The sequence below is a fragment of the Triticum aestivum genome, chromosome 4D (assembly GCF_018294505.1).
Source record: "Triticum aestivum cultivar Chinese Spring chromosome 4D, IWGSC CS RefSeq v2.1, whole genome shotgun sequence".
NCBI classification, from domain to species: domain Eukaryota; kingdom Viridiplantae; phylum Streptophyta; class Magnoliopsida; order Poales; family Poaceae; genus Triticum; species Triticum aestivum.
In genome coordinates this window covers 428,379,228-428,449,531 of record NC_057805.1, presented here as the reverse complement: position 1 = coordinate 428,449,531, position 70,304 = coordinate 428,379,228, and the positions used below count along the sequence as shown (strand labels likewise).

The window sequence follows — 70,304 nt, the reverse complement described above, 5'->3', positions numbered from 1 at the left end:
GAACGGGTCGACGGCGAGGATGCGGGCCGGGCATCGTCGAGAACAAATACTATATGCCCGCAAAAAGTAAGATTTTTTAAATGATTGGATTGTGATAACTAAAATTATAAGAAACTGAAAAAAAAACATCGATCATCGTCTAACAATTTGACATTAATCTAATTCATCTAGCTAAAACTAATTCTAAAATTTCTAACATTTCTATATATATAACTAACATTTCTAATATTTCTATAACCAAAAAACAGAAAAATTGCTAACATTTCTATAACTAAAATTATAAGAAACTAAAAACTACCATTTCTATAACATTTCTAACATTTCTATAACAATTTGAAATTAATCGAATTCATCTAGATAAAACTAAAATTTCTAAAATTTCTAACATTTCTATATACTATTTGACATTAATCTAATTAATTAATTAATTCATCTAAAACATTTGTATAAAAAACAGAAAAAACAGAATCGTGTGTGTGTTTCTGTGTGCCTGTGTGTGTGTGCGCGCGCGCGTGCGCGTGTGCATCCTACGGCGCCGGCGGCGTGGTGGCTTCGATTGGAGGGAGGAGAGGGGCCGGGGAGAGGGGCTCACAGCGCGGGCGACGGCGAGGCGACGGGACGGCGAGGCAGAGGGGACGGCGACGGACGGCGACGGGGACGGCGACTGGTGAAGGAAATATGCCCTATAGGCAATAATAAAGTTATTATTTATTTCCTTATTTCATGATAAATGTTTATTATTCATGCTAGAATTGTATTAACCGGAAACATAATACTTGTGTGAATACATAGACAAACAAAGTGTCACTAGTATGCCTCTACTTGACTAGCTCGTTGATCAAAGATGGTTATGTTTCCTAGCCATAGACATGAGTTGTCATTTGATTAACGGGATCACATTATTAGGAGAATGATGTGATTGACTTGACCCATTCCGTTAGCTTAGCACTTGATCGTTTAGTATGTTGCTATTGCTTTCTTCATGACTTATACATGTTCCTATGACTATGAGATTATGCAACTCCCGAATACCGGAGGAACACTTTGTGTGCTAACAAACGTCACAACGTAACTGGGTGATTATAAAGGTGCTCTACAGGTGTCTCCGAAGGTACTTGTTGGGTTGGCGTATTTCGAGATTAGGATTTGTCACTCCGATTGTCGAAGAGGTATCTCTGGGCCCTCTCGGTAATGCACATCACTTAAGCCTTGCAAGCATTGCAACTAAAGAGTTTGTTGCAAGATGATGTATTACGGAACGAGTAAAGAGACTTGCCGGTAACAAGATTGAACTAGGTATTGAGATACCGACGATCGAATCTCGGGCAAGTAACATACCGATGACAAAGGGAACAACGTATGTTGTTATGCGGTCTGACCGATAAAGATCTTCGTAGAATATGTGGGAGCCAATATGAGCATCCAGGTTCCGCTATTGGTTATTGACCGGAGACGTGTCTCGGTCATGTCTACATAGTTCTCGAACCCGTAGGGTCCGCACGCTTAACGTTACGATGACAGTTATATTATGAGTTTATATGTTTTGATGTACCGAAGGTTGTTCGGAGTCCCGGATATGATCACGGACATGACGAGGAGTCTCAAAATGGTCGAGACATAAAGATTGATATATTGGACGACTATATTCGGACACCGGAAATGTTCCGGGTGATTTCGGAGAAAACCGGAGTGCCGGAGGGTTACCGGAACCCCCCCCCCCCGGAGAAGTAATGGGCCTTATGGGCCTTAGTGGAGAGAGAGAGGGGCAGCGAGGAGGGGCCGCGCGCCCCTCCCCCTCTGGTCTGAATTGGACTAGGAGAGGGGGGCGGCGCCCCCCTTTCCTTCTCCCTCTCCCCCTTCCTTTCCCCCTCCTAGTAGGAGTAGGAAAGAGGGGAGTCCTACTCCTACTAGGAGGAGGACTCCTCCTCCTGGCGCGCCAACAAGGGCCGGCCGGCCTCCCCCTTGCTCCTTTATATACGGGGGCATGGGGCACCCCATAGACACAACAATTGATCTATTGATCTCTTAGCCGTGTGCGGTGCCCCCTCCACCATATTACACCTCGATAATATCGTAGCGGTGCTTAGGCGAAGCCCTGCGTCGGTAGAACATCATCATCGTCACCACGCCGTCGTGCTGACGAAACTCTCCCTCAACACTCGGCTGGATCGGAGTTCGAGGGACGTCATCGAGCTGAACGTGTGCTGAACTCGGAGGTGTCGTATGTTCGGTACTTGATCGGTCGGATCGTGAAGACGTACGACTACATCAACCGCGTTGTGTTAACGCTTCCGCTTTCGCTCTACGAGGGTACGTGGACAACACTCTCCCCTCTCGTTGCTATGCATCACCATGATCTTGCGTGTTCGTAGGATTTTTTTTGAAATTACTACCTTCCCCAACAGTGGCATCCGAGCCTGGTTTTATGCGTTGATGTTATGCACGAGTAGAACACAAGTGAGTTGTGGGCGATATAAGTCATACTGCTTACCAGCATGTCATACTTTGGTTCGGCGGTATTGTGAGATGAAGCGGCCCGGACCGACATTACGCGTACGCTTACGTGAGACTGGTTTCACCGTTGCGAGCACTCGTTGCTTAAAGGTGACCGGCGGGTGTCTGTCTCTCTCACTTTAGTTGAACCGAGTGTGGCTACGCCCGGTCCTTGCAAAGGTTAAAACAGCACCAACTTGACAAACTATCGTTGTGGTTTTGATGCGTAGGTAAGAACGGTTCTTGCTAAGCCCGTAGCAGCCACGTAAAACTTGCAACAACAAAGTAGAGGACGTCTAACTTGTTTTTGCAGGGCATGTTGTGATGTGATATGGTCAAGACATGATACTGAATTTTATTGTATGAGATGATCATGTTTTGTAACCGAGTTATCGGCAACTGGCAGGAGCCATATGGTTGTCGCTTTATTGTATGCAATGCAATCGCCATGTAATTGTTTTACTTTATCACTAAGCGGTAGCGATAGTCGTAGAAGCAATAGTTGGCGAGACGACAACGATGCTACGATGGAGATCAAGGTGTCACGCCGGTGACGATGGTGATCATGACGGTGCTTCGGAGATGGAGATCACAAGCACAAGATGATGATGGCCATATCATATCACTTATATTGATTGCATGTGATGTTTATCTTTTGTGCATCTTATCTTGCTTTGATTGACGGTAGCATTATAAGATGATCCTTCACTAAATTATCAAAGTATAAGTGTTCTCCCTGAGTATGCACCGTTGCGAAAGTTCTTCGTGCTGAGACACCACGTGATGATCGGGTGTGATAGGCTCTACGTTCAAATACAACGGGTGCAAAACAGTTGCACACGCGGAATACTCAAGTTAAACTTGACGAGCCTAGCATATAACAGATATGGCCTGGAACACGGAGACCGAAAGGTCGAGCGTGAATCATATAGTAGATATGATCAACATAGTGATGTTCACCGTTGAAACTACTCCATCTCACGTGATGATCGGACATGGTTTAGTTGATATGGATCACGTGATCACTTAGAGGATTAGAGGGATGTCTATCTAAGTGGGAGTTCTTAAGTAATATGATTAATTGAACTTGAATTTATCATGAACTTAGTACCTGATAGTATTTTGCTTGTCTATGTTAATTGTAGATAGATGGCCCGTGCTGTTGTTCCGTTGAATTTTAATGCGTTCCTTGAGAAAGCAAAGTTGAAAGATGATGGTAGCAATTACACGGACTGGGTCCGTAACTTGAGGATTATCCTCATTGCTGCACAGAAGAATTACGTCCTGGAAGCACCGCTGGGTGCCAGGCCTGCTGCAGGAGCAACACCAGATGTTATGAACGTCTGGCAGAGCAAAGCTGATGACTACTCGATAGTTCAGTGTGCCATGCTTTACGGCTTAGAACCGGGTCTTCAACGACGTTTTGAACGTCATGGAGCATATGAGATGTTCCAGGAGTTGAAGTTAATATTTCAAGCAAATGCCCGGATTGAGAGATATGAAGTCTCCAATAAGTTCTACAGCTGCAAGATGGAAGAGAATAGTTCTGTCAGTGAGCATATACTCAAAATGTCTGGGTATAACAATCACTTGATTCAACTGGGAGTTAATCTTCCGGATGATAGCGTCATTGACAGAATTCTTCAATCACTGCCACCAAGCTACAAGAGCTTCGTGATGAACTATAATATGCAAGGGATGGATAAGACGATTCCCGAGCTCTTCGCAATGCTAAAGGCTGCGGAGGTAGAAATCAAAAAGGAGCATCAAGTGTTGATGGTCAATAAGACCACTAGTTTCAAGAAAAAGGGTAAAGGGAAGAAGAAGGGGAACTTCAAGAAGAACAGCAAACAAGTTGCTGCTCAGGAGAAGAAACCCAAGTCTGGACCTAAGCCTGAGACTGAGTGCTTCTACTGCAAGCAGACTGGTCACTGGAAGCGGAACTGCCCCAAGTATTTGGCGGATAAGAAGGATGGCAAGGTGAACAAAGGTATATGTGATATACATGTTATTGATGTGTACCTTACTAATGCTCGCAGTAGCACCTGGGTATTTGATACTGGTTCTGTTGCTAATATTTGCAACTCGAAACAGGGGCTACGGATTAAGCGAAGATTGGCTAAGGACGAGGTGACGATGCGCGTGGGAAATGGTTCCAAAGTCGATGTGATCGCGGTCGGCACGCTACCTCTACATCTACCTTCGGGATTAGTTTTAGACCTAAATAATTGTTATTTGGTGCCAGCGTTAAGCATGAACATTATATCTGGATCTTGTTTGATGCGAGACGGTTATTCATTTAAATCAGAGAATAATGGTTGTTCTATTTATATGAGTAATATCTTTTATGGTCATGCACCCTTGAAGAGTGGTCTATTTTTGTTGAATCTCGATAGTAGTGATACACATATTCATAATATTGAAGCCAAAAGATGCAGAGTTGATAATGATAGTGCAACTTATTTGTGGCACTGCCGTTTAGGTCATATCGGTGTAAAGCGCATGAAGAAACTCCATACTGATGGACTTTTGGAACCACTTGATTATGAATCACTTGGTACTTGCGAACCGTGCCTCATGGGCAAGATGACTAAAACACCGTTCTCCGGAACTATGGAGAGAGCAACAGATTTGTTGGAAATCATACATACAGATGTATGTGGTCCGATGAATATTGAGGCTCGTGGCGGATATCGTTATTTTCTCACCTTCACAGATGATTTGAGCAGATATGGGTATATCTACTTAATGAAACATAAGTCTGAAACATTTGAAAAGTTCAAAGAATTTCAGAGTGAAGTTGAAAATCATCGTAACAAGAAAATAAAGTTTCTACGATCTGATCGTGGAGGAGAATATTTGAGTTACGAGTTTGGTCTACATTTGAAACAATGCGGAATAGTTTCGCAACTCACGCCACCCGGAACACCACAACGTAATGGTGTGTCCGAACGTCGTAATCGTACTTTACTAGATATGGTGCGATCTATGATGTCTCTTACTGATTTACCGCTATCGTTTTGGGGTTATGCTTTAGAGACGGCTGCATTCACGTTAAATAGGGCACCATCAAAATCCGTTGAGACGACGCCTTATGAACTGTGGTTTGGCAAGAAACCAAAGTTGTCGTTTCTTAAAGTTTGGGGCTGCGATGCTTATGTGAAAAACTTCAACCTGATAAGCTCGAACCCAAATCGGAGAAATGTGTCTTCATAGGATACCCAAAGGAGACTGTTGGGTACACCTTCTATCACAGATCCGAAGGCAAACATTTGTTGCTAAAATGGAATCTTTCTAGAGAAGGAGTTTCTCTCGAAAGAAGTGAGTGGGAGGAAAGTAGAACTTGATGAGGTAACTGTACCTGCTCCCTTATTGGAAAGTAGTTCATCACAGAAACCAGTTTCTGCGACACCTACACCAATTAGTGAGGAAGTTAATGATGATGATCATGAAACTTCAGATCAAGTTATTACTGAACCTCGTAGGTCAACCAGAGTAAGATCCGCACCAGAGTGGTACGGTAATCCTGTTCTGGAGGTTATGTTACTAGACCATGACGAACCTACGAACTATGAAGAAGCGATGGTGAGCCCAGATTCCGCAAAATGGCTTGAGGCCATGAAATCCGAGATGGGATCCATGTATGAGAACAAAGTATGGACTTTGGTTGACTTGCCCGATGATCGGCAAGCCATTGAAAATAAATGGATCTTCAAGAAGAAGACTGACGCTGACGGTAATGTTACTGTCTATAAAGCTCGACTTGTTGCGAAAGGTTTTCGACAAGTTCAAGGGATTGACTACGATGAGACCTTCTCACCCGTAGCGATGCTTAAGTCTGTCCGAATCATGTTAGCAATTGCCGCATTTTATGATTATGAAATTTGGCAAATGGATGTCAAAACTGCATTCCTGAATGGATTTCTGGAAGAAGAGTTGTATATGATGCAACCGGAAGGTTTTGTCGATCCAAAGGGAGCTAACAAAGTGTGCAAGCTCCAGCGATCCATTTATGGACTGGTGCAAGCCTCTCGGAGTTGGAATAAACGCTTTGATAGTGTGATCAAAGCATTTGGTTTTATACAGACTTTTGGAGAAGCCTGTATTTACAAGAAAGTGAGTGGGAGCTCTGTAGCATTTCTGATATTATATGTGGATGACATATTGCTGATTGGAAATGATATAGAATTTCTGGATAGCATAAAGGGATACTTGAATAAGAGTTTTTCAATGAAAGACCTCGGTGAAGCTGCGTATATATTGGGCATCAAGATCTATAGAGATAGATCAAGACGCTTAATTGGACTTTCACAAAGCACATACCTTGACAAAGTTTTGAAAAAGTTCAAAATGGATCAAGCAAAGAAAGGGTTCTTGCCTGTGTTACAAGGTGTGAAATTGAGTAAGACTCAATGCCCGACCACTGCAGAAGATAGAGAGAAGATGAAAGATGTTCCCTATGCTTCAGCCATAGGCTCTATCATGTATGCAATGCTGTGTACCAGACCTGATGTGTGCCTTGCTATAAGTTTAGCAGGGAGGTACCAAAGTAATCCAGGAGTGGATCACTGGACAGCGGTCAAGAACATCCTGAAATACCTGAAAAGGACTAAGGATATGTTTCTCGTTTATGGAGGTGACAAAGAGCTCATCGTAAATGGTTACGTCGATGCAAGCTTTGACACTGATCCGGACGATTCTAAATCGCAAACCGGATACGTGTTTACATTGAACGGTGGAGCTGTCAGTTGGTGCAGTTCTAAACAAAGCGTCGTGGCGGGATCTACGTGTGAAGCGGAGTACATAGCTGCTTCGGAAGCAGCAAATGAAGGAGTCTGGATGAAGGAGTTCATATCCGATCTAGGTGTCATACCTAGTGCATCGGGTCCAATGAAAATCTTTTGTGACAATACTGGTGCAATTGCCTTAGCAAAGGAATCCAGATTTCACAAGAGAACCAAGCACATCAAAAGACGCTTCAATTCCATCCGGGATTTAGTCCAGGTGGGAGACATAGAAATTTGCAAGATACATACGGATCTGAATGTTGCAGACCCGTTGACTAAGCCTCTTCCACGAGCAAAACATGATCAGCACCAAGGCTCCATGGGTGTAAGAATCATTACTGTGTAATCTAGATTATTGACTCTAGTGCAAGTGGGAGACTGAAGGAAATATGCCCTAGAGGCAATAATAAAGTTATTATTTATTTCCTTATATCATGATAAATGTTTATTATTCATGCTAGAATTGTATTAACCGGAAACATAATACTTGTGTGAATACATAGACAAACAGAGTGTCACTAGTATGCCTCTACTTGACTAGCTCGTTGATCAAAGATGGTTATGTTTCCTAGCCATAGACATGAGTTGTCATTTGATTAACGGGATCACATCATTAGGAGAATGATGTGATTGACTTGACCCATTCCGTTAGCTTAGCACTTGATCGTTTAGTATGTTGCTATTGCTTTCTTCATGACTTATACATGTTCCTATGACTATGAGATTATGCAACTCCCGTTTACCGGAGGAACACTTTGTGTGCTACCAAACGTCACAACGTAACTGGGTGATTATAAAGGTGCTCTACAGGTGTCTCCGAAGGTACTTGTTGGGTTGGCGTATTTCGAGATTAGGATTTGTCACTCCGATTGTCGGAGAGGTATCTCTGGGCCCACTCGGTAATGCACATCACTATAAGCCTTGCAAGCATTGCAACTAATGAGTTAGTTGCGGGATGATGTATTACGGAACGAGTAAAGAGACTTGCCGGTAACGAGATTGAACTAGGTATTGAGATACCGACGATCGAATCTCGGGCAAGTAACATACCGATGACAAAGGGAACAACGTATGTTGTTATGCGGTCTGACCGATAAAGATCTTCGTAGAATATGTGGGAGCCAATATGAGCATCCAGGTTCCGCTATTGGTTATTGACCGGAGACGTGTCTCGGTCATGTCTACATAGTTCTCGAACCCGTAGGGTCCGCACGCTTAACGTTACGATGACAGTTATATTATGAGTTTATATGTTTTGATGTACCGAAGGTAGTTCGGAGTCCCGGATGTGATCACGGACATGACGAGGAGTCTCGAAATGGTCGAGACATTAAGATTGATATATTGGACGACTATATTCGGACACCGGAAATGTTCCGGGTGATTTCGGAGAAAACCGGAGTGCCGGAGGGTTACCGGAACCCCCCCCCCCCGGGAGAAGTAATGGGCCTTATGGGCCTTAGTGGAGAGAGAGAGGGGCAGCCAGGAGGGGCCGCGCGCCCCCTCCCCCTCTGGTCTGAATTGGACTAGGAGAGGGGGGGGCCCTTTCCTTCTCCCTTTCCCCCTCCTAGTAGGAGTAGGAAAGAGGGGAGTCCTACTCCTACTAGGAGGAGGACTCCTCCTCCTGGCGCGCCAACAAGGGCCGGCCTCCCTCCCCCTTGCTCCTTTATATACGGGGGCAGGGGGCACCCCATAGGCACAACAATTGATCTATTGATCTCTTAGCCGTGTGCGGTGCCCCCTCCACCATATTACACCTCGATAATATCGTAGCGGTGCTTAGGCGAAGCCCTGCGTCGGTAGAACATCATCATCGTCACCACGCCGTCGTGCTAACGAAACTCTCCCTCAACACTCGGCTGGATCGGAGTTCGAGGGACGTCATCGAGCTGAACGTGTGCTGAACTCGGAGGTGCCGTACGTTCGGTACTTGATCGGTCGAATCGTGAAGACGTACGACTACATCAACCGCGTTGTGTTAACGCTTCCGCTTTCGGTCTACGAGGGTACGTGGACAACACTCTCCCCTCTCGTTGCTATGCATCACCATGATCTTGCGTGTTCGTAGGAAATTTTTTGAAATTACTACGTTCCCCAACAACTGGGGCGGCTGCGACGGCGACGGGGACGGCGACGGGGGCGGCGACGAGGGGCGGCGACGACGGGGAAGAGGAGAAGAAGCAGAGGGAGAACGAACTGCCGATTTTTTTTGAAGTGTTTTCTTATATAGAACCCACCTTTAGTACCGGTTGGAGCCACCAACCGGTACTAAAGGTCTGTTTTGGCCAGGCGAAGTGGCGGGAAGCGCACACCTTTAGTACCTGGTAGTGGCACCAACCGGTACTAAAGACCCCCCCTTTAGTACCGGTTGGAGCCACGACCCGGTACTAAAGGGGTGCGGTGGCGTAGGTGCGGTGCGGGCAAGTTTAGTCCCACCTCGCTAGCCGAAGGGCGCCCGCACCTGCTTATAAGCCCCGCTGCGGCAACTGTCTCAAGCTCCTCTCTATTGCAGGCCTTGTGGGCCTACCTGTTCTATGCTGCCCTGTGGGCCTATTGGGCCTTTGCGGGCCTGCATCCTGGCCCAACAACAAGTCGGGTTTCTAGTCGTATGCAGGCCGCTGTGGCGCAGTAGGCGGGCTTTTTTATTTTCTTATTTTTTTTTGCTTTATTTATTTTTGCTTTATTTATTTTTGTTTTATTTATTTTTGAGTTGTTTTTTGCTGTATTTAGAGTTTCTTTGTGAATATTTTTGCTTTAGGTACAAAAAATTACAAACTTTCTATTAGTGCCGGTAGTTTACAAATTTGAATAGTTTACATTTTGAATTATTTGAAATTTGTGTGAATCACTAGTTTGTGAATAACTTAACTTTGAAAATAGATTTTCAGTGATTCTTTTTTTAATGTTTAATATTGGTGTGTTTTATCATTATATTCAATTTGGTAATGCTTAGGTTATTTAAAAAATGAAATGCCTTTGTAACGGATGAGTTTTCGTCCGAAACCCTGATACTTCGAAAGAGATTGTCCATTTTATACACGAAGTGCATCCAGTTTTTGAGGTAACCCTCTCTACTTTTTTGCACATGCTATGTGGGTGAAATTATGATACCATGCCAACTTTCAACCTTTTCTGAGTTCATTTGAAATGCTTTTCAATTTCAGGGTCATTTAGCTGAAAAATCAGTAAATGCATGAAAGAATTTGTTTGCACATAAAATTTCTTCGCGTTTCAAATTTCAAAACACATAACTACCCTAACTATTACAGAGATTTCCTCCTGGGTGTGAAACACAGAAGAAAGTGATGATAGTGAAGCCGATCACATCCCAGATCTTTGGGTGTGAAACTTTTTCTTCGCGTATGTCCCTTTGCGCCGTAGCCATGGAAAATCTTCATCATTTAACTGGATGCTCGGGTCAATATTCACTGTGAATGGAGCAATTTCATCAAACTTTTCATAATCTTCTGACATGTCTGTCTTGTCATCCACTCCCACGATGTTTCTCTTCCCAGAAAGAACTATGTGGCGCTTTGGATCATCGTATGATGCATTCGCTTCCTTATCTTTTCTTTTTCTCGGCTTGGTAGACATATCCTTCACGTAGAAAACTTGTGCCACATCATTAGCTAGGACGAATGGTTCGTCTGCATACGCAAGATTGTTGAGATCCACTGTTGTCATTCCATACTGCGGGTCTTCCGTTACCCCATATCGTGTCATATTGACCCATTTGCACCGAAACAAAGGGACCTTCAAACCACGTCCATAGTCAAGTTCCCATATCTCCTCTATGTAACCATAATATGTTTCCTTTCCCGTCTTGGTTGTTGCATCAAAGCGGACACTACTGTTTTGGTTGGTGCTCTTCTTATCTTGGGCGATCGTGTAAAATGTATTACGATTTATCTCGTACCCTTTGAAAGTCATTATATTCGAAGATGGTAACTGGGACAGCGAGTACAGGTCATCTTCAATAGAGGCGTCATGCATGGTACGTGTCTGCAACCAGCCGGCGAAACTCCTGGTCTGTTCACGTGTAATCCAGTCATCAGACCGCTCCGGGTGTTTGGAGCGTAGAAAATTCTTGTGTTCGTCCATATACGGAGCCACCAAGGCGGAATTCTGTATAACCGTGTAGTGTGCTTCGGTGAGAGAATGTCCGTTCATACATATTTTTTGATTCCCTCCTAGCGTGCCTTTTCCATCCAGTCTGCCCTTATGCCGTGATTCAGGAACACCAATCGGCTTAAGGTCAGGAATAAAGTCAATACAAAACTCAATGACCTCCTCATTTTCATGGCCCTTAGAGATGCTTCCTTCTGGCCTAGCACGGTTATGAACATATTTCTTTAAGACTCCCATGAACCTCTCAAAGGGGAACATATTGTGTAGAAATACAGGACCCAAAACGTTAATCTCTTCGCATAGGTGAACCAGGACGTGCGTCATGATGTTGAAGAAGGATGGTGGGAACACCAACTCAAAACTGACAAGACATTGCACCAAATCATTCTCTAACCTTGGTATGATTTCTGGATCGATTACCTTCTGAGAGATTGCATTGAGGAATGCACATAGCTTCACAATGGTTAATCGAACGTTATCCGGTAGAAGCCCCCTCAATGCAACCGGAAGCAGTTGCGTCATAATCACGTGGCAGTCATGAGACTTTAGGTTCTGGAACTTTTTCTCTGCCATGTTTATTATTCCCTTTATATTCGACGAGAAGCCAGACGGTACCTTAATACTGAGTAGGCATTCAAAGAAGATTTCCTTCTCTTCTTTGGTAAGAGCGTAGCTGGCATGACCCTGATGTATGCCGTCTTTTCCATGCATACGTTGTTGGTCCTCCCGTGCCTCAGGTGTATCTTTTGTCTTCCCATACACACCCAAGAAGCCAAGCAGGGTCACGCAAAGATTCTTCGTCACGTGCATCACGTCGATTGCAGAGCGGACCTCTAGATCTTTCCAATAGGGCAGGTCCCAAAATATAGATTTCTTCTTCCACATGGGTGCGCGTCCGTCAGCGGCATTCGGAACAGGTTGTCTGCCAGGACCCTTTCCAAAGACTACCTTCAAATCCTTGACCATATCATGTACATCAGCACCAGTACGGTGGCGAGGCTTCGTCCAGTGATCCGCCTCACCTTTGAAATGCTTGCCTTTCTTTCTTATGGGATGCCTGCTCAGAAGAAATCGACGATGTCCCAGGTACACATTCTTCCTACAGTTGTCCAAATATATACTGTCGGTATCATCCAAACAGTGCGTGCATACGCGGTATCCCTTGTTTGTCTGTCCTGAAAGGTTACTGAGAGCAGGCCAATCATTGATGGTCACGAACAGCAAGGCCTTTAGGTCAAATTCTTCCCCCATGTGCTCATCCCACGCACGTACACCTGTTCCATTCCACAACTGTAAGAGTTCTTCAACTAATGGCCTTAGGTACACATCAATGTCGTTGTCGGGTTGCTTAGGGCCTTGGATGAGCACTGGCATCATAATGAACTTCCGCTTCATGCACAATCAAGGAGGAAGGTTATACAAACATAGAGTCACAGGCCAGGTGCTATGGTTGCTGCTCTGCTCCCCAAAAGGATTAATGCCATCTGCGCTTAGACCAAACCATACGTTCCTTGCGTCATCTGCAAACTCCTTCCCGTACTTTCTCTCAATTTTTCTCCACTGCGACCCGTCAGCGGGTACTCTCAACTTTCCGTCTTTCTTACGGTCTTCTCTGTGCCATCGCATCGCCTTGGCATGCTCTTTGTTTTGGAACAAACGTTTCAACCGTGGTATTATAGGAGCATACCACATCACCTTGGCAGGAATCTTCTTCCTGGGGCGCTCGCCCTCGACATCACCAGGGTCATCGCGCCTGATCTTATAGCGCAATGCACCGCATACCGGGCAAGCGTTCAAATCCTCGTACTCACCGCGGTAGAGGATGCAGTCATTAGGGCATGCATGTATCTTCTGCACCTCTAACCCTAGAGGGCAGACAGCCTTCTTTGCTTCGTACGTACTCTCGGGCAATTCGTTGTCCTTTGGAAGCATATTCTTTATCATTACCAGCAACTTTCCAAATCCCTTGTCAGATACACCATTCTCTGCCTTCCATTGCAGCAATTCCAGTGTGGTGCCCAACTTTTTCTTGTCAGCTTCGCAATTCGGGTACAACAATTTCTTGTGATCCTCTAACATGCGCTGCAACTTCTTCTTCTCCAAATCACTTGCGCAGTTTCTCTTTGCATCGGCAATGGCCCGACCTAGATCATCAGCGGGCTCATCTGATGCCTCTTCTTCAGCTTCTTCCCGCATTGCCAGCTCAGCTTCTTCCCCCATTGTTGTATCATCGTATTCAGGGAACCCATGGCCAGGATAGCTGTCGTCGTCCTCTTCTTCTTCATTGTCTTCCATCATAACCCCTCTTTCTCCGTGCTTGGTCCAAACATTATAGTGGGGCATGAAACCGGACTTAAACAGGTGGACGTGAATGGTTCTTGACGTAGAGTAATTGTGATCATTCTTACAGACTAAACATGGACAAGGCATAAAACCATCCGCCCGCTTGTTTGCCTCAGCCGCAAGCAGAAAAGTTTGCACGCCATTAATGAACTCGGGAGAGCATCGGTCATCGTACATCCATTGTCGGCTCATCTTCATTACACAACACCGAATAGACCAAATTAATACAAGTTCATACATAAAGTTCATACAAGACTTAAATGCAACAAACAAATAACTCTCTAACTAAAGAATTTAAATGCAACAACAAATGCGATCAAGATCGCAACTAAGGTAACAATTGATCCAACAGCATAATGATACCAAGCCTCACTATCAATGGCATATTTTCTAATCTTTCTAATCTTCAAGCGCATTTTCTCCATCTTGATCTTGTGATCATCGACGACATCGGCAACATGCAACTCCAATTCCATCTTCTCCCCCTCAATTCTTTTCAATTTTTCTTTCAAATACTCGTTTTCTCTTTCAACTAAATTTAACCTCTCGACAATAGGGTCGGTTGGAATTTCCGGTTCACAAACCTCCTAGACAAAAATATCTATGTCAACTTGATGGGCATAATTTGTCATAAACACGAAATGCAACAACTAGTTTTAAAATAGAATATACCACATCCGAATCATAACAAGGACGAGGGCCGACGGGGACGGATATCAAAACCATGGCACTATGTATAACAAACAACGTACGGGTAAGATAATTATACGAGTAACTATATATCCAAATCACACAAACATCAATTTGGTAATGTAAAACATTCATGAACAAGAGGCTCACCACAAGGTGGTGCCGGCGACGGAACGGTGCGGGCGATCGACTGTGGTTACGACGGAGATTTAGAAGGCACTAAGTAAACCACACCTACATATACAAACTAAGTGTTAGTTTTGACCACAAATTGCATATAAATCAAATACTAGCACATATATTTTCTACCAAATTACTAAACTCATAAATTAATCACTATACAAAGCATTGCAAGAGCTAATCTAGCAATGAGAGATGAAAGGACAAAGTTACTAACCTTTGTGATCATTTGAATGGATGGGGGCCTTCAAATCTTGACAAATTTTAGGCAAAATGTGTGATGAGCTCGAGAGGAAGAGGGGAAGAACAGAGAGGAGAGAGTAAAGGGGAAGAACAGAGCGAGCTCGGGTGGACGAAGGGTTTATGTAGGACGACCTTTAGCACCGGTTCGTGCCATGAACCGGTACTAAAGGTGCTGGAGGGGCCCCGGACTGACAACATCCTGCCACCACTCACTTTAGTACCGGTCCGTGGCACGAACCGGTGCTAAAGGTCGGCCACAAACCGGTACTAATGAAAGCGGCTGGCTAGCCGTTGGAACCGGCACTAATGCACATACTAGTGTCGGCTCAAAAGCAAACCGGCACTAATGTGCCTGACATTTGACCCTTTTTCTACTAGTGAGCCACCATCTTCATGAGGACGTGCCCGCGTTGTTATGGGGCTTCTTCTGCAATTGCTCCTGGCTTGTTGCCCTAGCCTGTTCACCTCAGGTCCAAACAGCACCGTCATCGAGTCGCCGCCATTCGCAAACAACCTAACCGGTTTCTTTCACATAACCAAATGATCAATTAGCAAAAGAGTAAATAACTTTAGGGATCTTTAAAAAAAATGCATCAGTAAAACTTACAAAACCATAATTGCATATCCTCTCCCAATATTATCCTTATGTTAAACATAATTCTTGACACACCGTACAACTCTGAAAACTTATTTTAAAGATAAATTGTTATTCTGGCTGTCAATGCCACTTTTGCTTAATTAGCATAACAATATAGAGTATAGTAACATTCTAAGCACCATACAAAATGAAAATCAAGCAAATGAATGTTGTCTATTTTTTCGGAAGTATAGATAGGACTATACTAAACTCCATATTTATTTGGCATATGACACCATAGTAATCATTATTTGCTGTCAATCCAAGAACCCACGTCAGCTTCCCATCTTTCCCATCCGCACCATCATCTCTACCAGGAATCTCAAGGCCTCAACCCACTGAATGAGTTCCCAAACTGCATCCACAAACAAGCAAAGCAGCAATCACTCTACCATGTAAACAAATGCAGCAAACATCATACATCGAGCGAGTAGTGTGAAGATCAGATCACAACGAGGAGAGCCTGTTCGAGGTAGAGGTACCTTTCTCAATGTACAGAACCGAGTACTCGTCGGCGTCGACACATCCAAAACGGCACCACCTTGCGTTGCAAAAGAGGCATAAATATTTTAATCTCCCTTCCTCCCCCCCCCCCCCCTCGTGCCGCCCGCTCGGGCGACAAGGGGGACGAACCCTAGCCGCGCCGCCGGCCTCACCCTCCTCCCTTCCTCGCCGCCGCCTGAGGCTGCCGCCAGGCAAGCCCGGGGCGCCAAGGATGGTGGCGGCGGGGCCTTGGCTGCCCTGCCTCTGGGTGGGGAGTCCCGGATCTGGAGCGGCATCTCCTTTGGCGAGGCACGACAGGCTCCAGCGAGCAGCTGTGCAGGCGGTGGATCTGGCGTCCTGGCCGCGCGGGCGGCGGGATCCCGGCAGTCGTTGGCGGCGGGCGGCGGCTTCTGCGGTGGCCGGTGCGCGAGATCTGGCACCTCCCCTCTTCCCATGTTCGGCATGCGGGCCAGCCTGGTGGGCCGCGCTTCCCTTGGTCGCCAGTTCTGTACAGGAGGCGCTGCTGGTGGCGGGGATCTAGTTCGGGCGAAATCCCTGGCCGGCCATGGCCGGCCGCACCGACAGTGTCGCCTGAGGGCACCGTTCCCCTCCTTGGAGCCGTCGGTATTGACTGATCTCCTCACTTCCCCTTTCCCTGGGTCTCCCGGGCAAAAGCCCTAACTTTGTTGGGCGTCGGCGGGGCTCACGGCGCCGTTCCCTTCTTGAAGGCGCCGCTTTGGGAACCTTGGGGTTGGGTGGCGCTTGTGGGTGGTGGGCGACGACGGTGGTGCGGCCCTATCCTAGCATGGATCTACGTCCGTTGCTTGGAGATGGACTCGCATAGGTGGAGGTCGTCGTTTGGCGTCTTGGTGGCGTCGATGGCGGAGGACCTGCCAAGGTTGACACCTCAATCTGCTCTAAAGATGGACCAGTGGAAGATGGCGACGATGACACATGTGAGTGCGTCGGACCGGTTTGTGCACCGGACCCGGTATGTGGCTCGGTCGGGGCCTGCGGCTTTAGATGTAGGTGAGAGGTTTGGGTATGTGTCCCAGCTTACACCCCTTCATCATATGGATAGGAGTAGCGGCAGATGTTGCCAAGATGGCGGATTCAAGCATATTGTTGTTCTACTTTGTAAGGTCCTCGAGAATAATCAATAAAATGGCCGCGTGCATCTCCCAGATGCAGAGACCGGGGGTCATCCTCCTTTTCTAAAAATAAATAAATAAATAAATATTTTAATGGTTTAATATAAATCTTGTCAAATATATAGCCTTAGGATCTAATTGTGTTCATGCCAGACACACATCATATATTTCCTTACACGAATACTATCTTTCCTCCGGTTCTCTGAGTCAACCACAAGGAGAGACCAACGAAGAAGATATATGTGTGCCTTCGCAAAACATATTGTTGTTATTTATGCATTTCTCGAGTGGTTTGTACATTGCAAGGCACCCTAGTTAATCCCATTCCACTGCCCACAAAAAACTAAATCACATTCCGCTGCCCATTAATTAACCCATTCTTTGTAGTAGCAACCCATAACTATGCAGGTATATTCTCATTTATTTTACATGGAATGTTAAAGAGAAAACCACGGCCATGTACTTTTCACTCAAACAAATTTGTGCTTCTATTCAGACCTCAGGATGATGAATCAAACTTGTGAGTGGCCAAGCCTATTTGTGTTTTTCAAATGCCAAAAAATACATAATCTTGTTAGAAGACTTGCAAATTTGCAATCATCGGCAACCTTCTACTGGTCTTTAGTGCAAGCATAGATTTTGTTTATTTCAGCTATACTTCAGTATGAGCTTTGCGTCTGTCCCCCCCCCCCCCCCCCCCCCCCTCGCCCGCGTCTGGCGACACGGGGAAACCCTCGCCGCCGCCAGGGGCTCTCCCGTCTCAGCCACAACCGCATCGCCGCTGCCGGACCTAGCGACCACTCCATCCATCAGAATCTGACGACAAAGATGAGGGTTGAACATCACCAACATATTACGAAGTTGATGGAACATCATGTGTCGGGATGTCAAGTCACTGGAATTTAATCGGTTGCATACCCCATCCCTTGGCCAAGAGTGTGATGCCGATTAAGCTGAAAAACAAAACACATCTTGTGATGAAGCATTTGAAGGAAGCAATTGTAGATATGGAAGGCATTAACAGGTCAGTCTTGCTGTTGCAAATAAATGTGGTGAAGATAGAAGAATATGCTAGGAAGGCAAGGTATCTTCAGACTAATTATCTTACTTCAATGCTTCAGTGTCAACGTCTGCAAAGCAAAAGAACTATTTATAAGACAGGTTAACTCATTTTCTCCAATATGGATATCAGACAACTCAGGTTGAGTCAAAGTTCTTAAACCCCGTCTGACTGTTGGACAGAACATACATCAGGAAGGTTCAGATAACAAATCGAGTTTCCACCTTTAGATAGAACTGGCCATGGGAAGTGGAACTTTACAGCTCAGACAGTATCTTGCATTGGCATTAGGAAACGTGTTATGACACCAGATGTCCAACATGCACATAGTCCTATTAGCGATTTTACGTAACAAATACAGTGAACTCGTAGCAGCCTGTACATATTTACTATGAGTAAAACTACTCATCTGACATACAAAACAAAATCATGTACAAATTTGTTTACAGCAAAGTACTTCGACAGTGCAGCAAACTGAGCAAAGTATCCCACTTATGCCTTGGATGGATCGTTTTGCGAATGATCTAAGAGAGAGGCGGTGGCGGCTTACTATGGGCTCACATTTGCATGCAGCGTTGCTCCGGCTACATGGAGATGAATTGCTTCGACCGCAGAAGCCCCTTGATTAGTACGCATATGACGACCATGACGCCGTGCTTAGGAGAGACATAAAATCATTTTCCTCTCTTCCTTTGCATCTGTCAATCGTGCAATCTATTTTCATGGAGTAAAAAACACTCCAGGATCTGAACGTCGATCTGGATCCAAGGTGATTAGAACGAGAAAAAAATAACATTGCTCTGTGAGGGGACGTAGTGCATACATATCAGATGTACTCGGTGAGGGTCGTGGTGTCATGTTCAGCAGCTGATCCATCTTTGCATGACCCTGTTGGCTTCCATGCCGAGGGCCAACTTGAACCCGGGTATGGTGTGGCCGCTCCTCTTGATGCCCCACACCCTCATCGCTACCGGCCTCGCTCGAACGGCTGACTTGGCCCGCACGACGAGTTAGCCACTGCGTCATCTATGGGTGAGCAAAGAGGGACAAGAGGTTAATATGCAGATCTTGGTGGCGTCGGCTTGGAGAAATCGGGGTGGGAGAAACCATACCGGGCGAGAGGAATCCAGCGGTGTCGATGACCTGTGCGACCAGACCCGACGATGACGAAGATGCGAGGAGTATTCGCGATGGCGCAACGGCGTCGTCGTCGTACCACGAAGATCCCCCGATGGCGGCGGCGTGGGCTTCTCCGTCGTCCCAGGAAGATCCCGCGATGGCGGACGCGCTTCAGGATCACCATAGGAACCGAGGAGAGGTCGGCGGCGTGATTTGATCTTTAGACATTGATGGTGATTGATTCTTTCATAAAGACATTACTAAATAACTTGTGTCAACATGGAAAGTCTTGATTCATTCAGATTTTTTCGTTGTGTGAGAGGGTGAAGCGAAACAAAACCGGTGGGGTGGGGAAGGAGACGAAAAAAAACCAGCAAAAATAAACCGCGAAGACTATTCACCAAGTCGTCCATTAGGAGTAGAGATAAACACAGCACAGCACACCATTTCAGCCGAAATGAGTAAGTATAAACTACAGCTAAAATAGCACAACACACAGGAGAGGAGCAATGCCGAACAATCAAACTGATCATCGATCTGCGTCCCTTTCCTCGTGAAAAAGGCAGCTTGTTGCTTCGATAACAGCACCTTTTATTCCGGATGGACCAAATGGATTGTACCTGTGTCCATGAGTTATGGACACAGAAGAATAAGATCAATCTTCTGGATCTGGAGTATGTGTGCTAAGCCTGCAAATATCCATTCTTCTCAAGGTAGGATAGAACTTGCTGGGCCATTGCTTTCGGTGAAGGGCATTCCCCACCTTCCATCTTAATTACTATCTGTACAACATCATAAAATGAACCATCTCAGTTTTTTTAAGGGAAGTATCGTTTCAGTTTAATTAAACAAATGAACAAATTTTCCATTTTACATGGTGGAGGCAGCAGTAGGGGTTAAGGCCTTAGGGTACTGCTGAATGATGGCTGATGAGCTATCTAGGCATCTACTAGAATATTGGACTTGTTGTCTAAAGTAAATGAACAATTCAAATTTGACATATATGAGCAGGGCTTTCGGTTCGAGAAAAACGGAAACAATAAGTAGGGCTTTCGGTTCGAGAAAAACGGAAGCAATAAGTAGGCCCCCATGGGTACACTTCTATTAATCCAGATGAAAACAAACTAGGGAGAGCTGGCATATCACAGGTCGGGATCTGGATGACATCCCATATTGTATTAGCGCATAGCTAAGTACCAATGGTTGCTCATATCATCTAGCACCTCTGTTCCGAATTATAAAGATGTTTTGGATATTTCAATATGGACTACATACGGACTGAAATGGCTGAACAAACACACTAAAACGCGTCTATATATACATCCAATTCCGCAAAAGTTAAGAAAATCTTATAATAATTTGGAACGGATGGAGTACTATGTAGTCAATATTGGACACATTAACATATGAAAACACTAATAGACTCACTACCGGTTGTGCAATGTTAACTTTTTACATTTTTCCATTATTCACAGAATAAGGATTAATAGAGTTAATAGTGGCAGATAAGCATTATATCCAATCACAGCGACCAAGCTCGAGAATTTCGCCATACTGGTCAAGCATCCACAACAATGCATCACCCATTACTGAAGATACAATGAAAAGGTGATTCATCCTGGACGGCTCCCCTTTTATTTTGGTTTGTGAACTCTGTTCTGTTAAGCTTATAGTGGACCCGGCTCCCAGTTGGGTTGGGAGGCATATAGAAAAAAAAACTTTGTCTGGCTAGCTGCGTAAAATACATTGTTTACAGGGGAATGGCCTATGGCCCGACAATTACTACTGTCCATTGCGCATGAGATCTTCGGAAACAATTAATCACCTATCCACCTCCCACTACACTGCAACTATTCGTCCTTCATCTGGAATGCGGTGTCTACCTGACTCAAAAGTTTAATATGTGCACCCATTCTCATGGACACAGGTAACTTGCTGGAATGGTGGCTACAAGATGTGTCTGCTCATCGAAGAACCAAGCAGGCTTATCTTAAAGCAGAAAGTAAAGAACAGCTACAACATCATCACTGAGAACAAGAGTTTTCTTATATGCTGGGCCGAGGCAATACTGAACACGCGCTAATGACTGTTAAGAGTAGTTGAAGTTTATTTTCCTTTCAGCTTGAAATTTCTTTTTTTAATGACATAACGACAATTCTCCTGCCATTCATTCAAAGAAAGTAGGAAGGTGAGGTATGATCAAAAGCTGACCTCACTATTCACTGGTGATTCGTATGGATCATCAACTCCGGTGAACCCTGTTTGTCAAAAGGCAATGTTTAAAGTAAAAAAAATCGTGTACTTTCAGCAGGTAAGCTCTTTGAGTTGATGCTGAGTGCACTAAAATGTTTAAAAGAGGTTCAAAGACAATCCATACCTTTAATCTTTCCTGTGCGTGCAAGCTTGTATAACCCTTTAGGATCACGAGCTTCACATAATTCTAGTGGCAAATCCATAAATACCTGTAAGGTTTGTGTGCTGTTAGATGGTTAACATTAACGAGGCTTCAAGGAATAATAAGATAAGCATACTTCAATAAATCTAGAATCTGGAAGTAGAGCTCGGCATGCATCACGGTCTCTCCTGTATGGAGATATCAAACTAGCAATGCATATGGTACCAGCATCTGCAAAAAGCTTTGCCACTTCACCTGTACAAGAATATACGACTGTCATTATAAAACCGTCTCTAATGAATGCTCTTATTGGTCAGAACTTACCAACTCTTCGTATATTTTCTGTACGGTCTTCTGCCTTGAAGCTTAGATCTCGATTGAGGCCATGTCTGAGGTTGTCACCATCAAGGACATACGTGTGGTGGCCTCTGTAGTGTAATTCCCGACTCAGTGCACAGGCAACGGTACTTTTCCCTGACATATGGAAACATGGTAGTTCCTCGTGATGTCTTTCTTATGTGTTAGATAATTTTGAAGCTACAAGAGAACCAAGGTAATCCTAGGCGTGGTTCATAGTACTCCAAGATCAACTGAAATAAAATTTAGATAGAATGGCTCAGGAGCTACTCCCCCCATTCACAAGATGTTTTGGATATTTCAATATGGACTACATACGGACTAAAATGAGTGAATAAACACACTAAAACGTGTCTATATACATCCGATTCAGAAGAAAGTTAAAAAATCTTATATGTGTGAACAGAGGGAGTATTTCAGAACCACAGGCTAGGAAAACTATTGCCACATAGACCAATCTCATACTCAGCATATAATATGGTGTTAATCATTATCCAACAACCATCATCTTCCAAAATGCTAGAAGACAGAGAAAATGGACTTCGAAATGAACTACTAGAAGCAAGATGAGAGTGACGATCAGGTACTGATGCCAATACAGTAAGATCATGTACTGGTGCCAATACAGACAAAATGACCGTTATGACACCGAGTATGAAGGCCTGTAAATGCCCTTTGTGTCAACATAGCAACGCTATGTTCTGCATATTCATGATCATCAAGAAGCTAACTGCTTATACAGCAAACACCAAACTGATATGAGCATAACACCCAGAGGAGCTTATCAGCCTATGAAAGAAGTGCTAAAATTGTGTGAGTGCTCAAATCTCAAACTTCATTTGGTTAGACATACCAGTGTAAATGTCTCGTCATCTATAGGCAAACATCTCTAAACCATCATCAATATATTGATGAAGATTGAACGCTAAGATTAGACCAATTCCTCTGTTCTAACACAACCAACACATCAACAAGAGTCTACGTGATCATAACAGAAAGAAACCATTTTGACAACAGACAGCAACAGTGCCATAGATACTTCACCAAGAATGTAAAAGGTGATACCAGGTGAAAATCAATATATACCGCTGAAAATATACCTGAACCGCTGAGTCCTGTGATCCATATGACACATCCTTTTTGCCCCAGCAATTTCTGTCGCTCAGTTTGTCCAATTGGGCAGTCATGCCATAGAATATTAGTTGATTTCCCAATGTTTGACATGACAGGCTTCTCTCGCACTGATAATGGGTATCAGGAAATGGTTAGCATGAATCTATTCCTGCTTTTGACCACCGGTACCCATTTGAAAAGAAGTACCAAAAGAATATAGAAAAGGATAAGCAACATCGAAATAGCAAAGCTGTGTAAGCCATGTAATTTAGTATAACTTTTCCTTCACATTATGAGATACCAACTCAATATCTTTTTTGGAAGAATATAATTCTCCATGCTCCAAATGTAACAGTAAAACCAAATAGCTTTTATGTCTTTCCACTTAGACTTCGCCATGCAGATGCAGGTGACAACATGACCATCAGCCAGACAGGTTTTAATGTTTTCATGTTACCTTTACCCTAAATTCCTTACATGGCACACAATATGTGAACTCAACATTTCAGGTGAGGCCATAACTACACCCATGCACGTTCGCCATAAATTGCAAGTCTATTATACCTCTACAATACAGTCAATTGTACCTTCACTAGTTCATACACCAAGCAGATAACTTTAGATTCATCAGACCGAGACTATGCGCCACGAGCAATTACGCAGAGTTAATTCTTCCCCTCCACCGAAACCAACAAATCAAACAGTGATTTTACAGTGAATTGTGCCACTGGCTCAGATGCTTAATTCTAGTTCCATACAAATTTACTTCCACCACTAGTCTATCAGCAGTGAACGTCCTCGAGTCCTGGGAGTACGTTTTATCAGCATCACCTCCTAATCGTGACACATACTACTTGTGTGATAATAAAGCAGCGAAGTGGATAGGACGGGAGATTCCAGTCCCACTTATCCTATCCTACGCGACCCCTTTCGGAGATTCCATAGATTCTGGCGTCACTGACACGCCGACCCCACAGCCAACCGAATCACCGAGCCACGAACCTGGGCTGCCGGAGGCGCTCCCTGCCTGGAGGTGCTGCTCCATCCCGGTCCCCGCGCACCCGCCGTCGCCGGCCAGTGCGGCCACCGGAGCGCGCACGCGCACGCGCACCGCGCGCCTCCTCCAATTCGCCGCTGCCGCTGCCGCCGGAGATGGGGAGTGCGAGGAGCGCAGGAGCGGAGGCGGGATCGAGAGCGAGGACATGGTCAGGAGCGGGGCATTGCGCGGGGCGGGTAGGGGGCGAGCGAGCGTGCCTTGGATCTTGAGGGGAGGGGAGGGGAGGGTGCTGGGTGTGCTTACGTCGGCGGCGGAGTGGGGGCGGGGCGGGGCAGGCCCGGGGAGCTGACGGGAGTGGAGGGGGACGAAGCTCCCAGCACAGCCTGGCCGCGTGCGTGACGTGCTCGACTCGTACACAGCCACTGCTTCGTCCAGAACTAATAAAATCTAAAATTCTACACGTACGGCCTGTTACAGAACCGCTACGGACCCTTCCTTAACTTCTCTTCGACCCCCTCACCCGGACTTTCCAACTCAGAGATAAGCCCGTAAACGTCCGTGGAGTACGATTTATCATTATCTTCCCTCAACAAATAAGAAAGTATCGAAAATTGTTTTCCTAACACGTACCACAAACGCGGATGCTATATACACGCACACACTCAACCCTATGAACGCACGCTCACCCGACCCCTTTGAACACCTTCGAAATACTGAATCGAACGTTGTGTCAAGATCTTAGGGTTGTATGCCGTATCCAAATGTTTTGGTAAAACTCTAGTGCAGTAAAATGCCAAGATTTACATATATATATTACCTCCCTTCGGAAATAAATGATGTTGTTAGTTTAATTTTGCACTAAATCGGTGTCACTTGACATTGTATCCGTCCATGGACCGGTCTGTATAGAGGTCCAGACAGTATATGGGAGCCGGTCACCCAAAGTTAGCCGCAAATGTCGATCACATTCGATGGAAATTTAAACAAACTCAACAACTTTCATTCAAACTTAGATAATTTTTACATAAATCGGATGGTTTTCATCTACACCTGAGCGCATTCATTATATTCTTGATATATTTCAACTAAACCCTATTCTGACCTCGCCTAACAAATCGGCAGCGCCCATTTCCCATGACATGTCTTCCCCATATCCAACAGCAAGCTCGTTGGCCCGCCATGAGGCCCTGGAACTGACGCTTTAGCGGGAAGGGAAGAATAGCCTTCGCCTCTACAAAGTAGGCAAGCTCACCGGCCAGCGATGAGCCCACCAAGTCTAATTTCAGCTTGAGGGGAAGAATAGTGGCCTCTGCCTCCGCGAAGCAGGCAAGCTCACCTGCTTTGAGGCCCGGCAAGATGGTGGCGGTGGTCTTCCTGGGACCCATGCGTTGTCGGTCTCCCATGTTCTTTTCCTCACTATCGGCGGCAGCGACGTGCCGATCTCATTATCGTGGCGGCGCGGCGCGGCCGACGCAAAGTGGGCGACGTCATCAGCGCCGTCGTCAAATTCCTCCGTTGCCGCGTCGATCTCCGTGAACATAGCTTCTTTCTCCGTCTGCAGGACACGTAGCCGCCGTCGCTTGTGGCGGATGTCACAGGCGGCACAATAGGACAGGAGCAGCGCCTTCTGCTCGTCCACATCCACCATGATGACCATGCCAACGATTTGCTCCTACGCGAGCTGATGCTCGTCAAGGAGCCGGAGGTTGCACCTCTGGTCGGCCTACGCCTGCCGGAAGGCCCGGAACGCCTCCTCTCGCTCTTCCATCACCATATCGATGAAGTGAGCATGCGCCTCTCCCATGGTGATGCCGTCGTCCATTTGCTCTTCCGTGTCGCTACCCTCTGGAGAGCTCACCAATAAGCCAGCCTGTATCCAGCTAGTTCAGTGGGCTTGCCAAGCGGCTGCAATGCCGGAGAGCTCCTACTTCTATCCGTTGGGAGGCCGTCCCATAGGACTTTGGAGCTTGAGGCCATGGCGGGTGTGGTGCACAGAGGAGATCGGAATCGGGAGAGGAGTGATGCGGTTGTTGTCGGAAACAGTTAAATAGCGGGCGGATACCAAGCACCAAGCGACGGGGTGTTTAATGTCGGACGGCAGGTGGACGGACGTGTTACGCTCGCATGCAGGTGTCGGGGTAGATTCCTCGGCAAACACTAGCTTCATGGAGGGAGGCGGACGAACGAATGTCGTTTCGATGAGGAGAGAAGGCGAGTACAGCGGGCGGTGTGTCGCTTCAATGTCGGCTCTAGTGAGAGATTGCGTCTGCTCTGAGCCGGCGAATGCGGCGTTGACGCCTTGGAGCGGCGCTGATCGCTTCGGGTGGCAAAAGGGCGTCGGCGAGGAAAAGAGTTTTGGGGTAGGGTGTCGAACGCAGGTGTGGCAGCGGTCCCGACACCCACACCCCTCCTCCCTCTCGGTTTGCGGGGAAAATGGTATCCGAACCACTGCGCGAACGAATGAGGTACCGTATTGGATGGCAAAACACGTCCGGACCGGGTCCACGGATGCTGGCGCTTTAAAGATCCGGTTAGAGGTGCCCTTATTTCCGAACGGAGTAGGATAGTGACATCCATGTTTCCAACGTGTCTGGTGATCACAGGGCGTAGGTGACGGGGATAGTGGCATCCACGAATCTCACCTGATTTCTTATAGAGTTAGGTGTATACGAAAGTACTTGTAAAGATGCACAGCAGCATTTTTTTTTTTATAAAGATACGTAATTGTATACAAAAATTCTTATCAAGATGCACAATTGCATATAAAATTCCTTAACAAGATACACGGGTGTATATAAAATATAAGCATCAGGATACAAAGTGGTTCTCGCGAGATAATTATAAGAATCTCATGTGAGAGTGGTGCCCTGGTGGATGGATCATCCAAGTCACATGCTGTGGTATCAGAGTCACGTTGCACACTTCTGCATTTTCCTGGCTCGATCTACGTGATGATAATCTTTTCAAACGGCTGTATGGTACGGTAGATATCAAAGTTTTAGGTCGCGCCAAACACAAATCATAGTCTCTTGACATGATCCACCGATAAACAAAATACGATGATTTCTACGCGCAATACAGAAATCAAATATCTCCACGGCGAGAAATGACTGAACGAAATGAAGGCTTGAATGCTACCCAGTCACACATTTGCTTTCACAATGAACAATGAAGTACTCCCTCCGTCACGAATTAAGTGACTCGACTTTGCACTAACTTTAGTACAATGTTAGTACAAAGTTGAGTCACTTATTTTGGGACGGAGAGAGTATTACCGAGTCAACTAAATCCTTATCGCCAATATTAATGTCTTCAAAAAGAAGGGAAATTACCAAGAACATTCAAAAGAGACTCCGCAAGAAGAATGATATATAGAAAAGAAAAGAATTGACATCCGAACAAGCAGTAAATCTCAACTAGCGGTAAAATCAATCAACACCGCATGAAAAATCAAGTGTAGCTTCTTCTTCAAGTAACATACTACCGTGAAAGCTACTCGGAACTCACAGTAGAAAGAAACAAGCTGCATACATCTATCAATGGGGAAGTACTTCGATCATCAAAAAGTAAACGCCTGGACAAAAATCCAGGTGAAGGCCTATCGGATCCTGCCCACAGAGCACCTAAACCTCCAGAGATTTAACAGAACATGTCTGCGGAACAAATTATTGGCCATAGCTTCACAAAAAATAACCAAAGAATCCGATGTTCAATCGCTATCATCCACGTATGATCTCATCAGGGCTTGAGCGCGAGTGACAGCCCAAACTTGGGTGCTCTGTCCAAGGCCTTGGTGTCGAACTCACCAGATATCGTCAAGAGTGACTTTGGTTTAACCTCGTGCTGGAGGAGAGCAGCAAGCTTTCCAGTGTTGTTGAGCCTTGCCTTCACAGCTGTCTGAGGGTCGACGGTGTACAGGCCACCAACTGTCAGTGTGTTCTCGTTCGTTGAGAGCTTCCGGGTAAATTCAGCCACGGCCGAAGCCTTCTGCTTCTCATCAAGGTGATACACACCTGACACTTTGATGGTGTCACCTTTGTCGGCCCTGTACACGTAGGTGTAATCTATCAATCAATGCTAGTTCAAATCTCAACTCATGACAAATCACAGCAAAGCATGGACTTACAGAATAGCTGAAGCATGGAAGTCAGGCTTGGTTACACTGAAACCACCAGTGTACTTGGTAAACTTTCCTGAAGAAGTGTCAAACCCAGCCTCCCCACCGAAGGCAAGTCCTTTAGGGCCTACTACCAAAGAAAAATCGACCACAGGAGAGGGCTTCATGCCAACAGCGGCAGCAAAAGTTGCATGGTCGTGGAAGTATTGCACCTCCACCTGTTAAGAAAGAACTCAGCTCATAGGCAGCTCATAGGCTGTTTCCACTCCAACAACCAGCAACTGACACCAAAATGAAATTACCTTTCCAGCATTGTAATCAGGAAATTTGATAGACGTCACAAGCTTTGTGGATGGCAGGACATCCAAGACAGTCAAGGTAGTAGAGATCTGCAAATAGCCAAATACAATATAAATGTGCTACAATACAGGCTTAAAAGAGGGAAAACATAAATCTGAGTATTCAATATCACTTACATTTGATTCTGTGTCCACTTTAACATCAACAAGATTATTCTTATACTTGTAAGCTGATGCTACATCAAGAGAATAAAGCCCTCCCTTCTTCACAGCTGTGGAAGTGACGGCCTGAACAATATACAAGTTCATTAAAGGCAAATAAATTCAGATAACAGAAACAGTGAGCCAGTATTGCAAGTTACATAATTATGCGGGTTAGTAAAAATCAGGCAAAGGGTAACAAAAAAGGATATATGCACTTAGTTCAACTTGCACTTTAGCACGCATCAGTCAAAGATATAATACATGATTTCATATCAATGGTAGAGAAGTGCACGGGGAAATGTAAACCATACAAGAACAAAATAAAATAGTACATGATTTCATATCAATGGTAGAGAAGTGCACGGGGAAATGTAAAACCATACAAGAACAAAATAAGCGCATTTCCAAATGCAAATTAATTAAACACTCCCTCCGTTCCTAAATATAAGTCTTTTTACAGATTTCAATATGGACTACATACGGAGCAAAATGAGTGAATCTACACTCTTAATTATGTCTATATACATCCGTATGTAGTCCATATTGAAATCTCAAAAAAGACTCATATTTAGGAACGGAGGAAGTACAATTCTTTCTGTAGCTTAAACAAACTACAGGGTGGTTATATCATAAAAGCATCTAATTTATATTCTGAAACTGAAGATAAAGATTATTTAAATTTTCACTTGATAATTTTGGTTGTGCAGTGGATAATTGCTTATCAGGAGAACAGACTATTGCTGACAGGTTGAAGGTAGATTTACACTGAAGATACTGACTCACCAATCTGCATGTTACTCTTAATTCTAGAAAAAAAAGGGAAGAAAACGGTAAGCCCACCATATTATAAGATTTTCAGTTAAACAGATGGTCCGTGCTGAAAGATCTAGGTAAACGCAAAAATATTGCTATAACAAGACTGACCTTACTGGAATATTGAGACGCTAAAATACTGAAGTTCCATAATGCACATGTCATTGGGGAAAGTGACATGGCAAACAGTGTTTGTCTTATCAAAATACTTCATTTCCTCAAAACCGATGCATTTGAAAGAACAAGCTAATGAATCAAAATTAATCAATTCCTAGCACAAACAAACACATAAATTACACGGCTACAACAGTTATTTTGTTAAATCAGTATATCCAACTAAAACATATCTTTACATACTCTTATAAAGATCCAAGTTCTCAGAGATTATCTCTTAAGTTGCTGAGGAATTCAATTCAGTTATCGTATATTATATGTAGTAGACAGATGTATCACAATCTTTTGATTAGTTAATTCAGTTGATGTATATTTTGAGATATGATGACACAAGCGTTTAAAAAACTTATGCCACCAAGAACAATATATGCAAAGTGTCAACGCTCTTAACAATTGCAAACAAGAACAATATTTGTGTTGGTCAAACAATTCCACTGTCAACAGTTTGGAAAGTGCAATAACCACATATTAAAAGCTTCTGAAATCAAAAATTTGCAACAATTTGTGTTCGGTCTTCAGTCCTGGAAACTAAGCGCATGCCTTGATTAATTCCAAAACCCAGTGTCTGCCAGCAGGGCAAGGACCAACTCTACAAGACACTTGCATAACCATTCGTAAAAAGGGCCAGCAATTGTTGCCACAAAGGAGCCAGCAACAGAGTAGGCCACCGGCAGCGTCTTAACCACGATGCTCAGCCAGAAGGCATTGCTCAGCTCGAATGATGGCCTTTTCCCCCCAATCAACCCCAGCCAACATGTGACCACATTGCTGTACAAGGATACAACGAGATTCCCATCCCCCATCAGGCTACCAACCAATCAGCTAGTAGCACATAATAAGAGTACGAAGCACGGCCTCCACCCGCATTCGTTCAAAACACTAACATCAATATGCAACAACCACGGAGATTCCGAGCAAACATGAGTGCTAGAAAGCCCAAGAGCCCAATCTACTCATGGTCCTCGAGGAACCATCGGAGGGTGGTAACTAGATCGTACGGCCCGACGGCAAACATGCGACAAACACCGGCATCATCAAATCGAGCCGCGGAAGCGGGGGGATCCTTACCACTCCGGAGGAGCTGACGGTGGAGACGGAGAGCTTCTGGTCGTAGGTGTAGTCCCTGGTGAGCAGATCTGCAGATCACGGAGACGCCCGACGGGAAAGACCGAAGAACAGATTAGAGAGAGGAGATGCGGGTGCAGAGGAGGGCGGAAGGAGAGAAGGGGATGCAGGTAGGTACCCTTGGCCTTCTTGCCGATGTCGGTGAAGAGGCCGGGTCCCTTCATGGCCATGGCGGCGGCGGCGTGGGGGGAGGGGGTGCGGGGAGGCGGCCGCCGAGGAGGAGGGGCGAGGAACAAAAAGGGTGGAGAGGGTCAGAGGGAGATGCCAGCGAGTCCCGTTCCGCCACTAGTAATCGCGTGAGCCCTGCGAAAGGCAGGAGGACCCGTTGGAGGGGGCTGCTTCCGCTATCCGGAGCCTCGTGGCCGCACGATCTCGCCATCCCAGCATCGGAGTCTCCAGATTGTTCTTTTCTTTCGTGAATAACGCACCGAATCTTGTTCTCTTTCTTTCTTTCCTTTTTGGCTTGAGAGTGAAGATGAAAGGGTATCTATCTTTTCCATTAGGATTTGTTGGCATGAACTCGATGATCCTGTTATGTGACTCGTTAAATCCCTTATATGGAACCAGTTTAGTTATCATAAATAGTAGCGACCACATGCTGGTATCTATGGTAGCAAAGGAGATGTGTTGTAAGAGAAGAAAAGGTACTACCCCCAAGACGAAATAGCAGCAACCACTTGCTGGTATATACGGTGCCAGAGGGGATGTGTTGTAAGAGAAGAAAAGGTGCTACCCCCAAGACGAACTGGTCCATAGGTGCGTGCTACCGGGAACCCAACTTCAACTCCAAGACTGAACCAGTGGAGTAAGGCCTTATACAATGAAAGGTGCTTAGAGAGATGCTTAGTAAAATAAACCGAGTTTTTCTTAAGCACCAGTGCTTATTTCTATAGGGCAGACGCTTAATTAAGCGTCTACCCTTTACAAATAAGCACCGGTGCTTAGAGAAAAACTGGTTTATTTCTCTAAGCACCTATCCCAAGCGCCTTACATTGTACAGGCCTAAGGGGCCTATCTGGACAATTTTTGGTCAACATGGATTCATTTTCTGTTCATGATTATAGAGGATCTTGTAATACAGGACCACACATGGCGGTTTCTTGCGGCCTCAATGGCAGTGATTGAACATGTTCTTAACGTGGTTGCAGCGGAAGCAGCGGCGTTTCTTAAAGGACTGAAACTTGTAAGAAAGATGGGACGCAACGACATTCTAATTTGTATGGACAATATCACAATTGTCCAAGCTTTGAAGGAAGATGAGGGCTACTCAATGATGACAACGCCGATTTTTTATCTTCATGTCGTAGTAAGTTGGTAAGTTTCAGTAAGGCTTGTATCAAATTTTGTAATAGGGAGTCTAATGTAGTAGCAGATGTGCTAGTTGACTGGGGACGGGAGAACCAACCTACACAGTGGTTCGATTCGCCTCCGAGCTTTATCATCAAATTCTTGGGGACGGGAGAACCAACCTACACAGTGGTTCGATTCGCCTCCGAGCTTTATCATCAAATTCTTAGCGGATGATGTAAGTGTGATTTCATTTTAATAAAGCTAGCCACGATGACCGCCAAAAGAAGGATTTGTTGGCATAATTACTAGTGTTTTTACCGGCCTTAAGTCTCCTATATGCCAAGCAGTTGAACAAGAACTGCAAAAACGTCCATTTATATTTTGATACTGAGGGAGAAATTAAAATACTGACTGCCTATCTGTAAGTCGCCTGAGAAGCTCGGCTTCAGTTGATTTGGCTGAACCGTCGGATCATTCCAACGGCTGCCCTGCCCTGCCATCTTCATCCCGCTACACGCCTTCGTCGCCGCGGCGAACAACATCATCCCCAAGTCTGGCGAGGCCGGCCAGCCAAGTCTGCTTCGCCTCCTTTTCTTGTCCATGAAAATCAACTTTCCACCAAATTGTTTTTCAGGCAACTTGAAAATAGGAACATGAAAAATTAGAACCTTCCAGTATACTCCCTCCGTCCCAAATCGGCAACACTTATTTTGGGACGGAGGGGGTACTCGTAAGCCCGGCAGGCTGCCACCAAGCATCCACATTTCCTAGACAATCCATTTTGAAAAAAAGAACATTTCCTAGACGCCAGAAAAGAAAACGAGCAACACAGCTCACGTGCTTCACCATGTCTTGCCATTACAATACACATGACCCCCCACCAATTGCCAGCTCAACGCACCATCACCTCACACATGCAGCACCATAACGTCTGAGCAACCAGGCAACAATCCCGCCGACACAAACAAACAAACAAGCAGCAAAGAAGAGCTCAAGCCCAACACACCCAGATCAAATATCAAAATAGCAGCAGGAGATCCAAACGAGAACTTCCAGGTATACATCCAACTTCGACACGAGGTAAAAACATCCAAGGCGGGGCCAGCACTGCGGTGCTACTATATATATGTCCATCACAAGGCTTAGATAGAGTTGCTAACATTTTCCAGTTGCTGCCCACAAAAACCAGGTCTGTGGCATTTGTGCGAACAGCAGCAAAATTGTGTTCCCGAGTTGGAAGGGAAACACACACCACGATCGCCAAAATCAGGTCTATATTTTGAAGCTTGGTTGGGAACTACGGTGCTAGTTACTATATCAAGTCATGACGCTGATTGGTAATATAATTCGACTTTTCATGATATATCGAGCAACAGGCGGGATAGAGATCAGATCCTGAGATCTTCTATATCTGACAGAAGGGTGGCCCCGCCTGCCGATCTTTCGTCGGGCAGGCTAACCACCAACTGCCCACAGGCACCGGCTATGTCTTGACCCATCTCCTGGCGAACGGTCGTTCTGATGCTGTAGATGCCTCTCAGGACCTTCTGAAACTTCTTGATGCTCTGGTCACTGCTTGTCTTGAACGTGCTCGCTGAGCCAATTGGATTGAATGGTATCAGGTTAACAACCTGTCAGTGATTAGGAGAAGAGTGATGATTAGTTTCAACATGCGACCATCAATGAAGATGAAATAAGCAAAATTGCAAAGCACTCGAAAATCCATTATGATCAACAGGTCATGGCATTATGTCCTAGCTGCCTAAGAAAAAATAAACTGATTTGAAGCACACATTCACATCAGATGCAGTTCAGAACTTCAGATGGTTCACAACAGTTTTGAAGAAGAAGAAAAAAACATAGTAACAAGAGACAACGTATCTCACCGCTTTAAAATTTTCAAGTAGTTTACCAAGCTTGTGGGCATGCTCCTCCTGATCGTTCACTCCATCAAGCATAATGTACTCAATGAAGATTGTCTGCTTGCTGCAATGGAACATGGAAGCGAGATCGTTGATACTTAAAACTACTCCTAAAACTTTGGCATTGACAAAGTCGTGACATTTGTAGAATCTTACCTCGCATTTTGATACGATTGTAATGCATTCATTAGCTTTGCTAAAGGAAAGGCCCGTGCAGCAGGCATTATATGACATCGTATGTCTTGGTCAGGAGCATGCAATGACACAGCTAAATTTATATTTGGAAGATCATTGTTGAACTTGTTGATCGAATGGATAATCCCAACCTGCAGTACATCACATAATATTACGATGTACACTAAGATTTACAACAGTTGCTCCAAGTCCAGTACTACATGATGATCAATTTTTTAGCTACATTAATCCTAAACAAAACTCGACAGTTCAACTAAATATTAGCAGGGCATACTTACACCATGATGAACCATAGGGTACACAAGCCATAAAAGTATGCATAGCACAAGAGCACAAATTAATATCAAGTTATCAGCATCCATAAGTCTTCGCCAGACAAAAGGACAGGAACAAAGGTAAACTGCAATACAGGTTTATCCGCTTATGGAGTCTAGACTGTATGCAGCTTCAATAATAGGTGGAGTAAAAAAGGGAAATGCCTGTCTTATGATCCAGGTAACCAACAACATTATTACTTGGACAGCAAAATAATTAGCAACACTAAAATAGAAGATGATCACTCAGCAGACAAGTACATCCTTACTAATAATATCCAATGCCCACTGCACTATTTGCTGGTTATCATTGCACAGTTGTCAACTATATCTTCCACGCAATTTTCCAGTGTGGTTTATCACAAAACAGGGGCAATGATAGCTCATCCAGAAAGTCACTTTAATAAGTGTTCAATAAGGTTAGCTACTAACATACGATTGTCATCAGAAAATCATCTCAAGAATGATATTTCAACATGCAAACAAGCTACTTATGCAGGTATGCTTACAGTAGATACAGTAACTCTCTTGGGTGAAATCTGAAAGGGAAATCCTGTCAAGACTTGGATTGCTTCAACCAAAGCAGTATAGTTGTTTAATGGCTCCCCCATTCCCTGCATATAAGGCAGAGCAAGTACATAAACTGAAAGTCATCTAGAGAATACTGTTTACCAGACATCAGATCCAATAAGATTATCTACCAATTTTCTCACTAATAACATGAGCACTAGTAACCCAATTGGCACAGTAGTTTGTCTATAAAGACACACTGTACACATAAGATAGTGGAAGCACTCACCGATACAAGTACAAATGGTTTTCCATACAATAATTTGAACTTGCATGAATGTTATGAACACATGTATATGTAACATGAAGCACAGTGATCCTGCCTAGCCACATACAAGAACAAACCCATACAGCAGCCAACATTTTGCAAACAAAAATCATAAATTTACAACCATCGATCATGAAACAACAACAAATATACAACGGCAACACTGAAAAAGATGCACCATGGCTTTGACTTTCTGACCATAAATTACCATGCAAAGTACACACAAAAAAACCAATAATAAAACCAAACAACACAAATGAATCAGGATAGGATGATGAAAAAATTATAGTGGGCATGATTTTCTTTCGAAAAGAAATATCAGGGAACTTGTAACACATTAAGAATTAAAATTACCATGAAAACAATGTTTCGAATTTGAGAATAGCGGGTTGCATGGACCAGCTGCTCAACAATTTCTCCAGAGGAAAGGTTGCTTTTGAATCCCATTGTTCCGGTAGCACAGAATCTACAGCCCATCTTGCACCCAACCTGTGTTATATTATAGAGCAAAATGAGTCGCAAGCTTAACAATGATCATAGTATGCTGCCGCACAAAAGGTTACCAACAGGTCCACAGAAGCAATACTACCTAAACAATTTACGCCATTACAAACAAGTGTTTAGGTCTTACTAAAGCACTGGTCGTTCAATATGAAAGGAAAATATATCTACCTGTGATGATACACACAGGGTTGAACGCACTCCTCCAGGGCGTGTCTTCCCATCATACTTCCCCAGTCGTGAATCATACCGCATAATCACTGCTTCTACAGATTCCCCATTCTAGAGCCCAAAAAAAAAATTAAGTGTGATTAGTCCAATACCTTTGATATTAGAAGTTAGAACAAGCTAACAAGTAAAAAAAATTGTGCCACCAAATGGAAACAAGCAAAAGTATCTGACAACAACAATAACAAAAGGAGAGGTGATCCACATGCAAGCAACCAAATCAAGTCAAATTGGCAGTGATGATGAAATGAAATGGTACTGAGTGGCATGACACAGTTCAAGATGTGGTTGTGTAAAATTCAGATTGTTAGGAAACTATAAAACTAATACAGCACACGCTGTCATAAATCCAACACAACTTGAAGCACCCAAGCTTTGGATCATGTGTATTATTGTCATGTGGATGGGTCACCCACACACTAAACCCAGCCGGCCCTAGCTGACTCCAATTAAGAGATATAATTACAGTTATCTTAAAGTTAGGAATAGTAGCGTTTAGGCTAGGGGTAATCAATTAGAGGTAAGACATCACTTAGCTTGGGCCTTAAGCAAATAAGGGGTATGACACATCTTAGCCTTGGCCTTAAATCAATTACAGATAAGATATTTCCTTAGATACGAGGTTTGTTTAGAATCAATTTGTTAGGGCCAGCTCTATCTAAAGAGCCTTGGCGCATCCATTTTTATCAAGTAAGAAAATTACAACATATCTCCCATCTACTTCATCCTCTCAATCCCCAATATAATTATAACCCCTCCCGAATTAGCCATACTACTCTGCCACCTATTGGTATATAACCTCATAAATCCAGTTCACTACAATTATCATGATCACCTGGGCAGGCGGCATATCTAGAGAGCAAGAAAACATGCTAACATATTGCTACTGAAGGTACAGATAACAATTTGTACATCAATTTCCTCAACAACATTCATACAAGTGGCTGATGCTTGCTTGCACTTGAATCAAACAGCATAATTCTTTGACCAGAATTGGAATGAAGTTCATAGACAAGTACCGATACATTTTGATTAGTAGCCCATAAACACCACACATGTAATGAGCCTGAGATAATTTAGATATTTATTAGTGTAGGTCACATTAGACAGCAAAATACTTCAATAGGCCCTTCTACACGCTATGATCCAGAACTTATGCATAGTTCACTGGAGAAGTTCATGGTGAGGCTTGATCGATAAAATGTTTCTCAAGCGGCCATTCAATTATGGTCCCATTAAATTATGCATGTTTATCAATATCCAACCGTAGTAGAATCAAAAGGGACAATCTTTTGCAAAAGCAAAACACAAAATCTATAAACCAGAAAGGTGCTGAGAACATAAGGGGAGAGTCAGTGAATTGTCCTATATAAAGGTCCAAAACCAGGGTAGGACTGCAGGTAACAAAAGCAGCACTAAGTCAATCTCTCATATCTAGGCACTAGGACTAGGATAACAAGGGAAACTATAACATTACCAACTTATAAACGCTTGTCCATTGACACAATATCCTAAGTTAGCCCCCTCAACTCCCTGTAAGACTCATTTAGCCCCCTCTTAATTCTTGCTCAAGCTCTGCGACTGGATGCTTGCATAGTAAAAACTAGAATGATGCAATGTCATGCAAATGTGCAGGGAAACAATCAGGAAGGGTGAAACGATGTGAATCCCAAAACAATCACCAGGTCCTAAAATGCTTATATACAAGACCTAAAAAGGCTTACAAAACCAAACCGTCGCACCCTACATCACCGTCCCCAAAATTGATCTGACGCGAGCAGCTAGGCAGTCACCTGGAGGCGGATGAGCAACTTGGTGGTGGTGCGGTCCTTGGATTCGGCGGCGGCGGTGAGGGTCGAGGTGGTCGGCCGGAACTTGTTCCGCAGGAGCGCGTACGCGGCCGCCGAGAGGGACGGGACGCCGTCGAGGTCGCTGCACCTAGGGTTCTGCAGCACGTACCTGCACACGCCGACACAGAGTGAGCACGACCGCTCGAAACAAGGGGGGGAACGGAGATGGGGCGCGGCGTGCGCGTAGGGTTCTAGGGGTTAGAAAGGCGTACTTCCAGATGGTAGGGATGAAGGTGGGGGAGATGCCGGCGGCGTCGAACTCCGCGCGGATGTAGGCGGCGTCGAACACGGAGCGGCGCGCCGGCGGCGACGACGACGACGACGCCATTGGGGTTCGGTAGGGGGGAGCGGAGGGGAGGGGGCGGTGGGGAGAAGGGGAGGGGGAGGGGGGCTGAAGCAATGTGTGGGTTTGTGGGGGTTTTGAGTGGGAGTTGCTTGTAGAAATGAAACGGACCAGGTAATGATTAATTTGGGAGCCAGAAATTAGGGATGAGATTTAGGTTTTTCAAATTAAGGATGAGATCTATACAGTAGTAGCGTCAAGTTTAAGATATAATGAAAAACTATACTCCCTCCATCCATATTAATTATTGCGGATCGGAGGGAGTAGCTTACTTTTGCTCTTCCTTCGAGTTCCCCTTCCTCGATAGCCCGTGGAAGGGCACCTCTTTCAGTTATCATGCCTGTGGTGTGGTGGATTTAGAAGTAGCAAAACATAGCATTCTGGACGATGAGAAGCCCAACATCGTCAGCCTACTCGACACAATCAAGGCAAAGGTCCCTCCCCTGACGTAGCACAGAAGAGCGTCTTCAGTTATTATGCTCTTGCGCGTAGTGGTTTTAGAAGTAGTGTAATGTGTCGTCTTCGACAAGGAGCGGCCCAACATCACCAATCTACTCACCACAACCAAGGCGGAGGCCCATCGCCTAACGCCAACCGAAAGAGCACCTGTTTCGTTATCCTACTCCCGACATGGCGAATTTAAAAGTAGCGAAACATGGCATCTTCGTCAACGAGCGGCCCAGCATCTCCGTCCCATCGCAATCATGGGGGAGGTCACGAGCTCGTAGCGTGTTGGAATTAGAAGTAACATAGCACGGAATAGCCGGTAAGTACAAAGGTGGTGGGTCTACCGACGAACTTCCCTCGGTGCGTATCACTTAGTGTTTACTTTGGAGAAAGGGAATGAGAGTACACGAAGGAGTTTGTTGGGGCATTAGGTTTGGAAAGTTGATTACTAGTCTCAATCCCATATTTTGCGTATGTCGTTGTGAAATAGCAGTGGGAACTTGAGAGAAAATCTCACCCTAGATGAATTAAGAGGGGTGCGGAAGAGATACATAAGATTTTTCTTAATTCAATTTCCCATTCTTTCCTGAATTCCCTTGCCCCCCACCCCCAACCAAACAATGGATTATGTCCCGTATTCTTCGAATTCTCATTCTCTGCCAAGCTGTTGGAGTGTTACTTTATACCTTGGTGCTGTTAGAATGTTGCGTTATACTCCCTCCGTTCCAAAATAGATGACTTAATTTTGTATTAACTTTAGTACAAAGTAGGGTCATTTATTTTGGAACGGAGGGAGTAACTTGGTGCGTTGCCCTCTCAGTTTGAGGCGCAAGGCACAATTTTGCCTTCTAGCCATGAATTGAGGCGCACACAACACCAAAAAAGAACCGAGTATATTAGGTGATCATCAAACCAAGCTAAACAGGTAGAGTATACTAGGTATTTTTGCCTTCTAGCAGGGCAGATTTTTCATCAAACAAAACAGGCTATCTTGCGACAGATCATCAAACCAAGCTAAACTGGTAGTGTACTAGGTGATCATCCACCAGCAGTAGGGATGTGTTGGACATATAGAATAATACTTCAAGATAATGGACAGTTATAAATTCAATAGGAATGTATAATATGTTAAGGAGCATACTTGTTCAGTGGATCCGACACGGACTGATAATGTTTGTTACAAACACTTTCACACCAAAGGGAAGAAGAGAACATTTTCAATCCAAATGAAGAGTTCCATGAGTTCTACATAAAGTGGACCGATTGATACTATTTAGTACAGACGCTTCACTTCAAAGGGGAGAAGAAAACATCATGTAAATGAAAATTCATAGATAAGACACCAAATTCCAGCAGAGTGCCATATAGTTAGATCCAATAACAATGAGACCAAGTACATGACCATCGAGACATCCCAAACAGCTCCAGAGTCCAGACAACAATGTGGAAAGATGACTATCATTTACCCATCGCCTCCAGGCAACAACAAAAACGGTAACTACAGCGCCAACAGTGCTTCGACTTTTGCAATCTGCTCTTCTTCAGTCATCGGAGCTGGGGTACTGTTCGTCTCATCGTAAAGGTCATGCTTCCATTTTTCTGTCTGATGATCACCGGCCTCCTCGTGCATGTTGCTTCTTCCACCATACTGGTAGTCAAACCTGTCTCTGCCCCTTCCCCCTCTGCCAGCAAAACGCCCTCTTGGATCATAGCCATTTCTCTGACCAGCACCCCTGTAATCAGAAAATCCCCTCCTGGTATCTCGATCATCAGGCCTTATGAATTCCCGTGAATGGTAGTTTCTCCTTTCTTCTCCCATCCCAGAGGTCCACCCAGGTTGATCAGGTATACGTGATCTTGAATTCGGTTCTGTAACAGCAGGAGCTGATTCTTGCCCCTCCAGTGGCATTCTCATCTCCTTAAATCCTGGCCTCCTTTTGGCAACCGAAGCGTCTTCCTGCAACTTGAAAAACCCATCGTGCTTCCATGTAGAATCAACATCACTGTGTTGTTGAGGCTGCCCAAACTTTTCCTGCAAACCATGTCCCTCAGACCTGTGTCTATCTCTATCATCGAGATGCTCATTTTGATCCCTTTGTCTTCCATAATCTTTAAAATGAAAAACAAAAAATACCCTAAGCAAAAGGATGGAAAGATAAAGTAGTGCAGAAAGTAAGAACTAATAAAGGCAGCTCCCCACTACCTTGGCGACCATAGCGTCGACCACCTTGCCCAGCACGTTCACGCTCATCATGCTGTACATACAAGTACAAGTAGCCTAATGTTGTTAATAAAGTGGACATTTGAAGGTATGTGTCACAAGAGAACTACCACTAAATCACCAGAAATATAGCACTTATGCACGATGACCTGACAGAGAGATATTCTTTAGCAACAACCCAACATTCTGATCACAACTAGTTCCGTAACAGCACAAGCAATTAACATGAACATGAATACCAATGTAAAAGAAAACACATAGTCTTTGCTCAGCATCCATGTGTTGTACAAGGTAGATCACCGAAGTATATGTGTTTTAATACAACTGGACTCTTACAAAAATGAATAAGCGTAATTTGATTTAAATGAGAAAACGTTATGGGAGAGCATCTAGACTCTAGAACATCTTTGTAAACTAGGAGTACAATATAGGCTCAACCAAATTGAATCAGAAAGACACTAAAATGAGTAGAACAGTACTCCCTCCGTCTCTAAATATACAGGTGCCATGGGATCCATGATCAACCTTCAAAAGAAGTTTGACCATCAGTATATGTGAACACATACATGAAAATTTTAGCACTGCCTTTCTCTTGCAAAATACTAACACAAACTATTACCTATATTATAATATAACAGAACACATAGTATAAATCTTGCATTGTGGTCTTGTGGACCAACAACAACAACAAAGCCTTTAGTCCCAAACAAGTTGGGGTAGGCTAGAGGTGAAACCCATAAGATCTCGCAACCAACTCATGACTCTGGCACATGGATAGCAAGCTTCCACGCACCCCTGTCCATAGCTAGCTCTTTGGTGATACTCCAATCCTTCAGGTCTCTCTTAACGGACTCCTCCCATGTCAAATTCGGTCTACCCCGCCCTCTCTTGACATTCTCCGCACGCTTTAGCCGTCCGCTATGCACTGGAGCTTCTGGAGGCCTGCGCTGAATATGCCCAAACCATCTCAGACGATGTTGGACAAGCTTCTCCTCAATTGGTGCTACCCCAACTCTATCTCGTATATCATCATTCCGGACTCGATCCTTCCTCGTGTGGCCACACATCCATCTCAACATACGCATCTCCGCCACACCTAACTGTTGAACATGTCGCCTTTTAGTCGGCCAACACTCCGCGCCATACAACATTGCGGGTCGAACCGCCGTCCTGTAGAACTTGCCTTTTAGCTTTTGTGGCACTCTCTTGTCACAGAGAATGCCAGAAGCTTGGCGCCACTTCATCCATCCGGCTTTGATTCGATGGTTCACATCTTCATCAATACCCCCATCCTCCTGCAACATTGACCCCAAATACCGAAAGGTGTCCTTCCGAGGTACCACCCGGCCATCAAGGCTAACCTCCTCCTCCTCACACCTAGTAGTACTGAAACCGCACATCATGTACTCGGTTTTAGTTCTACTAAGCCTAAACCCTTTCGATTCCAAGGTTTGTCTCCATAACTCTAACTTCCTATTTACCCCCGTCCGACTATCGTCAACTAGCACCACATCATCTGCAAAGAGCATACACCATGGGATATCTCCTTGTATATCCCTTGTGACCTCATCCATCACCAATGCAAAAAGATAAGGGCTCAAAGCTGACCCCTGATGTAGTCCTATCTTAATCGGGAAGTCATCGTGTCGACATCACTTGTTCGAACACTTGTCACAACATTATCGTACATGTCCTTGATGAGGGTAATGTACTTTGCTGAGACTTTGTGTTTCTCCAAGGCCCACCACATGACATTCCGCGGTATCTTATCATAGGCCTTCTCCAAGTCAATGAACACCATATGCAAGTCCTTCTTTTGCTCCCTATATCTCTCCATAAGTTGTCGTACCAAGAAAATGGCTTCCATGGTCGACCTTCCAGGCATGAAACCAAACTGATTTTTGGTCACGCTTGTCATTCTTCTTAAGCGGTGCTCAATGACTCTCTCCCATAGCTTCATTGTATGGCTCATCAGCTTAATTCCACGGTAATTAGTACAACTCTGAACATCCCCCTTGTTCTTGAAGATTGGTACTAATATACTCCATCTCCATTCTTCTGGCATCTTGTTTGCCCGAAAAATGAGGTTGAAAAGCTTGGTTAGCCATACTATCGCTATCTCCCCGAGACCTTTCCACACCTCAATGGGGATACAATCAGGGCCCATCGCCTTGCCTCCTTTCATCCTTTTTAAAGCCTCCTTCACCTCAGACTCCTGGATTCGCCGCACAAAACGCATGCTGGTCTCATCAAAGGAGTCGTCCAGTTCAATGGTAGAACTCTCTTTCTCCCCATTGAACAGCTTGTCGAAGTACTCCCGCCATCTATGCTTAATCTCCTCGTCCTTCACCAAGAGTTGGCCTGCTCCGTCCTTGATACATTTGACTTGGCCAATATCCCTCGTCTTCCTCTCTCGGATCTTGGCCATCTTATAGATGTCCCTTTCACCTTCCTTCGTGCCTAACCGTTGGTAGAGGTCCTCATATGCCCGACCCCTTGCTTCACCAATAGCTCGCTTTGCGGCCTTCTTCGCCATCTTGTACTTCTCTATGTTGTCTGCACTCCTATCCAGGTATAGGCGTCTGAAGCAATCTTTCTTCTCTTTAATCGCCTTCTGGACATCATCATTCCACCACCAGGTATCCTTATCTTCGCTTCTCCTTCCCCTGGACACTCCAAACTCCTCCGAGGCCACCTTACGAATGCAAGTCGCCATCTTCATCCACACATTGTCCGCATCCCCTCCTTCCTCCCAAGGGCCCTCCTTAATGACCCTCTCCTTGAACACCTGAGCTACCTCCCCCTTGAGCTTCCACCACTTCGTTCTAGCAACTTTGGCACGCTTATCCCGCTGGACACGAATCCGAAAGCGGAAGTCAGCAACCACCAGCTTATGCTGGGGTACAACACTCTCTCCAGGTATCACCTTACAGTCTAGGCACGCACGCCTATCTTCTCTTCTCGAGAGGATGAAATCAATCTGGCTAGAGTGTTGGCCACTACTAAAAGTCACCAGATGTGATTCTCTCTTTCTAAAGAGGGTGTTAGCTACAATCATGTTGTAGGCTAGAGCAAAGCTTAAGACATCTTCTCCTTCTTGATTCCTGATGCCATAGCCAAAGCCCCCATGCGCCCCTTCAAAACCTGTGTTAGATGTACCCACGTGGCCATTGAGGTCTCCTCCTATGAAGAGCTTCTCACCAATCGGTACACTCCTAACCATGTCTTCCAGGCCTTCCCAGAACTCCCTCTTGGTGTTCTCATTGTGGCCTACTTGCGGGGCATACGCGCTGATAACATTGAGAACCAAGTCCTCAACTACCAGCTTGACCAGGATAATCCGGTCCCCACGTCTCTTGACGTCTACCACTCTATACTTGAGGCTCTTGTTGATCAAGATGCCTACGCCATTTCTGTTTGCAGCCGTCCCCGTGTACCACAGCTTGAAGCCGGTATCGTCCACCTCCTTCGCCTTCTGTCCTCTCCATTTGGTTTCTTGGACGCAAAGGATCTTGCATTGTGGTCTTGTGGACCGCAGAAAACAAAATTACGACTTATATCTGCAGATGGAGGAAGTGCATAATAAGGAGGTACAAGTTATATTACTATATAATTCTATACACTTGACTTCTAGAGAGGAAACCATACCATTGGAATAGGACAATGTTACATCACTACATACTGAAATAGCTGAAGGTTTGCAACCCAACATGTAAGGAAGTAACATATATATATATATATATATGGGATCCCTATATATATATATATATATATATATATATATATATATATATATATATATATATATATATATCAATGTGTGAACAAACAAATACAGAACAAAATGGGCTGATGAGATGTAATTTAAGACAATTAGCCTTCTTCTTGCTAGTTTATACTCCTAATTCCTAGATAGCATTAAAGATAGACATTTCATAACGGAACCGGCACAAGAATTGGCAGTTACTTCTCCAGCACATGTAAACATTCAAGCCGCGATCCTCTAACTGTCTATTAAGTGCATCGTTAACAGCTATCAAAGCCACTGAAAGCATAGAACATAACCCACTGACAAGAACCCCTTTCTGCACGTGTATGTGTAGAAGACAAGAACCTGAAAGAACGAAGATCTAGGCCGCCAGGCCTCTCTCGTCTCGGAGAACCGCTTGGTTCCCCTGGGAGACCTCTCGTGCCTCGCGGGAGGGTCCTCCTTGGCGTCGCCCGGCGGCGGCTTCCCCTCCCCGCGCCCCGGATCAGGACCGTCGCTCCGCCCCTTCGCGTCCTGCAAGTGCCTGTTCCTCCTCTCATCACGGTTGCCGGCATCATCGGCGGCCTCCTCGGGCCGACGCCTGTGCTGGCTCCTGTCGGACTCGTGCCTCCTGTCGTCTCTCCGCCTCCTCGGGCTACCAAAAAACGAGTTCCGGAATGGGGTCAGCACGGGCGCGAATCGCATTGCGACGGGAGCACGATGCGCCGATCGGGAATCGTGAGCACAAGGAACCGATTGCTAATCTGAAAAATTCCAGCGAGACGGATCGGGGGTTGCGGCGGATTGGTCTGGGCGCTTACCTGGGGTCGTCCCGGCGCGACCTGGACGAGGAGTGCGGGCGCCTGCCGTGCGAGTCGCGGCCCTCCCGCCGGGACGCCTCGCGCGGCTCCCTCGCCGTCGCCGCCGTCGCCGTCGCCGTCTCCGTCGTCGTCATCCTCTTCTTCTTTCCCCACCACTTCGCTTCCCCCGGCCTGGAGCGCGAGCTAGGGTTTTTACCCGGAGCCGGAAGGGTGCGGGTGCGGTGCGGACCCGAGCCCGACCGGACCGGACCGGACCAGACCGTACGAGGCCGCGGGCCGCGAGCCGGTCTGACGGGCCCGCTTTAAGATTCGTGCTTGGCTGGCCGTGGCACAAAACTGGAGAGAGCGAAGCGAGTGTCTCCCGAAGCATCCTTCCTGACGAAGCAAGCGTCGCCTGCCGCGCCTTCGTCTTCTGCCGCCGCAGCGACTGGGCCGACGATCTCTCCGCGCGCCTCGCCCTCTCGCCGGCGACATGACTCGGTATGGCCTCCTCGACTCCTCCTCCGATCTGCATTGTGTTTCGGGGCCGTTGGACGAGGGGTCCGACGGTGGCGGGGAACCAGACCTAGGGCTTTCCGGGGACTGCGGGCGAGGCTGCCGGCGCGGCGGCGGGTGATGGGTGAGCTCGGAGAGGGAGGCGAGAGGGGGGAGGGGGGTATGGGTGAGGAGGAGAGAGATGATTGTGCTGGTTGGCGCTTCCGCCGTTGCTGAACGCATTCGGGAGTGTGATTGCGTAGGTTGTTCCTTCCGGGGTTTAGTTTTTTTCAATTCTGATACGCTCCGTCCAGATTATGCCAAGACCATGTTGCTCAATCATCTATGATGGTCCGTATCAATGCTTGATACGCCTGTCTTTCCTAGCTGGTAAGAATGATATGGCTGTGGTCGGGCAGGGATTTTTTCATGCAGCATGTATTTATCCGAATTGTGCACATGAAGTGATGAACACAATGGGACAAGGAATGGAGAAGTGCAGCAGTCAGGAAGTGTGCCAACCTTTGTGGTTGTTGGATCCATTAGAGTCACCATCCAAGTATGCTAGTTCAGTTTTTATTATTCAATCAATTCTATTACAAGTCTTTGGATGGGTCAGTATGTAAATTATCAAATTGGTTTGTTGAATTCCGTGCTAATTCGAGTAGACCCCAATTTTGTGTGTGTGTGTGTGTGGAATCTGAACCAGCCTTTTGGTTTACAAAACCCAGGTGTCTCCCTTGTACATAGAAAATAGAAAATGCCATGGGGATGATTCGTGACTTTGAGATGTGGTGCTAGAGAAACTATCTAGAGTTGGAACTGCTGCAGGATGATTCAAAAGTAACCGTTCTCTGGTCCAGTGATTGGTGATTCTTCGTTGCTTTTCTCTCTGGACAGATTGTTTAGGGAAGTTCCTTGTTTATAACAGTTCTGTGTTTTTAAATTGCCAGACTCAAGAGTTCAGAAATCCTTGTAACAGTTCTGTGTTTACACATTACTGTTATTTATGTTCCTCTGCGATGTTATGCAACATCGCGTACAGCTTACCTTGTTAAATACTTCTGGTCAGACCTTGCGATCTACAAGTACTGAGCTGTATTCAGATTTGTGTTAAGCTGCTGTTTATCTAATCAAATCCAGAAGCATATAAGTTGCTGCTGCTTCTCAGTATTCCACATGCACAATGGACAGACGAATTAACTCAATTTTCAATAATTAGTGCGACAGTTGTTTCCTCGATTCTGCTGTTTTAACCGAGTTCAATAAAAGGATTGGGTACATTAAATACTGCTGGTTAAACATGGAATTTATGTGTACTTTGCATTTGTGTTTCATTACTCCAATCTGCTCCCACCTGAATCGCAGAGCTTCTCCTTAGGCGCCCAACGCACCTGGACGGAGGAAGTACTGTTTATCTAATCAGATCCAGAAGCACATAGTTGTTGTTGTAGCTTAGTATTGTGTCATCAAATATGCATTTTTTTTTACGTTTGTCTCTGAAGCATCAGTTCTTTAGGTCTGCAGTTGTCTTCTATTGAGACATTTCTATGTGACATTGCAGCTCCTTTCCCAACATGTACCGGCTCCGAGCCAGGGACAAGATTAAGATGGCAATCAAGCGTGGGTTCAGCGACGAGGATGAGGAGGAAGTGGCACAGATGTCAGGCCCAGTGGACTTAAAGGAGGCCACTCACGCAGACAAGATCACAAAGGAAGCTTGGGCTAAGGTTATGGTGCACAGGAAGGCGTCTGCCTTGACAGCTGCCCCGCGGACCGCGACAGCCCCCACCCCTGCCATGGAGAACGCCACAGGCCCGACCCCTACCTCGGAGACTGCCCCGACCCAGGGCCGGCCCTGAGGGGGGGCAGGGGGGGCGACCGCCCCGGGCCCCCAAGGTCAAGGGGCCCCCTCCCGAAGGCACGCACGTAGCCGGCCGCGAGGAAGGCCAGGGACGCAGGCATCGCACAGCCCGCTGACGCGGATTTCCTTCAATTTCGCAGGCGCAAGTCACGGACGCAGACACAGCTTCCCTTCTTCTATGGTAGCTATTCCTCATCTAGTGGATCTGTAGGTGTATGCCGTCATGTACAGATGTAGTTCATTCTCCTTTCAATTCAGATCGTTATTCCATATCTCCAAGCCCCGATCTAGCGATTTCTATTTCTATCGGCCGCAACGATCTCTGAATCAATGGGTTGCTCAAGGCTGAGGCGATGCCTATTCTAGGCTCCAATCGTTGGAAGCCATTGCACATGGCCGAGCGCCTCCCGCCAGGGCCATGAACCAGTCCACCGTGCGTCATCGCCGAGCACCGTCGTCCGAGATCCAGTCGTTCTCAGGTATATCATATTACCGTTTTGTTTTTTTTCAATTGATTGCAATTTTTTGTAGGTAGCTTACCAAGCTGATCGCTTGGTTTATTACCGTTTCTCACAATCTCACTTATATTGCTAACTGACTAATTTACTTTCGCATGTGTCATTCAACCTAAAAATATATATTTTTGGTTTTATCTAAGTGTCTTTTCGTACCATTTTGTATTTGTGTATATTAGTTAGAATCCAAATAGAATGTGAGGGCTACACCACATTCTAATGCAAAATTCCTCCATTTGAATTTATTAGGCCCCCTCAAATGTTGAGTATAAATTTGGTTAGAATTTAACTCGTAAAAAATATGAGTTATATGCAAAAAAAAAGTATCATTGGGTAAGATTTCAAATAATGTTTTAAATGATCTATATTTTGTGATATATAGCATATACTCCATCCGTAAACTTATAAGATCGTTTAGATCACTATATCTTTTAAAAGTTTACAGAGGGAGTAGTTTATTAATCAAATGTTAGGTTAAAAGTAGATTTAAAACCCAACAAGGACTAATAAATCTGGACAGAGAAAGTACCGTACCCAACATACAATGTCGAAATAACACAACTTATCATGGGCCAACACTTGTGGATCTCACAAAAAGGATCATCCTCGTAGATACAGTTGCAGCGATAGCTATAGGAGCGTAGGCGAGATTGTTATAAATCTCGTATCCATTGCTATTATTATAAATTTTGTATAATACAAGGGGCCCCGAGTTCTAGTTTCGCCCCGGGCCCCCAAAATCACAAGACCGGCCCTGCCCCGACCCTCACCCTGGCCCGAGCCATCCACTAAATCTGGTATAAAAATAACTTCTGTTTCTTTCTAAATACATGTAGGTACATTGTAAATAATCTAACACGAATGAAGGATGGGGTCTCTCTCTCTTAACTATAATTTGTTTGTGTATGGTGGTTTGGATGTTACCTGGCTTCAGAACTTTCGATGTCTTCTTAATATATCTAATTTTCATTTTAGAAGGTTTACATGATGTCTGATCACTTTTGCATTCTCCGCAGGCGAATGGACTGCTGTACAAATAGGCAATTGGCACAAGGCAAAGATTTCAGGAGAATGTTTGCATCAACAGGGCTTTTTCAGTTCCTCTTGTTTTCAGTTCCCTTCCTAATGGTGATCAGTCACAAACGTTAAAATGTAGCCGAGTTTGTGTATTGAGACTGGGTGAAGGGTACCAGTAAATGGTAAGGGGAGAAGCTTTCCCGTGGTATGCGAACCAAGTCTTGTGGTTACGATGGATGCTTTACCTTGTTCTGCAATGCGGAAGCATGTATGCGTGTTCACTCTGAGGTGTTTGTCTTTGTCGTGGCGGCGGCGTATGATTGGTGTTCATGTGAGATGATCGTATGTTCGTCTGTTGTCCAGGAAAATCCTGCATGATCGGTCGTTTGTCTGCCTCTCTTGTGATGTCATTTCCTTGTTCTTTTAACCTTTCGCATGTGTTAAACAAACTTCGTTCATCGTAGAAAATGTTCTTTTTCCGCGGAAACAGGCTGCAAGATGCATGATCATTGGTCAGCCAGAACAAAAATAGCAGCCTCCTAATAATCTTTTAATCTCTTGAACGAACGAATGAACAGGCCGTTTGTGGCACTTGGATCATCGGAAAGGAAAAACAGGCCGTTCACTAGATATGATAAGCAAGCGCAAGAGACCATAAACAACAGCTCCTAGTGCCATTATTCCCTTGTAGTAGTAAAACGCAAGCATGATTTCAACAGCTACTAAATTTACCCCCTTTCAATTCCTATATGGATTTCCTCCACCTCTCATAAATGAAGTTTCAGTCCCTGACCTGTTGACAGTGAGGCTAGATCATTCCTAGAAGAGAAGAAATCTTTACAAACTCAACTAAAAAACAACCTCGAACAAGCTCAAGCCAGAATGAAAAAGTATGCAGATAAAAAGAGACCTGACATGAACTATGAAGTGAGACATATGATTTACTCCCTCCATTCCCTTATACGAGGCCACTATGAAAAATACATTTTGCATCTATAGAAGGCCACTAACAGTAATCGAGACAAAAATTAATGATGTTTTCTTGTACTACTAACTTGTTTAATACTTGCATGCATGTAGTCATAATGACACTGTGTTATTTCCTTCTCACTCCTTCCTTGCATGCATGTGGACTTATTAATGATCCTGGTTAACAAAAAGAAAAGTTGACTTGCAAAGCAGTCATTAAATTTTATCTTGGTATAAGGGAATGGAGGGAGTACTTAAACATTGAAACCATGACAGCTTTTGACATCCTTATAGGACTCAAACTGGCTACTAAATTCTATGGACCATTTCTAGTTCCGAAGAAAATTGGTGCAGGAGCATACAAACTGCAGCTTCTGGGCATGGCACAAATACATGGCGCTTTTCACATCACTCAATTCAAGAAGCACTTGAGCCCATTAGCTGTTCCTGCTACAGGTCTGCCGTTAGTGGATCCACATGGCAAATCAAGGTCGCTCCTGTGCTGGTACTTGACACTCGTCCTTGTAATTGGTAACGCAGTGGCTGGTACGTACAATGGTTAAACATGTGATCAGAAGAAACAACATGAGAAGATGCCGACTTAATCAAGTTCACGTTTCCAGAATTCTTCAATCAGACGATCCGATCTTGGTTCCCTCAAAATGATCCTAGCTGGCAAGGATCGTCTTCCGGAACGGGCAACTGTCAGGACCTGAACTATCTGAACCTGAACATTTCTGAAGAATTCCATAGCGACCGACAGTGGCGAAACCCGAGATCCATTTTGTAAACCTGAACCTGAACCTGAACATTTCTCAAGAATTTTGTTAGTCCTGTCAGCCGGCCTCGCGCCGGAGCTCCCTAGTGCCGTCGGCGGGGTCCTCGGTGCAGCGGAGGAACTTGATCGCCCGTGGCGCGGTGGCACACTTTGACGACGACGCCGGAGCCGCCCTTGCCGATGCCACGCGTCTCCTCCTAGTCCTCGATGCGCCTCCTCTTGCGGCAGCCGGCCGTTTCTGGTCCTTGGGCGGTCGTCGCGTGGACGGCAGCAGGTCTCTTGCAGTTGCAGACGGCCATGGCGCTCGGCTCGATCGACGGCTTGGTTGGACGCGGGAAGGGGCGAGCTTTCGTCTCGTCAGCATATATTGAAACCGAATCGGTAACGAAGAACCTGAATTCTAGTCGGAAATGAACGAACCGTGAATCCGCCATCGGGCGGAAAACGCAGGCAGCAAGGCAAAGAAGCTGTCAGCCACCGTAACTCGGATTGAAACTGAACTGAATTCCATGGCGACTCGAAACAAATAGCCAACGCAGCGCATTGATCCATACGGAACTTCCTTCCTCCCCCTTCTCCATCATCGATCTCTGTTTGCTGCTTAGTTCCGCCGCCCTCTCCACCAACCAAAGCAGTTCGGTCGTCGAGCTAGCGCCATGGCCGGCCGCAAGCGACCTGCTGCCGTCCTCGACGCTGGCCACGGCCACGCGGCGGCTCAACATCAACAATCGCCGACGTGCTGCAAGAGGAGCCGCGCCTCCATCGGGAGCACCGACGACTACGAGAAGGTGGCCCGCCTAGGCAAAGGCGGCTTCGGCGTCGTCCTCAGGATGCGCCACCGCGTCACCAAAAAGAACGTGGCTGTCAAGTTCCTCTCCTCCCCCGACGTCGAAGATCTTGAGCGGGAGGCACGATTCCTCGAGGCCTGCGACGGAAACCCTTACGTCGTCGGCTTCGAGGGCCTGGTGTGCGATCCGGCCACCGGCGACACCGCCGGCCTCGTCATGGAGTACGTCGAGGCGTCGAGCCTCCACTCTTTATTGTGGGACAGGCGCAGCGACCCGCCGCTCCCAGAATCCACGGTGCGCGACTTCATGTGGAAGCTCCTGACCGGCGCCGAAAAGATGCACGCGCACGAGCGCCACATCGTCCACCGCGACATCAAGCCTGGCAACATCCTCGTCGGGAAAAACGGGGAGCTCGTCAAGATTTGCGACCTCGGGCTGGCCATGTCCATGTCCGACTGGCCCCCGTACAACCGGGCCGGCACGACGTCCTACATGGCGCCCGAGATGATCCTTGGCAAGAAGGACTACGACGCGCAAGTGGACACGTGGTCCATCGGCTGCGTCTTTGCCGAACTGCTCACCGGCAGGACGATGTTCAAGGGCTACCTCGAAGATGACGACGAAGACAAGACGAAGAATGACATAAGGCAGCTGTGGAGCATCTTCTGTGTGCTCGGGATGCCGGACGAGAGCACGTGGCCAGGGTTCACCTCGCTGCCGCTCACCGCCGAGGCGCTGCGACGGCTGCCGGCGGGGTGCAAGTACAGCCGGCTGCGGTATTCTTTCCCTGAAGACAAGCTGTCCGAGGAAGGATTTCAGGTGTTGCAAGGGCTCCTCACATGCAACCCCGAGAAGCGGCTGACGGCAGCCGCCGCGCTGAAGCACCCATGGTTCGCTGCTCCTCGCTCCGCCGCCGCCGCTGCGAAGGTCGACGCTCCGTCGTTTCCCAAAAAGAAGGCACCAAGGATCAAGTTCATCCCACCGGCCATGCCCCAGAAGAATCTACTCAAAATTCCACTCGCCGTGTGGAACGCAGCATAACAAGTGTAATTAGACTCTCTAGATGTAACTGTGCTTGGATGAGCCATCTATGAGCCATCAAGTAAAACTTGATCGCCGGATCGCCCATTAGTGTTGGCCTGCTTTTCTGAATTTTATGTGTCATTGTGTACATGTTCAGAGAATCAGAGATGTGTAATTGCGAGGTTATGTTCAGAGATCCATTTGAGTGCTGGCATGTTGTTACAGATGCTCAGTTGTTATACTGCACAATTTGTGCTGTTTTTCCAAAATCATGAACTGATGATAAATATGCAGTACAATGGATGGGTTGGTGGTTAAAGCCAGTGGTACTAGTTAAACAATTGGGCTTGTTGCCACCATCTTTTCCATATGCAGGTTTCTTACTGTGAAATAGATAGGAAAATCAAGTACGTCATGTATATATCTAAATGCACCAATTCTCCCCATCCTGAAGCAACTTCAAGATTGGTGGGGAATTGAAGAATTGAAGAATTGTTTGGTGTGTGGACCTCTTAACGGTGGAAGCATTGACGCTCAGATTTGGTCTATCCCTGGCGTGGAAGGCCGGCCCGTAATTGCCTTGTTGTTAACTCTGATAATTTGAAGGTTATTGCTAAGCATCCAGACAATATGCCGGAGCGGCCGCAACTGTGTTTAATGATTGCTATTTTATTGCTTGTGATTTTTCTGTTACTAGTTTTGAAACTGTAATAGAGAGGCTAATATAATGGCTCATGAGCTTGACAGTTTAGCTAGATCTCTAATGAATAAAGTTTTTTTATATAAAATAAAAGGTTTTGACAATGAAAAACTATATTTTTATAGTAATTCATTGGCGAGGTACTTCTTTCGTAGCCAACTACGTCTCCAACGTATCTATAATTTTCAATTGTTCCATGCTATTATATTATCTGTTTTGGATGTTTTATATACATTAATATGTTATTTTATATTATTTTTTGGACTAACTTATTAACCCAGAGCCCAGTGCCAGTTTCTGTTTTTTTTCTTGTTTTTGAGTTTCGCAGAAAAGGAATATCAAACGGAATAAAAACTTTCGCGATGATTTTTCTTGGACCAGAAGACACACATGGGACTTGGAGTCCAAGTCAGAAGACCCTCAAGGAGACGACAAGCCAGGGGGCGCGCGGGGGGGGGGGGGGGGGCTAGGGCTTGTGGCCCCCTCGGAGACCCCCTGAACTCCTTCCTTGGCCTATAAATTCAGATATATTCCCAAACCCTCAGAACAAGCCACGAAAATACTTTTCTGCCGCCGCAACCTTCTGTTCCCGTGAGATCCCATCTTGGGGCCTTTTCTGGCGATCTGCCGGAGGGGGATTCGATCACGGAGGGCATCTACATCAACCCTATTGCCCTTCCGATGAAGCATGAGTAGTTTACCTCAGACCTACGGGTCCATAACTAGTAGCTAGATGGCTTCTTCTCTCTCTATGATCTTCAATACCATGTTCTCCTCGATGTTCTTGGAGTTCTATCCGATGTAATATTCTTTTGTGGTGTGTTTGTCGAGATCCGATGAATTGTGGATTTATGAACAGATTATCTATGCATATTATTTGAATCTCCTCTGAATTCTTATATGCATGATTTGATAGCTTTGTATTTCTCTTTGAATTATAAGTTCGGTTTGGCCAACTACATTGGTATTTCTTGCAATGGGAGAGGTGCTTAGATTTGGGTTCAATCATGCGGTGTCCTCACCCAGTGACATAGTAGGGATAGCGAGACACGTATTGTATTGTTGACATCAAGGATAAAAAGATGGGGTTTTCATCATATTGCTTGAGTTTATCCCTCTACATCATGTCATCTTACTTAAGGCGTTACTCCGTTCTTTATGAACTTAATACTCTAGATGCATGCTGGATAGAGGTCGATGTGTGGAGTAATAATAGTAGATGCAGAATCGTTTCGGTCTACTTGACACGGACGTGATGCCTATATGCATAATCATTGCCTTGGATATCATCATAACTTTGGGCTTTTCTATCAATTGCTCGATAGTAATTTGTTCACCCACCGTATTATTTGCCTTGTAGAGAGAAGCCTCTAGTGAAACCTATAGCCCCGGGGTCTATTTTCCATAATATATTTTTAGATCTATAAACCAAAAATACCTTGCTGCAATTTATTTACTTTTATTTAGTTTTACATTTTAAAAATCTTTTATACCTATCAGATCTCACCATTGCAATTGACCGTGAAGGGATTGACAACCCCTTTATCACGTTGGGTGCAAGTGTTTGATTGTTTATGCAGGTGCATAGATTGGGGACTTGCTTGTACGTCCTACTGGATTGATACCTTGGTTCTCTAAGTGAGGGAAATACTTATCTCTACTTTGCTGCATCACCCTTTCCTCTTCAAGGGAAAAACCAACGCAAGCTCAAGAAGTAGCAGGAAGGATTTCTGGCGCCGTTGCTGGGGAGGTTCACAGCAAGTCAAGATTAGCCTTCCGTCAACTTGCCAATTTCTGTCGCCGTTGCCGGGGAGGTCTACATCAAGCCTACCAAGTACCCACCATAAACTCTCATCTCTTGCATTACATTATTCGCCATTTGCCTCTCGTTTTCCTCTCCTCCACTTCTAAAACGATTTTTCAGAAAAATACAAAAAGATTTGCCTTTTTACTCGTCCTTCTTTCGTTCGTCTTTTCATTTGCCTTTTTTTGGTTGCTCGTCTGCTAGATTGCTCGATATGCTTTTATGGCTAGCTCCTCTATCGTAATCAATACCCCAGAAAACGAGGTTCTTAATTTTAAACAAAGGGGTGGGGAGAATCTTAAAGATGCTTGGTATAGAATTTGCAATGCTCAAAATAGATCTACTCGTAAGCAATCTACTACTGTTCTTCTTCGAATGTTTTATGTGGGTGTGCCTACTTGGTATAGATATGTGCTAGATACCATTACTGGGGGAAATTTCTTGGGTAGTCACACTATGGATGCTTACAATGCTATATTGAATCTAGTAGGATCTCCATCGCTTATGGTTAATGGATCGGATTTAACTTTGGAACATGTGATGCAATGACTTGATATTATTGAAAATAAAATCCCCACCGTAGAGCTATTTGAGAGTTTGGATAAAAAGTTCCATAATCATATTACTCAACTTGGATCAAAGGTGGGGGTTACTTTGAAGAACTTTAAGGAAAAAGAACCCATAGTTAATGAGAAAATTGATCAAGATTCCTCTAGAATTAATAAATTAGAAGATATTATTACCAACTTGGGTTCCGCTTTTGCCGCTGTTAAAACTACTCCAAAACTTACTCCTATTAAAACTACCAAGTTTATTTATATTCCTAAAAATAAGGGTGATTCTTCTAGCAAAGAAAACGGGGATCTTAAGATGATAAGTGTTCACCCCAACTTCCTCAATATTATTAAGGAACCGATTGCCACTAGTGAATTTCTTGATTTCCTGCCTAGAAGTGTGATTATTGATAAAACCAAAGAAATGATAACCCACATGTATAGGGGATCGCAACCGTTTTCGAGGGTAGAGTATTCAACCCAAATTTATCGATTCGACACAAGGGGAGCCAAAGAATATTCTCAAGTATTAGCAGCTGTAACAGTGGCAAAAATAACAGTAGCAGTTTTGTAGCAATTGTAACAGTGGGAAAAGTAACTTAGCAAAGATCAATATGAAACGAGTCGTAGGCAATGGATCAATGATGGATAATTATGTTGAATGGCATTCATCATGCAACAGTTATAACATAGGGTGACACAGAACTAACTCCAATTCATCAATATAATGTAGGCATGTATTCCGAATATAGTCATACGTGCTTATGAAAAAGAACTTGCATGACATCTTTTGTCCTACCCGCCCGTGGCAGCGGGGTCCTATTGAAAACTAAGGGATATTAAGGCCTCCTTTTAATAGAGTACCGGACCAAAGCATTAACACTTAGTGAATACATGAACTCCTCAAACTACGGTCATCACCGGAAAGTGTCCCGACTATTGTCACTCCGGGGTTGCCGGATCATAACACGTAGTAGGTGACTATAACTTGCAAGATAGGATCAAGAACACAAATATATTCATGAAAACATAATAGGTTCAGATCTGAAATGATGGCACTCGGGCCCTAGTGACAAGCATTAAGCATAGCGAAGTCATAGTAACATCAATCTTAGAACATAGTGGATAGTAGGGATCAAACCCTAACAAAACTAACTCGATTAGATGGTAAATCTCATCCAACCCGGCTGTGGTATTCTTTCCGTGAAGACAAGCTATCCGAGGAAGGATTTCAGGTGTTGCAAGGGCTCCTCACATGCAACCCCGAGAAGCGACCGACGGCAGCCGCCGCGCTGAAGCACCCATGGTTCGATGCTCCTCGTTCCGCCGCCGCCGCCGCCACTGCGAAGGTCGACGCTCTGTCGTTTCCCAAAAAGAAGGCACCAAGTGTTGAACATGTGTACATGTACGTAGGTTTGGGTTTTGTATGCCGCACCTGTAGTGTCTCTCTCCCTCTGTATTTACTTGTATCTTGGGAGACAAGACACCGGTCGCACCCCTTGTACCTATATATATGTGCCTAGTGCACGATCAATCAATTATCGATGCACCAAATCATTCTCTACATGGTATCTATCGCAAGTCGATCTCCCCGCTTCCGCTAACCCTAGCCCTAGCCGCCATCGCCTCGGGCCGCCGCCGCCGCCGCAATCTGCCGCCGCCGCCGCCGCTACCCACCTCCCCACCGCGCCGCCCTCCTGCCGCGCTGCCCTCTCCACCCCGCCGCGCGCGCCCTCCCGCCGCGCTGCCCGATCCACCCCGCCGCGCCGCCCTCTTGCCGCGCCGCCCCCTTCAGCACCTCTTCGCCGCCATGTCGTCCAACGCCTCCACCTACTCCAACCCCTTCGCCGTCGACTCTGCGGAAATCCGCGACATCAACGTCCATGCACGCGTTCCCGTCGTCCTCGACGCCTCCAACTCCACGTACTTCGCGTGGAAGACGTACTTCACGCTGCTCTTCCGCGAGAACAACCTCGTGGATCATGTGGATGGCACCGTTGACTCCCGCGCCATGGTGGATGACGCTGAGTGGACCGCGATCGACGCCACCATCATCCGGTGGTTCTTCACCACCATCTCCAAGGACCTGTTCCACACGGTCGTGAGCGCCGGCGACGACGCCCGCGCCTTGTGGGTCAAGCTGAATGGCCTCTTCACCAACAACAAGCTTCAGTGCCGCGTTTTTTTGCAGCAGGAATTTTTTGACTGTCACCAGAATGAACAGTCCATTGATGACTACTGCCGCCGCCTGAAGACGTTGGCGGATGAGCTCCGCGACATTGGCGCCAAGGTTGATGACGACCTCCTCCTCAGCACGCTCACCGCCGGCCTCAACGAGGACTTCGGCAACGCCGCCTCCAACCTCACCTTGATGCCGGAGCCCTCCTTTCCCAAGTTTGTGGCGTACTTGCGGTTGGAGGAGTGCCGGATGAAGGGGGTCAAGAAGCGCGTGCAGCATCACGCCCTCGCCGCCAGCACCTCCCGTGGCGCCCCACCAGCGGTGCGCCAGCAGCCGCCGCCCCCCGCGCCTCTGGGGTACTTTTCCCTGCCGCCCGCGCCCCCCGCCCCCTCTCGCTGCCCCCCAGCAGCCCGGTGGCGAGCGCCGCGGCAACCGCCGCAGGGGCGGCCGCAAACAGCAACAGGCGCCGCGGCAACCGCCGCAGGGGCGGCCGCAAACAACAACAGGCGCCAGGGGGGGCTCGTCAGTAACAGCAGCAGGTCAACCCTCCGTGGACGTACGATACCAACCCGTGGAACGGCGTTGTCCATGCGTACTCGATGCCGGTCCCTCGGGCTCCCGCTCCGGGCATCCTTGGGCCTCGTCTAGCGAGCCATTAGGCCCTCTTCGCCGCGCAGAATGCCGCTCCCTACAGCGGCTACGGTGCCGCGCCTCAGCCCGTGCCCGCCTACGGTGCCGCCGCCGCGCCGGTCTTCGGCGCCCCCCGCCGCGCCAGCCTTCGGCGCCGCCCTCGCGCCGGCTTATGGCGCTGCCCCTGCGCCGGCCTATGGAGGGTTTTACCCTCCTCAAGCGCCGCCACCGTGGGACCCGGCCCTTCTCGCCGCCTTGCACTCCGCCCCGTCACCGAGTTCCTATGGTGGCGGTGGTGACTGGTACATGGACTCGGGCGCCACCGCTCACATGACTGCTCATCCCGGTAACCTCACGTCTGCCACTCTTGTTCATACTCCCACTCGCACCACCGTTGGTAACGGTTCCTCTCTACCCATTACACATGTCGGTCATATGTCGTTTCCTTCTACTTCTACTCCCGTTAACATGTCTAATGTTCTTGTGTCTCCCAACTTAGTCACTAATCTAGTTTCTGTTCGTCGTCTTGCTCGTGAGAATCCTATAACTGTTGAATTTGACGATATCGGTTTTTCTGTGAAGGACGCCCGTACACGGATGGTACTCCACCGATGTGACAACCCGGATGAGCTTTACCCGGTGCATCCCTCCGGCGCCACCACCACCCGTCGTCCCGCCGCCTTCGCCGCTAGTGTCGATCTTTGGCACGCCCGCCTCGATCATCCCAACTCCACCGTTATGCGTCAGATTCTTCATAGTTTTTCTTTCTCATGTAATAAGGTTGACGACCACACTTGTGAGGCTTGCCGTCTTGGCAAGCACGTTCGTCTCCCCTTTAGCGAGTCCACAAACATTTCCACCTTTCCGTTTCAGTTATTGCATAGTGATGTTTGGACGTCCCCGGTTGCGAGCAACACGGGCTATCTATACTATTTGGTGATATTGGATGATTTTACCCATTATGTGTGGACATTTCCTCTTCGTCGCAAGTCCGACGCTCTTGCCACACTCACAACATTTTATTCATATGTCACCACACAGTTCGGTCGTCCCATCTCGCCTTGCAAACTGACAACGGCAAGGAGTTTGACAACGTCGCCGTCCGCTTGCGTCGCACGGCACCATCTTTCGCCTCACTTGTCCCTACACGCCACAACAGAATGGTCGCGCCAAGCGCGTCATTCGCACCCTTAATGACTGTGTCCGCACGTTGCTCTTCCACTCCTACGTGCCTCCTCGGTTCTGGCCGGACGCGCTCGTGACCGCCAGCCTTCTCATTAACATTCGCCCGTGTCGTTCGCGCTGGAACTACACTCCTCACCAGCTCCTCTTCGGTGCGGTTCCATCTTATGATGGTCTTCACATTTTTGGGTGTCTTTGTTATCCTAGCACCGCGTCCACTGCTCCTCACAAACTCGCTCCCCGGTCGCTTCCATGCATCTTCCTTTTTTATCCTCCCAACACCAAAGGTTACCGGTGCTATGATCCAGTGTCCCACCGCGTTTTCACTTCGCGGCATGTGTACTTTGATGAGCTGGTGTTCCCGTTTCAGCAGGTACCGTCACCTTCGGCGTCTCCCGCGGCGCGGTTCGCCCCTGCCTCCTCCTCTGGCGAACCGACCAGCCGCGCACTGGGCTCGGCCCTGCCCGCGCTCCCCGCGCCGGCGGCCCCCGTCGCCGCGACCCCCACCGCGGCCCCCTCGGAGGCCCCTGTCGCCGCGGCCCCCACCACGGCCCCCTCGGCAGCCCCCTCCGCGGGCCCCGCCGCCGCGGCCGCCCCCGTCACCGCGGCTCCGTCGGCGGCCCCCTCGGCCGCCCCCGTCGTCGCGGCTGCACCCCTCACCGGTGTGGTCACTCGGGCTCGGACTAGGACACTTCGTCCTAGCACGCGCTACACGTCTGACGAGTACGCGTGTGCTGCATCTACCTCGGCACCGTCTCCACTCCCCACCTCCGCTCGCGCAGTTCTTCGGGATCCGAACTGGCTTGCTGCGATGCGTGAGGAGTTTGATGCCCTACAGCGCAACCGTACGTGGCAGCTTGTCCCGCGGCCTCCCCGTGCCAATATGATCACTGGCAAGTGGGTCTTCCGCCACAAGACTCGCCCCGACGGCTCTCTCGAGCGCTACAAGGCGCGTTGGGTGGTGCGCGGCTTTCGCTAGCGTGCCGGCGTGGACTTCACCGACACATTCGCCCCGGTTGTCAAACCAGGCACGATTCACGCTGTCCTCCAGCTTGCTGTTTCTCGCGCCTGGCCAGTTCACCAGCTCGATGTGTCTAATGCTTTTTTGCATGGCCATCTCGACGAGCAGGTGTTTTGTCAGCAGCCTACTGGTTTCGTCGACCCAGACTATCCGGACCACGTGTGCTTGCTCTCCCGTTCTCTCTACGGGTTGAAGCACGCGCCTCGGGCCTGGTACCAGCGGATCGCGACCTTCCTTCAGCAGCAGGGGTTCCGGTCCACACGGTCCGATGCCTCCCTGTTTGTTTATCACCAGGGTCCCGCCACCGCGTACCTCCTCCTGTACGTCGACGACATCATCTTGACTGCCTCCTCGCCAGCGCTCCTTCAGCAGATCACAGCTCGCCTCGGCACTGAGTTCGCCCTCAAGGATTTGGGGGCTCTCCACTACTTCCTCGGCATCGAGGTTGTCCGCCGTCGAGGGATCTCCGGCTTCCGACGCTCCCTTCTACCGCTCCATTGTCGGTGCACTTCAGTACCTCACACTGACGCGTCCGGACATTCAGTACGCTGCCCAGCAGGTGTGCCTTCATATGCATGCTCCTCGTGATACTCATTGGGCTCTGGTGAAACGTATCCTTCGGTACATACGTGGCACCACAGCTATGGGTCTCACCTTGACGGCATCACCTGACACCAGCCTTGTTGCCTACTCCGACGCCGACTGGGCTGGGTGTCCCGACACTCGATGCTCCACTTCCGGCTACTGCGTCTACCTTGGGCCCTCTCTGATTTCGTGGTCGTCTAAACGACAACCCACGGTCTCACGATCGAGTGCCGAGGCCGAGTACAGGGCCGTGGCCAACGCCGTTGCGGAGTGCTCTTGACTACGACAGCTACTTCAGGAGTTGCTATGCGAGGTTACCAAGGCGACGCTTGTTTACTACGACAACGTCTCCGCGGTGTATCTCGCTGCCAACCCTGTCCATCACCGACGGACGAAGCATATTGAGCTCGACATTCACATTGTCAGGGAGCACATCGCACTTGGTCGTGTTCGAGTTCTCCATGTGCCCACCGATTAGCAGTTCGCCGATGTCATGACGAAGGGACTACCCACCTCGACGTTTGAGGGCTTTCAGTCCAGTCTCTGCGTCACCGGCGACGCTTCAACTGTGGGGGAGTGTTGAACATGTGTACATGTACGTAGGTCTGGGTTTTGTATGCCGCACTTATAGTGTCTCTCTCCCTCTGTATTTACTTGTATCTTGGGAGACAAGACACCGGTCGCACCCCTTGTGCCTATATATATGTGCCTAGTGCACGATCAATCAATTATCGATGCACCAAATCATTCTCTACACCAAGGATCAAGTTCATCCCACCGGCCATGCCCCAGAAGAATCTACTCAAAATCCCGCTCGCCGTGTGGAACGCAGCGTAACGAGTGTAATTAGACTCTCTATATGTAACTGTGCTTGGATGAGCCATCGATGAGCCATCAAGTAGAACTTGATCGCCCATTAGTATTGGCCTGCTTTTCTGAATTTTATGTGCCATTGTGTACATGTTCAGAGAATCAGAGATGTGTAATTGCGAGGTTGTGTTCAGAGATCCATTTGAGTGCTGGCATGTTGTTACAGATGCTCAGTTGTTATTAAGTTATACTGCACAATTTGTGCTGTTTTTCCAAAATCTTAAACTGATGATAAATATGTAGTACAAATGTTCTAAGCAACAGAGATCTGTAGAGTGATGGATGGGTTGTGGTTAAAATCTCCTGCCGGTGTAAGTTTCATGAGAACTTTTAAAGCCAGTGGTACTAGTTAAACAATTGGGCTTGTTTCCACCACCTTTTCCATATTCAGGTTTCTTACAGTGAAATAGATAGGAAAATCAAGTACGTCATGTGTATGTATGAATGCACGAATTCCCTCCATCCTGAACCAACTTCAAGAGCTTAGTGGAGATTTCAGTTTCTTTTCAGTTTAGTCATGTTCGTAGAGGAGACAATGTAGCTCGCCGGAAGAGCAGATCGACCGGGTGGTGGCTGCAGACGGGAGTTGGGAAGACAGGGCTTGCCGTCGATTCCAACGCTGGTGGCCGAGTTGGGCTTTCGTGCGGGTAGATTGCGGTCTCATGGTGCTCCGGCAGTTTCGTTCCTGGCGAAATCGAGGCTCGGCAGTGAGGTTCTCGAGCTAGATGGCGGCGATCAGAAAATCGTGTTTTTGGGTGGATTCTGGCGCCGACAAGGGAGGAGACGTTGAGGCAGGCCGGAGACGGTGCGAGTCCGGTCTGGGCCAAGACACACAAGCAAGCAAAAGTATTTTTGATGAGACTTGCTTTTTTTATGAATGTTGGTGAAATGATCACATGTGGCGATCCATGCGTGGCCGAATTATTGGTTGGAGCGGAGCAACGGATGAGTCGGGTAGGCGACAGCGCGGGCGACGCGCCTGCTACGGTGTGGCAGCCAACCGCGGTGGTGACGGCGGACTGGTCTGTGGTCCGGCGCAGCGCGAGCGGCCACCAGGTGAGCGGCGGGGAGGGCCGCGCCGGCTCACCAGCAGCGGAGGACGGCGGTCGCCACAACCGCTTCTGGGCGCTGGCGGCGGAGGACTCGGAGGAGGAGGCCGAGGACGGGGAGCTGGATTCGGAGCGGGGCCTGTGCGCGGTGCCTGCAGGGCCGTCGATTGGAGATTTCGTGGCCTTTGCGGCGAAGAAGAGTGGTGTGGGCTCGGGCTCGAGGCGTGGAAGGCGCTTCGCGCCGGGCGGCCGTGGCTCCAGATCCATGGCCTCGCGCATCTGGCTGCCGTCGAGGTCGTGCAGCTCGGGCCCGGGTGCTGGCGGTTCGTCGGGGGCGGCGACGCTTATTAGAGCCAAGGCGGCGGCGAGCCTGATGGTGGCGCAGACGGAGTTGTCCAGGGAGGACTGGCCGTGCCTGCCGGCGCCCCCTGTGGTGGCGGCGGCGGAGGCGGCGGGGGCGCCGTGCGGTCCGGAGACGATGCGCTCGGCACCGTGCCCTAGGGTTGGGCCGGATGGGCCGACTGCGGGGGGCCTTCCTGGGCTGACGTCGGGTGTGGGGCTGGCTGAGGGTTCTGGGCCTGGGCTGGGGGGACAGTCTGGGTCCTTATCTGACCCTCCAGTGGGGCTGGGCCTGGAGATGGCCTCAGACACACGGCCCCAAGTGCCCCATCGGCCCAACGTGCCTCGGCCCGGTACTCGCCCGACCACTGGCTATAAGTGGGTGAGGAGGGGTTGCCTGGATCCCCTTTTAGGGTTTCCAGCTACCACTCGCGAGGTGCGGCGCCTCGCTCACTCCGCCCGCACGATCAAGATCTGCCCCCCTCCTCCAATCCTTCGCGGCGGTGGTGATGGGAGATCGGCGTGCAGACAAGAGACCGATGGAGGTGTCAGATCCGGAGGCGGAGCGGCGCAGGGAGCGGGAGCTGCGCGACAAGGCGAAGCGCGTGATGCGCGAGCGTTCGGGTGGCCGCGAGGCCAGAGAAGAACGTGGCGGATCTCGTGACCATGGCGGGCGTGAGGGGGATTGGGGTCCTCCTCCCCCGTGGTGGATCCAGCAGCAGGAGCGCAAGAAGAAAAAGAAGGTTCAACAGCGGCGGCGCGAGCTTGAGAGGAAGCATGAGACTCACCCCTACTGTAGTGGGGGCCACGGGGATCCAATGGCCAAGAAGCCGCGGGCACCTGCAGATCCACTGGCGGTGGCGCTGCCCTCTGCATCTAAGGGTACGGCGGAGGAGCCCATCCCAGTGGAGGAGGCACCGGACGTGGAGTGCTTCAAGTGCGGGCGCCTCGGTCACTTCCAATCCAAGTGCAAGTTCTTGCCCCTCTGTGTGCTCTGCAAGGAAGAAGGGCACGCATCCGCTCACTGTCCGACGAGGGGCCGGCAGCTTCACCTTCAAATCATGGGAAGTGCCATATCTGGGGAAGGGTTCTTTTGCCTAGAGTTCGAGGATGCGGACGAGACCGAAGCCCCCATCGATGCTCGCATCAAGAACGCTGCCATCCTCTCTGCGGAGCCGGGGAAGCTTAATCTTCGGATTCTCAAACAAGAACTGAAGCACATGGTGACCGGAGATTGGGATTGGCAGGTAACACAAGTGGGCGACGACGATTTCGTGGTGGTCTTTCCTTCTGCAGATCTGTTACACATGGCGAAATCAAGTGGTAAGTTGTTTTTGTCTATCAATGACATTACTGCGCGTGTGCGCGACATGCTTCACGAGGAGATCCAGCCCATGGTGATGCCGGAGACTTGGGTGCGGCTCCATGGCATTCCAAAGAAGCACAGACGTGAAGACCGCATCAGGGAGGGGTTCCGGATGCTGGGCCGGCCAATCGTGGTCGATGAACTGTCTCTGATCAGGTTGGGGCCTGTTCAGATGAAGCTCGCTTGCAAAGCCCCGGAGAAGCTGAATGGTGTTGTCGAGGTGTGGTTCAACCACGAGGGATATCAAATCAAGGTGGAGCGTGAGACCCTGTTGGGGAACGTAGCAGAAATTCAAAATTTTCTATGCATCACCAAGATCAATCTATGGAGTAATCTAGCAACGAGGGGAAGGGGAGTGCATCTACATACCATTGTAGATCGCGATGCGGAAGCGTTGCAAGAACGCGGATGAAGGAGTCGTACTCGTAGCGATTCAGATCGCGGTTGATTCCGATCTAAGCACCGAAGAACGATGCCTCCGCGTTCAACACACGTGCAGCCCGGTGACGTCTCCCACGCCTTGATCCAGCAAGGAGAGAGGGAGAGGTTGGGGAAGACTCCATCCAGAAGCAACACGACGGCGTGGTGGTGATGGAGGAGCGTGGAAATCCCGCAGGGCTTCGCCAAGCACCGCGGGAGAGGAGGAGGAGGGAGAGGGGTAGGGCTGCGCCGAAAGAGAGACGTTCTCATCTGTCTTGGGCAGCCCAAACCTCAACTATATATAGGGGGAACGGGGCTGCGCCCCCTCTAGGGTTCCCACCCCAAGAGGAGGCGGCCAGCCCTAGATCCCATCCAAGGGGGGCGGCCAAGGGGAGGAGAGGGGGGGGGCGCCACTAGGGTGGGCCTCAAGGCCCATCTGGACCTAGGGTTTGCCCCCTCCCACTCTCCCATGCGCTTGGGCCTTGGTGGGGGGCGCACCAGCCCACCTGGGGCTGGTCCCCTCCCACACTTGGCCCACGCAGCCTTCTGGGGCTGGTGGCCCCACTTGGTGGACCCCCGGGACCCTCCCGGTGGTCCCGGTACATTACCGATATCACCCGAAACTTTTCCGGTGACCAAAACAGGACTTCCCATATATAAATCTTTACCTCCGGACCATTCCGGAACTCCTCGTGACGTCCGGGATCTCATCCGGGACTCCGAACAACATTCGGTAACCACGTATATCTTTTCCCTATAACCCTAGCGTCACCGAACCTTAAGTGTGTAGACCCTACGGGTTCGGGAACCATGCAGACATGACCGAGACGTTCTCCGGTCAATAACCAACAGCGGGATCTGGATACCCATGTTGACTCCCACATGTTCCACGATGATCTCATCGGATGAACCACGATGTCGGGGATTCAATCAATCCCGTATGCAATTCCCTTTGTCTATCGGTATGTTACTTGCCCGAGATTCGATCGTCGGTATCCCGATACCTTGTTCAATCTCGTTACCGGCAAGTCTCTTTACTCGTTCCGTAACTCACATCATCCCGTGATCAACTCCTTGGTCACATTGTGCACATTATGATGATGTCCTACCGAGTGGGCCCAGAGATACCTCTCCGTTTACACGGAGTGACAAATCCCAGTCTCGATTCGTGCCAACCCAACAGACACTTTCGGAGATACCTGTAGTGCACCTTTATAGTCACCCAGTTACGTTGTGACGTTTGGTACACCCAAAGCATTCCTACGGTATCCGGGAGTTGCACAATCTCATGGTCTAAGGAAATGATACTTGACATTAGAAAAGCTCTGAGCAAACGAACTACACGATCTTGTGCTAGGCTTAGGATTGGGTCTTGTCCATCACATCATTCTCCTAATGATGTGATCCCGTTATCAACGACATCCAATGTCCATGGTCAGGAAACCGTAACCATCTATTGATCAACGAGCTAGTCAACTAGAGGCTTACTAGGGACATGGTGTTGTCTATGTATCCACACATGTATCTAAGTTTCCTATCAATACAATTCTAGCATGGATAATAAACGATTATCATGAACAAGGAAATATAATAATAACCAATTTATTATTGCCTCTAGGGCATATTTCTAACAGACCCTGCCCAAAAGGGGTGGTGAACGGGCTGGGCTTGGATCTGGCCCTTCCAATCTTCCTGCCAAGGACGCGAATCCGGGCGCACGGCCGCTGGGCAATGACAAACAGGGTAGGGCTGAACCAGGCAATGAGTTGCATGGGTGCGAGGGCGGCCCTAGTGATGCGGCGAACCAAGATGCCAAGATGCAAGACAGGGGGGAGGATCAAGACGACAGCATCCAGGATACATCCATTGACACGGAAACTTGGGATAAGTTGGGTGCGTTGTCGGCTGAGACTTGTGCCATGGGGGTGGCGACTCAGGACACCGCGGTGAGCGTGCCTCCGTTAGCCCGGTCGCTGGAGCTTTCCTTCAACGAGTTCGGGACCAACCCTGCCCCGATCCAGGTGGCGGCGACTATGAGTGGCGCGGGCGGGGTCTCCTCGGCTGTTTCTCTTCCTGCCTCATCCTCTCCAGTGGCCGTGGGGGCGGACTCTGGTTGCGTGGTGATCGAGGGTGGCGACCTTACGCCTGCTCCGCGTCGGGGCTCCAACAGCGGTGGTAGGCAACCTAAGAAAACGGCGGGGAGGAAACTGGCTAACAAGCAGGCGATGGTGGTGGCGGAGGTGGAGACTTCTGACCTTGGTGGTGAGTTGGGGGCGGCGCTGGGGGTGACGGGTACTAACAACAAGGCCAGGCGCACCAAGGCGATCCCGGTGGTGCAGCGCGCTCCTAGCGTTCGGGCCAAGGCCAAGCTCGGTGATCTCTCTTCCTTGGAGAGCGCCAAACTCCGCATCGCCGACAAGAACATGGACGCCGCAGGTAACCCCTTGCCATCTTTCCGCATTCTAAATGCCTTCTCGGATGAGCACCTGGCGAGCATTTTAGACGATTGCGGCGTGGAGACCCGAGGGTCTGAGTCCGATATTATATCGCTCGTGCGTGCTAGGGAAGAGGCGCAGGCTGCGCTGGCGGCCGCCGCCGTGCGCTGCGCTAACAACAACGAGTTAGCCATTGTGCCAGTAGAGGCTGGTGACGAGAGAGTGCCCGACGAGGTGACACAAGCTAGGGAAGCTGGTGTCCTTCCTTCTAATGGCCGAGCGACGGCTAGGAAGAGAGTGGCGAAGGCGGTGACCTCTCGGGGTGTGCGCCTATGTAACAGGGTTATTTAGATGAGGTACATGTTCTGGAATATCCGTGGCTGTGGCCACGGTGGTCGGCGCACACAACTTAAAGAATACATGGCCAAAGAACGTATTGACGTGGTTGCGCTCCAAGAGACGATTAAAACTGAGTTTACCTTCAGAGAATTGCTTGCTTATGACCCCCTACAACGTTTTGATTGGCATTGGGTTCCCTCTGTTGGGCATTCTGGTGGCATTTTGTTGGGTTGTAATAAAGATGTATGTGATGTTCTGCATTGGGATGTTGGCGTTTTCCTTTTATCCGCTACTATTAAACATCGTGTATCAGGTTTGTCGTGGGTGGTCGTCTGTGTTTATGGACCTGCCGACCACTCCAGATCGCCGGCGTTCCTGTTAGAACTGACCAACCTGGTGGGGCCAAAAGGGCAATCAACCTCCCTGTGCTGGTGGGGGGTGATTTTAACTTGATTCGCTCGGGGGCGGATAAGAATAATGCTAATATTGATTGGGCTAGGGTGTCCTTATTCAATAATGCCATTGCGGCAGCAGCATTGCGGGAAGCAGCACGGACTGGTGCCAGATATACCTGTACTAACAAACAAACGCAGCCGGTCCGTAGTGTGCTGGATAGGGTCTTTTTTACGCCTGAATGGGAGGTGCTGTTTCCCATGTGCTCTCTCGTGGCGGAGACGCGCATTGGATCAGACCATGTTCCGCTGATTTTTTCCTCAGGGGAGGATCTCATCCATCGTAGTCCTAGGTTTTACTTCGAAACGGCTTGGTTCGAAGCGGAGGGATTTGCCCAGTTGGTGGTAGAGCGTTGGGGCGAGATTTTTACTCATCTGGGGCCCCAACGCGGGCCAGCAGAGAGCTGGAACGCGGCTGTCGGCAAGCTTCGTGCCTTCCTTCGCGGGTGGGGCGCTAACCACGGTAGCGAGTCCAAGAAAGAGCGCGCGCGCATTGTAGAGACAATTGCGATGTTAGATGCTGAGGCAGATCGCCGCCCCTTCTCGAAGGCCGAGTGGGCTCATAGGTACGCATTAGAAAATCAAGTAACGGCGATTTTGCGCGCGGAAGAGGAATATTGGCGACGCAGGGGCGGAGTCAAATGGGTCACGAAAGGAGACGCAAACACAGGATATTTCCATGCCTACGCGAACGGGCGGAAAAGGAAGTGCTCCATTCTGCGTCTCCAAACAGATCACGGTATCCTGTTGACGCAGGAACAAATTATGACTCACATCTACGAGTTTTTCATAGGTCTTTTGGGGACGGCCGTTGAAAAACCGTTACGATTGCGCGGTGATCTGTGGGATACCGCGGAACGTGTCTCGCAGGAGGAGAACGATAGGCTTGCCCTTGCTTTCCTACCTGAGGAAATAGACCAGGCCTTACACGACATGAAAACGAGCACGGCGCCTGGGCCGGACGGATGGCCTGTCGAGTTCTTTAAGAAGTTTTGGCCCTGCCTTAAACACTTGTTCTATGATATTGTCAACGGCTTCGCTTTAGGCACGGTGGACCTATCCCGTCTGAACTATGGAGCCATTAGCCTTATTCCTAAGGTGAAAGGGGCGGATAACATTAAGCTTTTTAGACCCATTACCTTGATTAACGTCCCGTTCAAAATCTGTGCGAAAGCTTATGCCTCGCGCTTGGCTCCGGTCGCTCAACGAGTTATTAGCTCTAGTCAAACAGGTTTCCTCAAACATCGTAACATCCTCGAGGGACCAATTGCGTTACAAGAGATCGTTCACGAGTTGAAACGGACCAAGGCACAGGGAGTGCTGCT

At 47.5% G+C, this 70,304-nt stretch overlaps 6 protein-coding genes across 7 annotated transcripts; 2 read left to right on the top strand and 4 right to left on the bottom strand.

Annotated features, from left to right (window-relative positions):
• Positions 1-19,694: 19,694 nt before the first annotated feature.
• LOC123098361 (adenylyl-sulfate kinase 3) lies at positions 19,695-24,550 on the bottom strand. 2 transcript variants are annotated; one of them, XM_044520333.1, is made up of 7 exons: positions 24,480-24,550; positions 23,167-23,307; positions 22,034-22,183; positions 21,846-21,964; positions 21,692-21,776; positions 21,526-21,572; positions 19,695-20,096 (listed from the first exon to the last, which is right to left on the bottom strand). In XM_044520333.1, the coding sequence occupies exons 2-7, from the start codon at positions 23,288-23,290 to the stop codon at positions 19,998-20,000; spliced, it is 624 nt and encodes a 207-aa protein (XP_044376268.1). In that variant the 5' UTR covers positions 23,291-23,307; positions 24,480-24,550; the 3' UTR covers positions 19,695-19,997. The 2 variants fall into 2 exon arrangements, with proteins under 2 accessions (XP_044376268.1, XP_044376267.1); XM_044520332.1 differs by lacking the exon at positions 24,480-24,550 and adding an exon at positions 24,182-24,473.
• Positions 24,551-27,563: 3,013 nt separating this feature from the next.
• On the bottom strand, positions 27,564-31,210 carry LOC123098360 (mitochondrial outer membrane protein porin 5). Its single transcript, XM_044520331.1, has 6 exons — positions 31,027-31,210; positions 30,852-30,919; positions 28,770-28,880; positions 28,596-28,682; positions 28,303-28,511; positions 27,564-28,221 (listed from the first exon to the last, which is right to left on the bottom strand). Exons 1-6 carry the CDS (start codon positions 31,076-31,078, stop codon positions 27,915-27,917), a joined length of 834 nt encoding a protein of 277 aa, XP_044376266.1. The 5' UTR covers positions 31,079-31,210; the 3' UTR covers positions 27,564-27,914.
• Positions 31,211-33,281: 2,071 nt separating this feature from the next.
• On the bottom strand, positions 33,282-38,437 carry LOC123098359 (dual-specificity RNA methyltransferase RlmN). The gene is made up of 8 exons (XM_044520330.1): positions 38,259-38,437; positions 37,990-38,155; positions 36,140-36,250; positions 35,822-35,956; positions 35,139-35,243; positions 34,277-34,446; positions 34,085-34,184; positions 33,282-33,829 (listed from the first exon to the last, which is right to left on the bottom strand). Exons 1-8 carry the CDS (start codon positions 38,372-38,374, stop codon positions 33,587-33,589), a joined length of 1,146 nt encoding a protein of 381 aa, XP_044376265.1. The 5' UTR covers positions 38,375-38,437; the 3' UTR covers positions 33,282-33,586.
• Positions 38,438-39,938: 1,501 nt separating this feature from the next.
• On the bottom strand, positions 39,939-45,816 carry LOC123098357 (uncharacterized protein DDB_G0283697). Its single transcript, XM_044520328.1, has 4 exons — positions 45,627-45,816; positions 45,172-45,460; positions 41,040-41,091; positions 39,939-40,945 (listed from the first exon to the last, which is right to left on the bottom strand). Exons 1-4 carry the CDS (start codon positions 45,758-45,760, stop codon positions 40,335-40,337), a joined length of 1,086 nt encoding a protein of 361 aa, XP_044376263.1. The 5' UTR covers positions 45,761-45,816; the 3' UTR covers positions 39,939-40,334.
• Positions 45,817-45,964: 148 nt separating this feature from the next.
• LOC123098358 (uncharacterized) lies at positions 45,965-48,234 on the top strand. Its single transcript, XM_044520329.1, has 2 exons — positions 45,965-46,106; positions 47,665-48,234. The coding sequence occupies exons 1-2, from the start codon at positions 46,099-46,101 to the stop codon at positions 47,960-47,962; spliced, it is 306 nt and encodes a 101-aa protein (XP_044376264.1). The 5' UTR covers positions 45,965-46,098; the 3' UTR covers positions 47,963-48,234.
• Positions 48,235-51,788: 3,554 nt separating this feature from the next.
• Positions 51,789-53,165, top strand: LOC123100193 (putative cyclin-dependent kinase F-2). The gene has a single exon (XM_044522156.1). It carries the CDS (start codon positions 51,900-51,902, stop codon positions 53,070-53,072), a length of 1,173 nt encoding a protein of 390 aa, XP_044378091.1. The 5' UTR covers positions 51,789-51,899; the 3' UTR covers positions 53,073-53,165.
• The last annotated feature ends 17,139 nt before the right edge of the window (positions 53,166-70,304 follow it).

Coding starts and splice junctions, on each gene's coding strand:
- LOC123098361 (XM_044520332.1), bottom strand. CDS start 24,383: ATGTCCTCGCTCTCGATCCCGCCTCCGCTCCTGCGCTCCTCGCACTCC. Junction 21,965..22,033: donor AGAAAATATACGAAGAGTTG/GTAAGTTCTGAC, acceptor ATTCTTGTACAG/GTGAAGTGGCAAAGCTTTTT. Junction 21,573..21,691: donor ACGCACAGGAAAGATTAAAG/GTATGGATTGTC, acceptor TTTGACAAACAG/GGTTCACCGGAGTTGATGAT.
- LOC123100193 (XM_044522156.1), top strand. CDS start 51,900: ATGGCCGGCCGCAAGCGACCTGCTGCCGTCCTCGACGCTGGCCACGGC.
- LOC123098357 (XM_044520328.1), bottom strand. CDS start 45,760: ATGACGACGACGGAGACGGCGACGGCGACGGCGGCGACGGCGAGGGAG. Junction 45,461..45,626: donor TCGCGCCGGGACGACCCCAG/GTAAGCGCCCAG, acceptor GTTTTTTGGTAG/CCCGAGGAGGCGGAGAGACG. Junction 40,946..41,039: donor TCGACGCTATGGTCGCCAAG/GTAGTGGGGAGC, acceptor TTCATTTTAAAG/ATTATGGAAGACAAAGGGAT.
- LOC123098359 (XM_044520330.1), bottom strand. CDS start 38,374: ATGGCGTCGTCGTCGTCGTCGCCGCCGGCGCGCCGCTCCGTGTTCGAC. Junction 35,244..35,821: donor TTCGAAACATTGTTTTCATG/GTAATTTTAATT, acceptor CCTTATATGCAG/GGAATGGGGGAGCCATTAAA. Junction 34,185..34,276: donor CAATCGTATCAAAATGCGAG/GTAAGATTCTAC, acceptor GTTCCATTGCAG/CAAGCAGACAATCTTCATTG.
- LOC123098360 (XM_044520331.1), bottom strand. CDS start 31,078: ATGGCCATGAAGGGACCCGGCCTCTTCACCGACATCGGCAAGAAGGCC. Junction 28,881..30,851: donor CCGTCAGCTCCTCCGGAGTG/GTAAGGATCCCC, acceptor TATATTGTTCAG/GCCGTCACTTCCACAGCTGT. Junction 28,512..28,595: donor CTGATTACAATGCTGGAAAG/GTAATTTCATTT, acceptor CTTTCTTAACAG/GTGGAGGTGCAATACTTCCA.